The sequence below is a fragment of the Aulonocara stuartgranti genome (assembly GCF_965226115.1).
Source record: "Aulonocara stuartgranti genome assembly, chromosome: 15".
NCBI classification, from domain to species: domain Eukaryota; kingdom Metazoa; phylum Chordata; class Actinopteri; order Cichliformes; family Cichlidae; genus Aulonocara; species Aulonocara stuartgranti.
The window spans coordinates 40,193,231-40,265,319 of record NC_138951.1 but is presented as its reverse complement, the minus strand read 5'-3'; the positions used below and the strand labels follow the sequence as shown (position 1 = coordinate 40,265,319).

Genomic DNA, 72,089 nt, shown 5'->3' with positions numbered 1-72,089 from the left:
CCTTTCTTTCAGTCGTCTCCATAACTTTCATCCTCTCACTGCTCACTCCAAGATTCAGACTGAAGCTGCTGGCTCGTGGTTGGCTCTGACTTTAATCACTTAACCTTTGTTAGCTTATTTCGATTATCTATATTCAGCAGGGTGATGGTCATTTAAGTGTCTGATTATGTATGTTAGGAACGTGTTTGATGTCGTGAACTTTGTGTCTTTGTTCCACACAAACACACTAGCATGTGTTTGTGTGTATTCTTTATTTTCTGTATTTCATGACGACCCCTCTGCATCCTATGGTGGTGTTTTCCTACATCCTGCAATGAAGAAACAAAAGAAAGAAAAGTAACAGAAAATTTAATAAGAAGCAAAAAATAATACGGAAAACAACATTTCGTAACATTTCTTTGCACTCATGGTGAACTTAGATTAATTTTGTATTATTCAAATGTTGCATGAAAACACTGGGTGGTTTTGTCCAGTATAAGCAGGTTAGTTTGCACTAATGTGGAGAATTCCCAGTAAAGCGCTGTGTTGGTCCGGTGCACAGTGACCGTGGTGCTCACGGTCACATTTAGGTTAGATTCAAATTGAGCACATTCATTAGAATTAGAATTTAGATTTGAATAGTATTTCTGTTAATATCATTTTATTATTATATTAATAAAGCAAAAGGTTCAATTATCTTTGTAATTTTTCAGTTTTACTTGAGTAAAAACGTTGCTTCAGCACTTCAACTTTTACTGGAGCATTTTTCTACCCTGGTATTTGTACTTTGACTTGAGTAAAGAAAGTCTGTATTTTTGCCACCTGTGGATTTGGTTTGTGTTCATCAGCAACGTGCACAAAATACGTCCTTTCTTATTTAACATAAGGGTCTCTGCAGAGTCCTACAAATCAAAATAACTGCATTATTTTAATTTTATTGGGCAGGAAATCTTCAGTTCTGACTTTTTCCCCAATAAACAAACTGTAAAAGTCAATGAAAGCTCGGCTGTACACGTTTTAAAAATGTTTCAGGTAGAAAGCATTCAACTTAACATAGAAATAGAACCGTAACCAGGTGTTATTGTGCTAATTCCCTGACAGTTAAAATATTAACGCTTCAAACAGAAAAAATGAAGAATGAACCCAATACATGCTTTTGTTACTTCCACTGAGGACCGACTGTCAAACTACTTTGAAGGAATTTCAGTACCTTGAATTCCACAGATAGCAGACTGTCTACAGGCATAACAAGTGCAATTTTTCACAGCTACCTGTCTGTAACACATTGTCCACTTATCCATCGTCAGGCCTCAAAACTAAAGCATTCAAGTTTCCACCCTGCGCCTGTGACGTCCGGCCAGCCATGACTCATGTAATCCTTTCCTCTATAAGACAAGGAAGGGTGCAAATATTATGAATATTATACATTCGACTGCTTTAATCACAACATCTTCAATCCAAAAAAAGAGAGAAGAAAATCCACATGACTTGACAAAGACATACTCTGTCAGAGAAGCAGAAAGTCAAGATTCCTAACAATTGTTACAAATTAAAGAAAACCTATTTGTCGATTGACATGTGTCTGGCAGACGTAGGTGAGAAAATTGTGTGTGTAATCGGCAATTACTCTAATAACAGTGCTGACATGCACTGGAGGGTAGGGTTTGGGGGCTGTGTGTCAAGTGGTTGGTGAGGGGAGAAGAGCCAGTAAGGTCTGCTGAAAGCCCTGTCAGGGTTTCCAAGTGATGGTTTGTCAACGAAACACTCCTGTTTCAGACAGCGTCAAGGCTCAGGTGGCTCCAGTGGGCCTTTCTACCTCCACATGGTGTGTCTCAGGTCACGCCTGTCCAGAGTGCTGGCCTTTTTCCACCCTTCCTCCATCTGCAGGACATTCCTTCTTTTCCCTGTGTTTACTAAGCTTTTTAGTCTGCTTACTTTACCACCTGAACTCCCGAGCTATATTATTTTCCTTGAAACATTCCTGAATAAATTTCAAAGATGACTACCCAAGGCTTCCATTTAGCTTGTTGGTTACACTTCCTCCATTACACAGCTACGCTGGGTTATATTTAGTTGTGGATAAAGGACTCCAGCCCTTTACTGGAGGAGCAATAACAAAGGAAAAGTAAAAGGAAATCATTAGCAAATGTTTGCAAAGGTTCAAAAGCAACACAGACACTGAAAAATGGCATCTGTGTCTTTTTTTCCCCAAATGGTAAAATTTGGTGATATATGAGATATTTACAGATGCATCAATTTGTATGTACCTCACTGTAGTGAGGCTTCAGCAATCCAACTGTATAGTTGGGATCAGTGGTTTCTCACGTAGGGGTCGTTCCCTCCTCAAGAGGTCATGCGAGATGTCTGTCATCTGAGTCATGAAAGGATTAATGGGGCGGGAGGAAAGAAAAACCAAGTTCTTGTGTACAAATCTGTGTCTGAGTTTTTTAATGTTTGCTTTTTGTGAGAAATGTTTAGCAGTTTGACCTCTTTGATCCTGAGGAATATTAGTTATATTTGAAGTTCAGATTAATGTAGTGGAATAAAACCTCCAATATTTTCTCATGAAACACAGTGGAATAGAAAATGGAAGAATAGTAGTTACTTTCAACCAGCAGATGTATTTACTTTTGGGTTTTTTCACCAGAGGTAGTTTGGGAGAAGTTTGCCTTCAGGGTTTACTGAGACACAATACGAGATCCACAGTGATAAAAAAAAGTTAGCAGAACTGGTCTATCTCGAATTTGCCAGATTTCTCTCAGGGCATCTTTTCATGCACTCAAAGGACAAAGCTACTGGGTCCCCTGTATATTATAGTTGATGGACCTTTGTTCATGTGGATATTTTTTATGTAGGAACAAGGATCTAACAGGAAGTGTACCACACACCACAGCCTTTATAGCCTAAGCTACTGTACACTAGATGGATAAAGGCATTGAGACACACCTCTTACTTGTTGAATTCAAGTCTTTCACTGTTATTGCCTCAGAGGTATAAAGCACCTAGCCGTACAGTCTGCCTTTACAAGCATTTGTAAAAGAATGAGTCGCTCTCAGTGAATCGGATTTCAACAAATCCGTTTGTGAAGTTTTTTTTTCTAGATATTCCATAATCAACTGTAAGTTGTATTATTGGAAAGCGGAAGCATTTAGTGTCTCACCCAGGAAGTGGCAGAGCACGTAATGTTGCAGAGCGGGGTCCCCGAGTGCCGAGGCAAACAGTCGCCAACACTCTGCTGAATCAATAACCGCAGAGCTACAAACTGTCATGGTCCTGGGCCATGCGGGCCCAGTATTCTCAGTTCCTTGTGTTTTTGTATTTCGTTCCTTATTTAGGTCATGTTTCCTGAGTTGTCCTGTTATGTTGTTCCTTATTTGACTTCCCCTTGTGACTCTTATCCCCTGTGTGCCCCTCTATGTATCTGTGAGCCCTCATCTCCCCTCGTGTTTCATTCCATGTTTCCCCAGCCCACTATGCCCGTGCTCTCTCTCTCCTCCTGTTTGCACCTCTGTGTACTTCCTGTTTTACTTTGACAGTCTCCCGTCAGTGTTGTTTACTCCTGCCATGTCTTGTTATGTTTATCTGTGTCAGCTGTGTTCCCATGTGTGGCCACTTCCCCTGATCATCCCTCTTGTGTATTTAGTCTCTGTGTTTCATGTAGTCTGTGTCGCGTCGTCTGTGTTTCCACCCTCTATGTTTCCATGCCCGGTCTATTGTATTCTTAGTCATAGCTTTACCTTAGTTATTCCCAGTTTAGGTTTCCGTTTAGCCACGCTATCCCTGCTGTATTTGTATACCTTGTCATCAGCCACAATAAAGGCTCGCTTTTGTTTAAAGTTCACTCCCGCCTGCTCACCTGTGTTCGCACCTGGGTCCACCATACACACCACCGCACGGTCTGTCACAGCGGACCGTGACAGTACGACGCGACCATGCCGGACCCAGCGACACAAAGACTGGAGATTGTCCGGACAGTGGAGTCGCTATGCGACAAGTGGCTGCACTGTTCCAGTGAGGAGGAACGGGAGGAGTTCGCCCGCCAGGTAGGGGTGTGCGTGTCTGTGTTCCCCTGGTTATGGGAGACGCTGCACCCCCTCGTCAGTGACCTTCTCGTCTCCGCTCTCCGACTCCGTCCGCAGCAGCAGCAGCCCGGTGGGCGTGCACCTTCACCAGAGCCGTGCCATCGCGCCGTTGCCCCGCCGCCTCATGAGCCAGTGGCGGTCAGAGTCGGAACGGTGAGGCTCACCACGGACACACCATTGGCTCGCACTTCATCAGCTTCCGCATCTGCGCCACCGCCTGCCTGCACGGAGATGCCCGAGGCTGTTGACTTCGGTGAGGAGGAGCGGCAGCAGGTGTTGCGAGCGTATCGGGTGGATGAGCTACGCTGGAAGCCCTGGCTTATCTCCGAGGAGGAGCTTCCGCCAGCCGCCCCGCCTCGGACCGGCCGCCCGTCCTCGCTGCCTCGATCGGACTACTCTTCTCCCGCTTCTTTTCTGGCGCGGATGTGGTCGGAAGACGAGGAGCCAGTCGCCACAGAAAACCAAGTTCCATCCGCGTCCACTTCAAGACGGAAGCGGCGTTCACGTCGCCGTCGCTCATCGCTACGGCATGTCTCGCCCTCCACTGAGCGACACGAGGAGGCTGTGGAGGTAATGAATTTCGACCTCGAGGAGCGGCAGCGCGCCGCATGCGCGCAACTGGAGGAGGAGCTACGAGGGAAGCCAGGGCTCGCTCCTCGCTACGGTGAGATTTTCCGCGGGACATGCCTGGCCTTTGGGGGCCCCCGGAGTTGCCAGGAGCTCCCGCCAGATGCTCCGCCAACCCTCGCCTCCTCAGCCCCTGCGACGCTGCAGGAGGCCCCTCCGTCCGCTTCAACGGGGCCCACAGCCAAGAAAAAGCGCCGTTCGCGTCGCCGTCACACCGCCCAACACTCGGAGGTGAGTGAAACCGTTCTGTTACCCCAAGTTTCCTCTGAGTGGAAGGCGTGTGAAGTGAATACAGACTTAGCCGGAGATACGGCTAGTAATGACCTATTAACCAAACCACAGTCTAGAGACAGTTCTTCCCAGTCACTCGCGACTACTTCACTCAATCCTGCAGGGACCACAGAATCTTCACATAGACCGAAAAAGACTTCCACTGCTTTTCATGTTACTAGCGGGAGGGAGGTGTTTTCTTTTGTGTCTCTTTCCGTGTCCGCAGTTCCGACTAAGTCTGAGCTGCCTATGGCGAAGGTCTTCCCTCCTGAGTCGGCCCTGCTCCTCCACCAGTCACTTAATGAAGGTAATGAAAGCATAACCCAGTCACTGGTGAAGGTCATGTCTGGACACAATGGTCTAACTAAAGGTTCAGCTGTACCAGATCGGACCAGCTCCCAAGCCACACCCTTCCTCAATGGGCCAACAGGTGTGCCTGTGTTGGAGCCAGACCTCAAGAAATGTGTTTCCCCACCTCCGGGGCCCTCTGCAGCCACAGTAAGCAAGGATAATGCAGAGGTGGCGAACCGTGAATTAAAGGGTGACATGACTAGTGATCCTGTTTTCCCAGCCACACTTGTGTTTAATGAACTGAAAACTGTGAATGCTGATCATGAACTCACGTTACGTTGTCAAGAGGCAAACATAACTGCAGATCATGGTGACCTGGACTGTGCAATGTCACAACATGCATTCTGTCTACCTGAAGGTAATAAACAGGGTGATTTCGAACTGTCTTGCTCCAGCACCATTACCTCCAATCAGGAGATGGAGGCCGAGATCAGGGTTAATGTGACACCTTTTTCTCCTGTCTCTGTGAACACATCACTAGATACGATTTTGGCCTCGAACAATGGTGTTACCACGCACTTACAGCCTGAAGTGTCACCTGTTTCAGTTAATGGTTCGAGTACTGTGTCTGTCCCTCAACTCAATATAGCTATCACTCCGAAGGCACAGACCTCTACGGGTGTGGGTTCCAGAAAACGCATCTGTCCAACATATCACAGTCATGCTACTACCATGCCATCAGTTAGGTCCATACCCGAGTATTTAATGTTTGTCCAGGAGCCACACTCTGATGGTCTAAGCCTTGTCTTTGTGGGTCGAGTGGCAATTCTTGTTTTTCATATGGTTAAACCAGCTCCTCTGAGCCTTACACTACCATTGATTAAGTCCAACCAGCTTATCCTGAGTCCTCCTGTGACTACAGAGACTGGGCCATTAGCCCTTAAGCCACTTACAACTGATGCAGACTCTGGGAACCTAAAGAGTGCTGGCTCGGAACTGGTGGTCTTTAACACTGCTCACTTCATTGACTCCTGTGCTAAGATAGTAAGCCCTGTAGACTGTTTTCCACCTGCTCTCTCTCTGTGTGGGATTATGCCTCAACAACCTGTGTTTCCTCAGCCTTTAGCTCAGCTCCCTGTCCGGTTAGCAGCTCAGCTCCCTGTCCGGTTAGCAGCTCAGCTCCCTGTCCAGCCGGCAGCTCAGCTCTCTGTCCAGCCGGCAGCTCAGCTCTCTGTCCAGCCGGCAGCTCAGCTCTCTGTCCAGCCGGCAGCTCAGCTCTCTGTCCAGCCGGCAGCTCAGCTCCCTGTCCAGCCAGGGGCCTCCATAACTGTTCATCCTGCGTCTGCTGCTAGATGCCCGGGTGTGCCTATCCGGCACCCTGCAGCAGTCACACCACTTCACGTCACGTCAGCTGGAGGGCCCGAGGAGCCCATCCGGCCTCATGCCTCGTCAGCTGGAGGGCCCGAGGAGCCCGTCCGGCCTCAAGCCACGTCGGCTGGAGGGCCCGAGGAGCCCGTCCAGCACCATGCCATGTCTGCTGGGGGGCCCGAGGAGCCCATCCGGCCTCATGCCACGTCGGCTGGAGGGCCCGAGGAGCCCGTCCAGCACCATGCCTCGTCTGCTGGGGGGCCCGAGGAGCCCGTCCAGCACCATGCCTCGTCTGCTGGGGGGCCCGAGGAGCCCATCCGGCCTCAAGCCACGTCAGCTGGAGGGCCCGAGGAGCCCGTCCAGCACCATGCCACGTCTGCTGGAGGGCCCGAGGAGCCCGTTCAGCTTCCTTCCACGTCAGCTGTACAGGCTGGGAAGCAGCCTGCTAGGAATGGCGTGAGCTTTCTCTCCGCCTCAGACTGCTTTCTGCTTCAGCCGTCTCTTCCGGCTGGAGGGCCCGAGGAGCCCATCCGGCCTCAAGCCACGTCCGCTGGAGGGTCCGAGGGGCCCGTTCAGCCACCCGTCTCCGCTGGGGGGTCCGAGGGGCCCGTTCAGCCACCCGTCTCCGCTGGAGGGTCCGAGGGGCCCGTTCAGCCACCAGCTGCTCCACTGGCAGCCTCGTCCACGTTTGCAGTGGCCGTGTCTTCATCCACGCTAGCTGCGGCCTCCGTTTTTCCGTCCACATCGCCGTCTGGTCCAGCCTCCGCCTCTGCCACGCCTGGTCCAGCTCCAGCCTGTGCTTCGCCTGGTCCGGCCTCAGTCTCGGCTCCTGCTTCACCGTCGCCTGGTCCAGCTTCGGCTCCGGCTTCAGCCTCATCTTCGCCTGGCCCAGCCTCAGAGTCTTCGTCCTCGCCTGGCCCAGCCTCAGAGTCTTCGTCCTCGTTTGGCCCAGCTTCAGCCTGTGCTTCGTCTGGTCCTGCCTCTGCCTGTGCTTCGTCTGGTCCTGTGCCCACCGGGCCATGGCCTGCATGCCTAACACAGGAGAGCCGCCGCTGCCTTCCGCGCGGTCGGCCCCCTGAACTGCTCCGTCGTCTCCCTCGCCGCCGCCACTGCCTTCCGCACGGCCGGCCTCCGGACCAGCTCTGTCACCTGTGCCACCCGCCTGGTCGACCCCCCGACCGTGTGACCCGTGAACTCTTGTGCCTGTGGGCTATGGGTCGGCCCCCTGAACTGTATTTGGACTATGGTCATGTGCTCCTGTGTTTTCTGTTGTTTGTTTTGTTTCCCGTTCTGGTCCCTCCGTCCTGGTCCCCCGCCTCCCGCCCTGGGTGGGTTGTTTTCTGTTTTTGTTTTGTTTCTCGGGTTTGGGCGGGAGCCAGCCCTTTAGGGGGGGGTGGTGTCATGGTCCTGGGCCATGCGGGCCCAGTATTCTCAGTTCCTTGTGTTTTTGTATTTCGTTCCTTATTTAGGTCATGTTTCCTGAGTTGTCCTGTTATGTTGTTCCTTATTTGACTTCCCCTTGTGACTCTTATCCCCTGTGTGCCCCTCTATGTATCTGTGAGCCCTCATCTCCCCTCGTGTTTCATTCCATGTTTCCCCAGCCCACTATGCCCGTGCTCTCTCTCTCCTCCTGTTTGCACCTCTGTGTACTTCCTGTTTTACTTTGACAGTCTCCCGTCAGTGTTGTTTACTCCTGCCATGTCTTGTTATGTTTATCTGTGTCAGCTGTGTTCCCATGTGTGGCCACTTCCCCTGATCATCCCTCTTGTGTATTTAGTCTCTGTGTTTCATGTAGTCTGTGTCGCGTCGTCTGTGTTTCCACCCTCTATGTTTCCATGCCCGGTCTATTGTATTCTTAGTCATAGCTTTACCTTAGTTATTCCCAGTTTAGGTTTCCGTTTAGCCACGCTATCCCTGCTGTATTTGTATACCTTGTCATCAGCCACAATAAAGGCTCGCTTTTGTTTAAAGTTCACTCCCGCCTGCTCACCTGTGTTCGCACCTGGGTCCACCATACACACCACCGCACGGTCTGTCACAGCGGACCGTGACACAAACCTCCTCTGGCGTTAACATCAACACAAAAACCGTGCACTGTAAACTTTATGGCATGGGTCTCCACGGTTGAGCAGCTCCTCTAGGTGCAATGTGTAGATGGCCCAGTACTTTTTTCATGTTGTGGAATTTGCAATGTCAGTTTCAGCTAGTGAAAGAAAGGGACTTCCAATTAACAATTTAAAAATAGCAGCCACGGACAGCGAAAAACAACCTTGAAGGAAAAACTGGTTAACTTCAAAACAGGAAATTGTCTTTTTGAGTTTCTGAATCTTTTTGATCACAGCTCAGATTTGAGTACAAATAATCATCTTACCTCAAACCTAACACGCTATGCCCTAAAATACACCAAGATTTGTAGAAACTCCCACCCTCATCAATAAACTGACCTTCTGAGTCTATACTCACCTGACTTTGTTAAGCTTAATGCCAAAAAGTCATTTGTGGAAGACAAACTATGAAATATGTCACATAGACAAGAAGAAAAGAGGAAGACTTTAGTGCTGATGAGTCACATCCTGTAGGATTTGGTTGCTGTAAGGTGACAAATGCACTTTGATCTACGTCTGGATTATGTTGATGATGTTTTTCTTTTTTTAAAAATGGTAATAAAGTGCACGTTTTGCACTGTACTTGAAGCTGCTATTATTATTTTTCATATTTAATCAGGGTCACAGATTTTTCCAATCCTTAACCAAGTGCTGAGTACTGAAACATAACCATGAAAACATTTAATCAATCTTTGGCTGGAGGAAAAAAGTTTAAGACCGTTCTCATTTGTTGCCTTTTTCTTTCACACAGAATGTAAAAGTTGTGTGAAAACTAAAGCTTGTTAAACTACGATGTTTGTTTTGACTACGATGACCTGGATGACTGAGAACCTTCACAGACATAAAGCTTGTTAAACTACATGTTTTACTGTTTTGCTACATTGTAATTTTTTAAAGCATTTTCTCACTTGAACTTCATCTACTGCTTACGTAACGCACACTGAATTCAATCCATGTGAAATGTTGTGAAAGAAACAAAAACTGGAAAAAAAGCTCATTTATTGCTGATACTTGGCACGTGCTAATGTGAATCAAACGCTCTCCGCTAATCAGATCGTTAAGCACATACATATAAAAACACAACATGCGAGAGCTCTGTTGGCCATTATATGCACTTGACAGCTTAAGCATAACTATTATTATACAGGCATGTACGAAGCAGTCGTTCCAATTAGGACATGTAAATGAAAGGGCCTAATAACCACCTATGAATAATTCAGATGTAACACTGGTGTCACATTGATTTGCTTATACGAAGAGTTGTGTTAAAAACAGCCTCTTCATTATAAATGACCACTGAATTACTCATTTGTGTCATGGCCTGAAGAGTGATGTGGGTTTCAGCATAGTAAGTGCTCATCAAATTATATTCGGCAGGCCATAGCCTTGAAATTATATTCAGTAGGGCAGAGGCTGAAGTTTATTTAGTACCTCACAAAGAAAAATATTTGAATATCAAACAAAAAAATCCCTGACTGTATGCTTTCAGGTAGATGCAATGTGCTTTGTTAAACATACAAGCAATCTTTTGAGCTGTGCATACTCGTAAGCTCATCCTACTGTGCATGCATTCATGTCACCTTTGGAAAAATAAGAATAGGTTTGTGGTTGTTTGCCTAGCTTTATGCTCATTGCATTTCATATTGAATTTAACCTGCTGAGTTGGAGCCCATTCAAAAATGCAGTGTGCTGTGCTGCAACTGGAAAGAGGCGATATTGAACCAAGCTAATGTGCATTTCTATTGGCAAACCAATGCACTGTAGAAGTCTCTGACTTGATAACATCATTCTTCTTTCAGTGTTACACAAAAGAATCTGCATGCTTCAAGGTACCCAATCCAAGAAGATCATTCTTTAGAGATGGTGTTAGCCAGGCAGAACCCGACAGAAAAAACGGATGAGTTGTTTAACACAAAATGATGTCATCACCAAATTCCCCCTGTCACTTTAAAAAAAAAAGAAATATTCAGCCGCTGCTTATTCTGCTGCCTCACAAAGATGTCTCTCTGTGCTGATGTGTGTAAGCAGTGCCTATGGGAGGGAAGCTGTCAAGCTTTGATTGTGACAGAATTTAAATAACAGTTGTTGCTGACCTAATTATGGTACTTCTGCATTTGAGGTAATGTGCCTGAACCAGTTGAATGATAAATTAGGAGTCTGTGCATTGAACATCTATCGCGTCTGAAAGCAAACCGAGAAAGTGACGCTGGTCCAAACAGCGCCGGCTTTGCTAACTAGTCTGTGCATTTCAGTTAAAAGCAAAAAACACTTGTGGATCGCGCTGTTACACGACAGGGCAATGTGCTTGACTGTGCAACTTTCAAACCTGAAAAAAAGAGGATGAAATTGGAATAAAAACCAGCAAACACAGTGACCGACACACGGAAATAAACAAACATCAACATCAACATCAATTCAGCAAAAAAAAGAAGAAAGAGACAGACCAGAGGTGAGAACTGAAGAGAGAGGAATACAATGAGAAGGGGAGCAAGGTTCAGCAAAACCTTCCAGCATGAAAGACCCTAACCACTATATCTCCTCCCTGATAAGACTCAAGAAGCTTATCAGCCAGTAGGTAATTTCAATTAAAAGGGGTTTTGCAAGACAAGTGGTTAAATACCTCAGAGGGAACCTGTCACCACAGGAGAGGTGGCAGGCTGCCTTCACTAGACAGTGAAAGAGTAGGAGAGGAAGAGGAACAGAGTGCTGCATGAATGGCTGGACTTGGCCCCGGTAGCGGCACGTGATGAGCGTTATTGCATTAGCTCCTCGCCAATCACATAATGAACTCTCTGTCAGACGAGACAAAAGTCCGGCCACACCCCTGCAGCACAGCAAAAAGCTAGAAGAATGCGATCGGTAGGATTAACAATGAAGGAACCCTGAAGGGAGGCAGAGAGAGGCCTTTTGCCAGGGAGAGATAGGAAGATTCAGGAGCTTAGTGTTGTCAAATGTTTTATTCAGCCATGACCGTGAGTGCTGCCAAACAGATTAGCCTGTTTACCAAAGGTTCTCATTTAAGAGATAAATCTTTAAATGTTGGATTTGGTAGTGGTGGGAGATGGGGAGGGGCAGCATCTATGTCACACTAAGTGGGGGTAGGTGGGCGGGTGGCTTGGGGTGGGGGAAGGACATCTAACGCCAGCGAGTAACAAAGCAACTGAGAGGTAGAAATAAAACTTCTCATTAAGCTCCGAGTTGTCTGAATTAATGACAGCTGTAAGGAGACTATGATCAATATGCCTCAGAATATCTCTCTCCCCGGGTAAGATGAGGATCGAGCTATCTTCACACCAAGCAGGTTGAATGGCCGATGTAGATGGTGTGCTGGGATGGGTGGGGTGGGGGTGGTGGTGGTAAAGATTTGACTGTTTTCTTTGTTGTAGCTCAGTGGAATTCTTGCCTCTCTCCTCTCCTTCCCTCTTCACTCCTTTTGTTCTTGTCTATTACAGCGGGGGTGATGAGGCTCCCCTGGGCGTGTTCAGCTACAGAAGCCCAATCTCAGAGGATAATCATCTTCAAGATACATCAACAGGGCAGTTGTAATTTTGAACGACTGGGAAAAAGAGAAGCAGAAAAACGGCGAAGACAAAGGAAAAGATCAGAAAGGAAAAAAACAACACGAGTTAGCCACCGTAGGTAGAATTAAAACACCTTTCCTATATAAAATGTTCCCCATTTTTTTTATCTACATGGCACACTCCCATCACATTTGCTTTCCTCCCTACTGGTTGTGTGCTGAACGCACCCACAGTTTGGCTGTGAAAGCTTCAATTCTCAGTCAACTTGTTAGAAAAGGACCATGCCAAGCATTCCACTCCATTTCCAATTAATGATGCTGCTCTTGGCAGGAAAGTAGTAAATGACTACCAAGAGGGTTGTTTTATTTCCCAAGATGAAGCATACACAGCTTCCGTTTCTCAGTCAAGAATTGATAACTACCTAGATCCTATATGACCCACTTTCTTACTAATGAGAGGTCATCACACACTGGGTATAAATGCCAGGGGAAAATGCTGTCATTTCTGTTGGGCAGTTCTTTAGTGCTTTATTGACCTTAAGGGACAGGCCAGGTATTCCTGGCAAGTGGCAGGTGTGTGAGTTAGGGACCGAAAAGGACAAACTACTGTAGGGCAACTTTTAATGGAACCAATGGGACCTATGTGTGTTTTTGTGAATGTGAGAATGCTATGGCCCCTGCATGTGCACACACACACACACACACACGCGCATTACAATAAAAGTGAGCTGGCATTTGGCTAACGATAACACCGTAATAGATTGCAGTGCTGAGGAGCTGCTGACCATTATATTTCAGAATATTCAAGTATCGTCTGTCATTTCTCCACTGACACGAGAAATGGAGCCAACTCTATCTGCGTGCAATGTGACAGCTTTCTCTGGAAATCTCATTGGCCACCTGGCTATCTCGTTCAAATCAATAACAACTCAGCCTACCACAGCTGTAGAGTGAGCCACTTCCAAAATGGCAGCCATATGTCCAGTAAAAGCAAATAAATAACTTGCTCAAATCTACACCAAACCTGGATGTTATTCAATAAGTCTTGCACAGAACAATATTTTCTGCTCTGAAAGGCTACAGTTGTCAAACTGGCTCTAAGAGTGCTCAAAATTCGAGGTAGTGTAGTTACAGAGTTTCAAGTAGGTTCAAATGTGCAAATCTGCGAATTAACATAGGTCTTGACATGGAATAGTGGGGAGTTGTCATAGAGGATCATGAATATTCAAGCTTGTGACCTAGTTTGAAATGCTAGAGCAGGACAGTGGGGTGCAGGGTAAAAATCCATCTGAACTCAAATGTACCACAGCAATGTGGTAATAGGAATCAATGTGGGAGGGATTTAATCGTAATTACTCAATCAACTGTTGAGCTACCTTCTGCTTTGCAAAAAGAGAGGTTTACTCTCCTCTCACGTCTTTGTGATGCGAGCGTGCTGTAAAAAGCAGGAAAGTAACACGCTTAAAATAAATATTTCGATTCGACAATCGAGCCACAAGATGCTGAGCCTCTCACGCTGGTACCCCATCACAGATCCCTCCAAGACAAAGTGTGAACACCCTTCCTCTGAATCATGAAGCAACATACTGAAGTACACAAATGAAAAGTGTTTCATTCTTCCCAGACCATAAGTTAATAAAAAATCCACTCTGTTGGCACCAGACTGTCTGACACAAACTCAAATTGATTCATAATTGAGTTTGTATAGATTTTTATCCAGCTTTTGCTGGTTACATTAGGGCTTGACTAGTCTCATTTTGCAGTGGAGTGTAGAGCAAATGCAACCCATGCTCTGGGCTCACTGTGCACCGTTCATTGCAATAACTTGCTCAAATAATAACGGCCTTTGAAGGACAATTTTGCTCCTCTCTACTCACCAGCGTGCAGCCACTGAAAGATGTATTTAGGGTCATCTTTTCCCCCTGACACAAGGCTGTTTTATTCCTATTAAGGTTTACATTTTGCATTTTGTTAAATGGAGCGTATAATAACATAAGGATTTTTACATCAAATCCAATTCTTGAAAACACAATTTTTATTTCTTTTAAATTAGTGCAGCTGTCAAAAGCACGTTTGCGTCATCAAAGGTAGATGAGCCATCTGAATCGGTGACAGCTGTGAGGTCACAAATCAAACACGAGAGCCTACGGTCCTATCTGAACACCATCACGTGACATCCCACATTCGTCCTAAGATGACGATGACGCTGATGATTATGCTGAGCAAAATGAGTGACAGGCTCCGCCCACTGATTGCTTAGCAACTGGGAGAGGACCTCAAAAATGGGAGCACTTCTGATCAGAGCGAGTTCAAACTTGACACTGACACTCAGGTCCCCAGCAATATACCCACCAAGACTGAAGTAGATCAGATGATGCTGATGAGACAGATGAAGGAAGCGCAGACAGACATAAAGAGGCTGCTGGTTTTATTAGACATGTTTATTATTGTCTAACACAAAATGAGCTTACAGAAAAGGTTTGAAGAGCATCCTTTTAGTTCTTTCAGGTTTAGATTTTTAGGTTTTTGCTTTTACTGGATTTGTGGGGTCGTTCAAACTACAGAGGATACTGGCACAGAAGCTGAGCAATTACTGCTTTGCAGGAAAACATATTTTAACCATTTCCACCTACAAGTTTGCAGTATCACTTGCATACAAGTACTTTACCTCACTTTCCAATAGAGAGCGTACGCATCTATGCGCTCCTGAAAACTGCTGCTCCTTTGATGAAAACAGTCATTTTACTTCACAGAACAAGGGAGCTGCTGGTCTGCCGCTGCCTCAAATGGTTAGTTAGTTTGTGTTATTGTGTAACTTTGGTCTTTAAAGGGTTAGCTTAGAACGTGTTAAAACACCAAAGGCGTCTGGTGGCTTTGAAAAGGGCAATATAATGGCTTCAGTTCCCTTTAGAAAAGAGCCGGTCTGACAGCAAGATAAATATTTTAAGTGTACGCTTGACTGATACAGATAAAATAAATGTTGTTGCTAACAGTGTCCACAGCAATACATTGCTTAGATCTGCGATCTATAGACTGTGACTAAGTGGCTCATTCAAACCCACAGTAGGGACCCTGCTACAATCTGTAGCGATAAAGAGATTAATAATAATAAAAATGTCTTTTTTGGTTCTTTTGTACCTCCATCTGCTAAATTTCCCTTTCTCCCACCTTCTCCTCGAAGACCTCCTCGAGTGTTGTTATAGATTGCAAGAGGCAAGGCTGTTCCTGGTGCCACTAGCTTCTTTGATAATTCAGGATCTCTAGTGCCTGGATTACAAGCCCATTGACTAAGCAACACCACTCATTAAAGAAGTCTTACACAGATAAACCAAACAAAAGTAACCAAAGACACACTGAGATCCCTGAAATTGCCCAGTACAACCACACTTGCCTTTGTTGAAGTCTTACTTGTAGTGAGTGCTTTGTGATTAAGAAAGAGGCAGGCCATTCATCAGACACTGCTGTCCATTCAGTCCTCAGTGGGGCCTGTCATATAGGTCTCTACCCAGCCCTGAGACATGGTCAATCTTCAGCCAGACAGCCACCTCCCACTGCGATAAAAAAAGACTAAGTTTGGGATTTATGGCCGATCTGCCACAGGCCTCAACATCTCCTTAGGGAGGACATAAAACACTGAGGAAAACAGAATGTAAGCAGTAACACACACATTTGTCTTTTATGGCTCGATGTACTGATAATGATGTTTGAGTTTCCATTATGTTCCAATGAAAGGTGAGAGAAATCAAGCCCGGTACCTTGATCTCCTGACCCACGGCGGTAAAAGTTCACGTCTGTAATGTAAACCTTTCCCGCCGGTTCCGATGGGATTAGGCACCAAGGTGCTCATTACGTGCGCCTGCTGAACAATATCATGATAATAAAAAGCATGCCCCGAATCTCGCTTATACAGTGAGGTTGTTTTTCTCATAAGGAGGGACCCAAGGTGGCTCAAAGCAGCTCTTCGGTTGTAAAAGGAAAGTCAGCTACCATCACTTACCCATCCTTTGTATAATATGTCTTTGAAGGATCTTGTGCATATTTAAATAAGGGTATATGTGGTGTGCATTGACAGTGCTTCATTAAAAGACTGAAATATTCCCATTTCATTTGGCAGAATCCCCAGTGCCGTATTTATTGGTTGTCCCTGGCAATACCGTGGAACATTAATAAAGCACACCAATATTATTCAGCTTGGGGGATAATTAGGCACCCCATCCAAGAAGATGGTATATGGCACATAAATTCTATTAATAAGCCATATATTGGTTTAAGATCTAGAGGTCCTGGGTCTAAACTTGTCATGAGAATAGCAGAACATTATAGCACCTTGGTTCTGCCGGGACAAGGACTAATGGATTTTGTCCTCAATTAAAGCTGAGATAGGTAAACATTCCCCTCCTCGCTGCTTCGTTAGACCACATTTGTTTATGAAGGAAAATAGATGACTTCTTTAATATTAATTAAACTTTGCAACGTTTAGCTAGATTTTCTTTAACTGCAACTAAATGCAAATAAGTCACAGATAGAAAATTCTTGGTGTGATTTGGTTAAATTTAAGAAAAGAAGGGTGCTTTTACTGACACTCACAGATATTTGCTGCTCTGCCTGCATGTCCACCACGAATCTCACCATCCACTTCTCACATAAAAATGCATAAACTCTAAATATTAATGTATGGATATAAATCACGACAAAACGTACATTTCCATAATACCCTCGGGCTAAACGCACAAATCATAATTCGTGACATTTTCAAGTCAGTTAAATTAGCGATGATTTATCCAAAGAAATACACGAACAACTTTACATTCATGTTTCCAGTTAATGAAAAGTATCTCTTAGAATAACTGCTCAATGATGCGCTTGTTTCTTTTTACTAATTGTTTTCGGACTAGGCAAGGAAAATCTTTGCCTGCAAAAAGAAATAAAAAATAAACAAATCCGTACACACATGAAAATACAGAAAAAACACACCTCAAGTTTTAAGCATTACAAGTTTCATGAAATTCAAAATGTTTATTCTCAACATGTTTGTTTAAACGTGAAATTTTAGGGTGACAGCAAAGCTCATTTTTGGGCTGGTTCCATTGTTTGATCACGTGAAGATGAATGAATGAACGAATGAATGAATGAATGAATGATGTTTACCCCTGCGGTACAGACTCTCTCCAAACCTCTGCTTATTGAGGATGGCAGTAGAGCTGGAGCAGAGACACGCCCATGCAAAATCACACAATCCGAGTCAATGTCGGCTCTTTATTTGACCATTCGTGTTATGTTGCGTATTTGCTATGCAGACATTTGCATGTATTGTGTGGCTGTGATTGACTTTCTAAACATCGCTCCCTGGACCAATAATCCTCCAATCTGCAGCCTACACAGAACCAAACTAATCATAGTGGCAAACAGTACTGCTTTACTCACACTGTTGCTTATAAACAGGGGCTGCCCACAAATTGTTAAGCAAACACTGTGCTGACTGCATCCTCAGAGGAAACTGCTGCCACTTCCAGGAAAAATTCAAAAAAGTCTATTGATTAGTGGTCACTGGTTGAAAATAAGTGGGAATTAAAATGAGATGTACTTTGCTAGATTGAGGGTGTAAACCAAGCGAGTAGTTCAGGACATTATTGTCTTCAAAATGCATCCATGTGAAATGCAGCCTTCACCAGAACCTTAATGCTCACTTTAATCTATCTAACACATTTTGATCATTTCATTATTTTTATTGTGGGACATACACATGTATGTTTTACAGCTTTTGTATTTTTCTATTATCCGTGTCATTATTTTCTCCAGCTAATTCCTGGTAAATGGAAAAACACATCATTCATGCTGCTCCGTCTGTGGAGTTGATCTGTTTATAGCAGATCTGATTATGTCACAAATAACAGCCTCTCATCACTGAAGGCTAGATGAGTGCACAGTAGCACATGTGCAGACTGGATCACCTCTGGAGAGCGAGCGGAGTTTCAAAAGTAACAGATATCACTGAAGATGCAGCAAACACAGCAGCAGGTCTGCTTTCATGAGCACGATCATGCTCAGTTTTCCAGTTTCCCTGAAAACAAATGCAGGAAAAAATAGATAAATATGAGAGAAAAGAGATCATTTATTTGGTGACAGGATAAAGAAAAGGTATATTAAAAGGAAAGTTGGGCCTGAGCCCGTCTGTTATTCTAAATTTTGACAAGAAGACTTTATTAATTTTGTATAATTAGCAACATTTACTGTGAAAGATCAAAAGGACAAAACTAAAAGCATACAACTAATTTCCACGCTGGCGGATGAATACACTTTCATTCACTGAGATCTATAAAAATAAAATATGAATGATCTGAGTCATTCGTTACCTTTACAGTATTTGCTGGATGGATCTTTGATACAACTGCAGACATCACATCCAATTATTAACATTACATCCAATGATTAACATTACATCTGTTTCTACTACTGTTTCACACTTTATTAAGTAACACTGACTTTATTATAATGGGTTCAAAGAGAAAGCTTATTTTATATACTTGTCAGGTCCACCTAATCCTAAATAGCTAGGAGAAATTATAAATGCATCCCAAACACGAGCTCGGGTCTCAGGAGGTTAAATTGATTAACAACAATCGAGTGATCTGTTACGCATACTGATAATTCTGTCAACGAGTGAATGATATGCTTTATCTATGACCAAGTTGTACTTTAGAAAGCTATTCACATCTTGTCGGCTTGTTAGCCACAAACTGCCACATATCTGGGCAGAAATTACAAGTATGGCAGCAAAACTCATCCTTTTTGTGTCAGATTGAGAGATAATATATGCTGACTTATGTGATATCAAAATGATCTGATTAACTGCTCTTCATTGTATACGTGAAAACACTGCTGGTCTGTATTCAGGTTTGGTGTAATGCTCAGGTATCTGAGAGAGCAGTACTTCCGTTTAAATGTTTACTCTGGTTGCATTTAATATGTTTTTGTCCATTAAAATTCTAAATTCTGTGCCTCATTACAGAGCACAGATTCTTTTAGCTATATTTGGTACAGTATATGCATTGCATTTTGCTCTTGCTAGATAAATAAAATAAAAAGCTGACTTTTCTTTCTATATTCTGCACTTTATGTTGTAGTGCATCCATTTATTTACAACTTTTAGAAATCTACACGCAGGATTTGAGCAAATACACGAGGGGAATCTGGGGGGATTAGGCTGACAGTTTTGTTTTATGAAAGACTGTCTACAGTGACAGCGACAGCTCCTTGCAACAGCAAGAGAGCCCTGTTGCACTGTCCTTCACTGAAGCCTTTTATATTATGAGTATGCAGCGTTCCCAATAATCATAGCTTTTGATCCCTGTTTGAAAAGAATGGATCTAAGTGAGAGATGGGTTTTATCTCTTTGAAACTATACGGTGAATGAGGCGCTCACACAACATTCCTAAAATGACTGCAATGAAGTTCACAATGACTGGATTTGCTTACTCCATCCACCTAAGCCCACCACCAGACAGCTGAGTCATGCCTGGCTGCCAAATGGGTTACTATCAGCAACAGTGAAGTGGCAGGACCCACTCAAACACAGGCTGAGCCAAGAAACCGATCTCCTGTGAGAAGAATGCCTGGCTGTCTTCCCGTGTCATGTAGTGGTGCTGATGGGCTGATAAAGATTTTGCCAACTTGATTCTTCGCTTCCTGTGACACTTATGATCAGTCAAAGGTCTCGGAGATGCCGTTTTTTTCCCAGTGTGGACCCAAAGGATCTAAAGGGTAATTGTGACGAGCTGCTGACCCCTGAGCTCGGGTCAAATTTCTTCAGAAAACAAACTATCCAGTGAGGAATCAAAACTATTTCAGCTCCTTAACACTATCTAAGGACTCGTTCCCATGAGACTTATTTTACTTATCCGTTTCCTCAGTCAGATAAACTGTGATGGGTCTTACTGACAGCCAGTGATATGGCAGGATGTGCTCCTGGGAGATTTGTTTGCTGATCTTCATGTTGTTAAGACGTTTTTCATATTATTGGAAGACAGTTACTGCTCTAAATGAGAATTTTAACTACGGCTTTATGGCAATGTCAAGCTCAAACGGGTCCTATCAAATCAGGAAATGAGGAGGTAAATGAGAGATCATTTACTGCAAAACTATTTCCGCAGTCGTGCAGTAGATGAAGAATACAGGCATATTTGGCAGAGAACAAACTGCTTTCCTTAAACAGTTAAGAATAATGATGGTCACCGATTGATTTAACAGCAGAGTGCCCTCTGACACTAACTGCACAAATACATTCTTACCAAACGCATTAAGTTAACAGATGATTTCCCATGGAACTGTTTGTTTATGGGTCTAATTTATCTGAGATATGTCAACAGCTAGTTTCTCATGTCTGCAGCGTTGTATATTTAAACGTTTTCACACCTTTGATTGATACGAGTGATGAGTGAAATGCGAAGCTTTAATATATGCAGTCTTTATTTCAGATGTCAAAACACACAGATTTCCACAGTGCATGTGGAACATAAGATGGACTGTAGAAAAATATAAATGTATATATATATATAGGAAAAAAAACTTTTTCCAGCATGAGCTGTTTGCACTGTAATTAGTATTCGTTTTAGTCAGTGGTTCTGCTCTTCACACAAACGTAACCTTCCGACTCTCATTTTAAAGTTGATTTCCACAAAATATTCTCACGATGGAACGGCAGCGATGACCTGGCCTGCTGGTTGGCACAGAAGGGGTGAAAGCAATTTTACACTTGTCCCACAGTCTTGTCTTTTATTTAAAAAATATTCTTCTTGTTATTATTATTGCTCCATTCATTTGAAAAAAGCACACATTGTTGATTGTGCCACAGATCGTGCATCTTAAGGTAGTTCCATTTTCAGGGAGTTAGTGTAAAATGACGTGCTAATGGGAGGATAGCACCAGCACTGTCCACAGTTGAATTTCTAGTCTGTATGATGATGGGCATAGCCAGTGTGATGTAATCCAAGTCATGTGAGTTTATTTCTATAGCAGATTTAAACAGACCAAATTAATTTAATAATTAATAAAGTGTTTTTGGGGACTGCACCACACAGCAGGCTGCATTATTTGTCACCAACACGTGTAACCAGATGTCCTTCTTTATGCAGGACTGCACAACATTTTTATCCCTCGTCCCGCCGTCCTGCATGTTGAGACAGTGCTCTACATTTTGATTGGCTCTGCAAGACAAAGACTTTTCTGAAGTTTGCCTTTTATTTAATACATGTGAAGTGAATGCTTTTTTATCCCATAAGTCACAAGATTTTGTTGAACATGATGATAACTACCACAAAGGGTGGGCTTATTTTTCAATTTCACACGGGAGAAAATATGGTGACACAGATAAGTGATTGGATATAGCTCAAGGAAGAGCACACATATATAAAGACTATCACACGAGACCATTAGCACAAACTTCAGCTTCTTTTTAATTCCTACAATATTCACTTAGCAGTGAATAATGCTTGCTAAGTGATTGCTAATTAATCCCACTTAGTCCCATGGAAATATTGCCCCACATTTAGTTTGTCTGGACTTGGTCACCCTACCCACAGCACAAAGAGGTCCAGTTCAGTGACTCCACTTAGCAAAGGTGAGGTCTAGCAGACACTAATCAGCTGCACATCTATTAATCAATGCAGGGTAAACCCTAACGTCACTGTCCAGATGGACGAGTAAGTCCTCCAGAGTTTTTATGAAGCAAAAATGATTCAGATAGATAGAAACCGTTTTTGCACACAAGCTTAATGCAGTGACGTTGGGCACATTATATGCTAAAACAAATTCTGCCCACATGTACATGTGCTTTTTTCGTGCATTTTCTACACATAAATGACATTTTAGGTCACTGAAAAAAGAGCTCCTGAAAGCCTCATTGCAGAATTAAGACCTTCCTTTTCATTTGGAAAAGAAAAACAAAGATTTTGTGTACCTTTAATCTCCTTTATTCTTTTTTGACATGAGGCTGTTGATTATTGTGTGCATTCGGCATTTTTCTGCAATATCAGATATAAACAAAATATTATTGCTGTTAATCTTACTATTTGGAATTTTTACACAATTACATGTACACAAACAGCTACTGGGTCTTTTCTACAGCTACTGGGGGAACATTTCCCCCCTTATCTGATTGGCTAATATTTCAGTAAGGTTAGGCTTATATCACCACCTGTTACTTTACTCTTGACAGTATGGCCAGATATTTTTCAAAAATGATGCTCATGTGGATGTGGCTCTGTAGAAAAAAAAGCCCATCCATCCATCCATCCATCCATCCATCCATCCATCCATCCATCCAACCAATTCAGGGTTGCAGTTAAGCTGGAGCCTATCCCAGCTATCATAGTGCAGGAGGCATGGTACAGCCTGGGCACATCGCCAGTCTCAGGGCTGGCAAAACCCCTCTTTAAAAAAATGCCTGTGTATGTGTGGACACACAGAGGTTGTTGCTAGGTTAAAACCCACAATAACTGATTACACCATAACCATGTGTAACTAGTTACCTAGCCATGCAACCTGCAAGAAGGTGTAGTTTTTTATGTCCACCTTGAATTAAGTCTGTAGCATATTAGGCATAAATGCCAAACACAAAGCTTCTTACCTCCTTCCACTGATGAATAGCACTACAGGGCTGCACGGTCTCTCTCAGTGTTATTATTGTGAGTGTGGTGTAATTAAAAATTTTAAATATTAAATTTGTTTCAGTAATGTTTCCAATTACTTTTGTATACAGCATGTCATAAAATAATTCCTCATGCTGGACGCAGGCTATGAGAGTTATGTGCAGCTAAGGTAACTCTTTTTTTATATTTTGTGTATTTGTGCGGGTGACTAATTGTGGCAGATGGTAAAAAAAACATCTTTCCACTGCTGCAGTGGTGTCATGACGGCTTTGAAGGTCTTGGTTTATTTACAATTTCTCTGTTTGCCTCTACGCATTTTGATTTTTTACAGTACCAATGCTACCTTCTTTTATTTTAATCTTTGGATTTGTAGATGTTTTATTGTCAGCTGTGTATTTTTAACAACACCTAACCAGTTCCATGCCTCTCGTTTAAGTGTCTTGGTTTCCTTTGCTGTTGCACTGATTCAATAAATAGAATCATTGACAAATTAGTTTAATTTGTCTTATTTACATATTGCCAAATCACAACAATCGTTACCTCAAGTCGCTTTATATTTTAAGGTAGAGGCGTTAAGACCCCCTATGAGCAAATTCTTTGGCAACAGTGGGAAGCAAAAACCCCCTTTTAACAGGAAGGAGCAGAACCAGGCTCAGGGAGGGGCGGGGCCATCTGCTGAGAGCGGTGAAGAAAGGACAAAGACACGGTGTGGAGGAGAGCCAGAGCCACTCTGGTCTTGTCATTAACATAAAACATAAAACATCATGCAGGCTCATTTCCTAGTCCAGTTATATAATACAGCACAGTCACCATAGACCTAATTATGATATGTATTGTATGTATAGGAGTGTAGTTGGATGGACGTTCACACGCACAGGCAGAAAACTAACAGGAAGGTCCCGTCTGAATTGAAGCTTGCTCAGGTGCCCAGTTGCTCCAGTGCATCACACTCTTGGGTCTTATCGTCGCTATTTTGTAGATTATTTAGAATGCGGTTAATCTTTAAAGTCTTTGAAGGATTACTAAATAATTCACAGACAGGCCTGCATAAATGTAACACCACAACAAATTTTAAAGTCACAGTAAAATAATAACTAGTGGAACAGAATATGTGGGTGAGAAATACAGTTGTTATAAATACAATGTTATGAATGTACAAAACATTTTTAAAAAACTCACCAAGTGACTTGTAAAGTCAAATCATTTGCAATCTTCCAACTCTGTAGTTCCTCTCGGAGGTTTTTGGAGGAAGCTCGAGCTCTTCTTTGCCTTTTTACGCAACCTAATCACCTTAATACTTTCCTAGCAGCAGCAGAGCTGATGAAAGTAATAAAGTTGACTCCAATTTTCAATCAGAAGTAAGTGGACACAGAATCTGTGATGAACGATTCTTGCCATAAATTTATTTACAACCCTAAAAAATGAGGACATGTTATAGAGAATTATCTTCATTAACAAGAGCAGCAAAGTATCCAACATACAACAGATGATCGGAGCGCACGGTGTAGTTCTCAGACAGACCATGTAAGTACACATCTGAAGCAGATCTTTCAAGATGTTAAAAAGTGTATGAACAAATTGCTTTACATAAATTAATACCAAGATGTATATAAAATGAACAACAAGGACCTTCAAATTCAGAATTATTCTGGAACAAAAATACAGTGAAACACAACTACACTGAAAATGATCAAATATTTAATCCAAGAAGGCAGAGCAAAATGAAATATGATGAAAAATGAACATGTAGTACACCGCAGTGTTCTTGGATTTACTGCTTGTTAAAGCTTCCACTGAGGATTAGATCTTTTCTTTTTTTAAAGATGGTTGTTTGTACATTTTCTAAAACTTGAGTCGGTGCAAACACAAAGCAATTCTCCTAAACATTTGAAGCAGAACAGATGGGCCTCAATCCAAAGGTCATGTTGTCATATCACAAATGGACTTATGATGCAGACATATGTGGCAGCTCTTTAGAGCTTATGAGTCATGTTGTCTGGGGTGGCAGCTAAACGCTAGCCTTGCTTGTAATCCAGAGTGCTCAGCCTCCTTTGGGAGAAACTGCAAACAGCACCTTGTCAGAGCACATAAGCAGTAACCTCAGCCACACACAGAGCTTGTTAACTGTAATCTAAAGGAAACATATTCATGCAATATGTGATTTAGAAAGAGAATTTATGCTGAGTGAAATCTATTCTTATGCTGAGCCACATTTGTAAAGCTAACACACTTACACATTCAATATTCTTAAAGGAAAATTCCTGAGTAGGTACAGAGATTAAAGTTAATATTCTGTGCTTAGTTTTCATGTTTGATTAGTATTTAATAACTTTAACCTCAATAAGGAATGTTTAACGCCCAGTATCAAAATGATCAAACACTGATTCATGTGAACTAATATTTCTGGCGGGGCAGGGCGCTTTCCTGTAATTACCACAAGTAGTTGTCACTTTTCCATATGTTATATATATGTTTTGCATGTAAAATTCACAAAGTGCCACAGACGCTCTCGCTATAAAATGCACTGACTCCCAACACGAGCCTCTTCAGGCCCAACCTCCTCCTGAGCATCTAAAATTCAGGGTTTAATCATAGTCTACAAATATCCTTAATCCCTTCCACAAGATCATTCTATAATCTGCAAAAGAAGGACAAAAAGTCTACTTCAAGATGAATTCAGTTGTAATCCTAGCATATTGTGATGTATTAGAACATAGCATCAGACAAAATATTCCTCCTTTATTATGTAAAGCCCCCCTCTTCCCTTCTTATCAATAACACAATGCACCGTTAGAGTAAATATAACCAAAAGTCACTTTTTGGGTTTTTTGATTTTAATGAATGAGCTCCACTCTGAATGTTTCCTTACACGTGGCCTCCTACTCGTCCTTTTCCATCTAACGGTTGCACCTGTTTTTAGGCAGGCATTAACAAATCCCATAATTTGTGCATAAGCACAGAATCTCAGTGCGCTCTGCGTAGCTGCTGCTGTAAAATATCAGCATTAGCCTGGATTTCACTGGGGAAGCCACAGGGTTTAGTACCACTGTCACTTTATAGCAGAGAGGTTCACATATTTGTCCCCGTGTCTGTGCATATTTCCTCCAGGTGCTCCAGTTTCTCCCCACAGTCCAAAGACATGCAGCTCAGGTTAACTGGAGACAATAAACTGCCTGTAGCACAAATGTGGATCTGTCTACTGCAGGGTAGCACAGTGATGGATTGGCAGGTGCTTTTCTCCTTTCATCCAGGGACAGGCTTCAGCCTTTCCACAAAATAGGAATTAGGTACATGGTGGATGACTTTCAATAGCAAGTATTGTTTGACACATGATGGTATAATGGTGTAAGTCACGTTTAGTAAGAATTGGGCTCAGGACAGAACCTTTGCATGTTGTACTTTGTGTTTTTAATGTGGACACAGAAAAAAATATAAAGATAAATGTTTAATAAGTTGAATAAATTAAAGGTTTGGTTAGAATCCTTGCTCCTATATTCTGAAGTAAAAGATCTGCTCATGTTGTGTAGCTACAAATGTTTTTTTAAAGTATGCTTGTAGGAAACAAAGCACACAACACAAACAACACAAAGAAGAAAATATCTTCCTGCTTGTAATTGGACTGACTGTTCTGGAAACTTTCTGCTCCCAAGAGTAATGTCGATTTTATTTCAAACAATTTTTTGAGCACCCTGGATTCATGTTTTTCATAATAATGGATAGTATGTGTATTCCTCGTGTACATGTTTCAAACTATTTGGTTTGTTAATTTATGCTGATTAACTGATTCCTCGGTAATTATGCTCAAGTAATTACAACATAAATCTTTTGTGTGTGAATTCCCTGCACAAAACTTCAAGCGTAGATTCAGTGACAAAGATGACACATTAAAAAAACAGATGAATAATGTTTAATTTTGAGCAGTACATGTAAATCAGAAATGTTTCTGGGCAACAGAAACATGAGGGGTTGAAAAAAGGCCTCAGCCTCGCTTGAACCGTCTATGATGAGGAGCTCAGATGGTCATTTTTAGAGCAAGGATAAAGGGTCCCGCTGGGGGTCTGAGTGCACAAGAACCCATCTGCAGGTCTATTGAAAAAAAAAATGGCAAAAAAGAGTCTGCTGAGGTGGGCTCATCTACATTCCCCTGACACTGTGCAGGAGCCCTGGAGGACTGGCCAGGACATAGGAAGTCATAAATGATTTTCTTACCACCGCAGGTCCTTACTGTTTCAAGAAAATGACCAGAACGTATGAGATAAAAAGGAAACGTGTTTTGAAGCCCCAAGAGTCAGGAGAACGTGCACGACAATGGAGAGCACAAAGAAGCAAGAAGTTATAAGTGCAATTATTGTAGTTCTTATTATTCTTTCTCAGTGTCTGGAAGCTTATGTTAACCATGAAGCTATGCAGTTCTCTATTGAAAAATTACCAAACTGCTTTTTGTAATTTTGGTGTTAATTATTAACCCAGGTCATCAACCTATTACTTTGCAAGGTATTGACAAAGCCTGCTGTGCGCCCCCTCCTCCTTCTATCCCAACAAACCCAAATTGAAGAATCATTGAACAAACTTTTTCATGTAATCATATGCATATTTTATTCATGTAATGATATGCAATCATAGCTAAATCTTTCCGTGTCAGCAGTTCCTGTATGCATGGCCCAAACAGAGTTTCCTGTAACAGAATAGATAAACAGCGTTTGCCAATAAATATCAGAATAAGTGGCTTAATTTAGGACGCTCAAAAATGCACATTTCCCCTTCGTTAAATCCACGGTGCATTTCCACCAACTTAATTACACAGAATCCTATGCCCTACTTATATCTACACACTATGGTTCCTTCTCACAGAGGGGTCCCAAGCAGGCAGTTGTAATAAATATCAGTCTCCCCGTGAAAAACAGCTTACCCAACTATGAAGGCGGTAGCTCCAAGATGGCTAAGCTGCTCCCAAAACAGTAAAAGCTGTCACGTATGACTTGTGTGTGGTGATGAATCAGCTGGAAACTAAATCAGAACTGCTAAAAAAGAGAAATTCACATCCACTGTATCATATTCTAATAAACCACATACCCTACCAGTTGGGGGGGATTATGACTGTCCATTTGTCTAGGCCAGGCCACCACTGTTAGGGAGGAATTCTCTCTTTGTGTCTGCACCATGCAAAGTTAAAAGCGATGGTGGTGACTGCTGTAAGTCATTTGTCTCTGGTAACACTGGTTTGTAGGAAGCTGGGACCTCAGCTCTGGTGGATGATACATTATTGCTATCACTTGGCCTTGTTTAATTACATCCATGTATGGGGTCTGGTATCATATTCTTCAAAGCATATCAATCATGGGAAACTTTAACCAAGGTCCAAGTTATTGTGTCATATAATCCGGTGTTTGACAGAATATGTGAAAGAATATTTCAGCAATAACTTAAGAAACAGTATGGTATCTCGACAGCTAATCCATTAATACGGTTTATCGCAGCCGCAGAATATAAAATGAATTCTCTGGCTTTTTCTTGAACTGCAAATGAATAATGAACAGCACATGAATGTAGATATTCCTTGAAAAGCTTTTGAAGAACATCTACTTTTTCTTCGAGTGTGCGGTTTAATTTTAGCCTCATGTTGTTTATTAATCACACTTCCTTTCATAGTTATCACCGTTAATTTCGCCGCACAGCATTTATGTAAAAAACAAAAATGCATTGAAGCACCTATAGATAATCCCAAAGACATAATGCCTTTCTTTGGGCTCACAGAAATTGTTACAGCCATATATGTTTATTTAGGACAGTAACTTCAAATAGATGCATGTGGATTCACGAGCTTGATAGATTTAAGTGCATTATTAACTTTGACACAAACAGACATATTTATATACCTAAACCTTGTGATAGATGCAAAGAAAATATTCTCCTTGTACCTACCAATTAATACTTAATTAGTACTTTTACATTTTATTTATAGTGATTTTTATTGTGCAATGGACCTAAATTCCCTGCTATGCTTTACGTGCACAGAGTGTGGCTTATTACATTGCTAGCTATGTAATCATTTTGTATTTACTCAACCTTTGTGCCTTTATATTTATATATATAATATTTACAGGTTAAATGCATTATAATTGCTGTGGTGTCATCCAAATATGACTTTACTGGGATCAGATGACAAGATCAAAGCAATTCTTCAAACTGAATTTGCCAAACTGTGTTGTACAGCCATTTGTGTTTGTGCTTATTTTGCCCCCTGTAGCCAATCCAGAAACACATAAACAAACTGAAATGAGCTCTGCATGGAGGCTGATACGTCTCGCTATAACCCAACACTACACAACAACTTAATGGGTATTTGATAGACTTAATAGACTCATATCTGGTCTGAATTTATGACTAATGTGTTGTAGCTTCATTACTAAGTTTGCTGAAGAAAAGCTGAAACTCGGATCAAACCAAATAGTTTTCTGACATGGCAGCACTCTGGGGAACAGCCGGTGTGTGATTGTTGGCTTCTCTGTAGTTTACATATTGTAAATCTAAGAAATCCAAGCATCTCCCTCTGTTAACACAGTGTGCAGTTATGTTGGGAGAGTTGTCCTGCAAATGTTTCCTTCTATTCGCGCGGGCCATTTTTCACACGCAACGAGATCCTTGTGTATTTGTGCAACAGTTCTCTTGTCTACATTCGGCAGCTGCAATCTTAAGTCAATGATTTTTTCTCTTCCTTTCCCCAGTTGATGAATTGAATAGGAAAATCCCTCTATGTTTATCCAGGGAGAATATCTCTCAGAGTGGCAAAAATGCAACAAATCCACAATGAAAAGTAAACCGAACCAATCTTTCCCTAATCTCTGCTTGAGAGTAAAATAAAAACTAGATTTTGAGTCTACGTCCTGAGTCAATCGCTCCCCGGATGACTAATGTGTTGCTGGGATAGAAGCTTTGCAATGTGCGATGAAATCTCGCAGGGCCTTTGTGGCTCTCACTTGCTGGACATCCCCATTGAGACAGTAAAGAATAGGTGGTCACAAGGTATGGGCACAATGAAACAGAACTCAGGGACTAGAACAATTGCTTAAGCTGTCAGAGGGTGACAGAAACTGTAATTAATGATATTTTCTATTTTCACGGAAGAGAATGAGCAGCTGACAGAAGCATTATTAATGAGAGCTGCCTTGTTGAAGGGAATAATGGCAGTTTATTAGAAGCAAGACAGATTTAACGGATCTCTCTCAAACAAAGGCTTTAGACACATTGAAAAATGGAGACAATCTGCCTTAAAGATCTAATGGGAGAAAATGTTCAATACAACAGAAATGTCTGTATTGTGATCATATTCTTTTCCCCCTCGAAACCATCTGTTAGGCACGTCAAGAATAAAAGAATTCATTTTTGTTTTTTTCCCTTGATTTTAAAAGAAGTCGCTTATAGCAAAGTCTAACAAAAGTATTTTATTTTTTACTATCGCTGCAATTAATCTACAGAAACAATAGCTTGACAGGTACATAGATGGATATTCTTAGTGTTAAATGCAAAACTATAGCTCAATGTCTAGTGAAACTGTCACCTATTAAATCAGAATTATGCTGTTAGAGTGGTTTCCACTCTATATCGAGGATTTCCAACATGATTTAGTATCAACAACTTTGTAAAAGTATACTGCAGAATTTATACATGTGACACAAAGGTATCGCACTTTTGGAAGATTTATTGCGTTCTACTGAATAACATTAGCTTTCTGTTTTTTTCTATTTAGACAGATGTTGTTTAATAGACTGACACAAGTAGGGCAATAGTTTCTATTCACCAATCCAACCAATCACTTTGAGAAAGCATGATGATCCCATTATTCCTCACAGTGTCTCGCGGATTTAGGCAAGATATAAGTATTTTTGAAGTAAAGCAGATAATGGCAATATTACCACGGGGTGAAAAAGATTTGTGTAACATATTCTGGCAGTGTTTCAACAGATACTCCACTGCTTCATTCATTTCACTGGACTGAAATATGGCTTCGATGTGATACTACAGGCATATTCCACTGAATAGACGTATTAGATGATTTCCAGAAATGAAATGATATCTCCCCCCCGAACCTATATTCAGTTCATGTAATTGATTCTCATCCAGCAAGTTTGACTGTATTATGTTTGTTTGAAAAGTTAAAAGAATTCGGCTAATTTCTCCCCAACCAGGCAATACTTAACCAGATTAGAGTGGCCACTTCAAGCTTTGTTGATGCATCCAAGTGAGGCAGGGCAGCCCAGCTGCAAAAGCTGATCAAAAGAGAGAGGGGGAATGTGATATTAGCATCAAGTGCTTCAGCGAGTGACTCAGACAAAAACATTGAAAAAAACATCATTATTAGACACTTCCTTTACCCATGTTTGGAAGTGAATATATCTGTTTGTCAAGCAGCTGTGTGCATCCATACATGGCATTGATTCGTACTTTAACCAGCATTATAAGGCAATTCCTCTTTTCCTTTTTGCAACCCCTTATTGGTAATATGCTAATGACATCCGCTGTGATTAGTGATTTTCTTCTAATCTTTATTCCACGGTGGCCTGAGCAATCACAGAGGTAGAGCTTCGAGATTTCGAGCAGTGAGCTTCTTCTGACTGCTCTTCCCGTCTGCCCCGACTTGATTTAATCTGAATAATAACTAAAAATTTGGATTCAAAGGCCACTGTGGTGCACCGATGCGCTTTTGCGGATTCAGGAAACACACTCAGAGGGAGACACTTTTTGGCTGTCTTAACCCAACCTGTTCTGATTAAAAGGTGTTTAAAAGAGGAAATCCTGATATATTGCTACAATAATGCTTAAAAGGCAATGTGTGGCATTTTAAAAAATCCTTTGGGAAACATTTATTGGACCATCTTTTCATCCTACAGCCCATGTGTCAAAGTATCCTTGGGCAAAATACTGAATGCCGAGCTGCCCAAGGAGTCCGTCAGACAGTGTGAATGTTAGATAAAAGGGCTTAGGTGCAGACAAAAGCGTTGCACTTTTAGTAGGATGCACTAGTTAATTTTACACCGAGCACTAAATAGGAAACAAAATTGAACACTGCCTGGTAAGACATGTAACCACTGTAAACTTTGGTTATTTAAACTCAGAGACATCTGTACAGAGACATCGTGAACGCAAGAAAAAACGTCCTGTGGGGATTGTGGGGGTACTCTAAATATTTCTGTGGTCTCACACTGTTTCAGGCATTTCAAGCCTTGTCCATCAAGAACACAGAAAAAAGGATTATATGAATTTTCCAGTTAACTCACACCGTTAACCAAAGAGAAAGTCAGTTTAAACTCCAGCTTAGAACATTTAGGAAGACATCATTACAAAGTTCACCCCTTCCCCAAAGCCAAGTATTGAAATGAGGTCTGCCATTTATTCTAGTAATTGAAATACTTTCAGAAGTTTCTGTTGAAGTCTACCTGTAATAAAGTGTCTTTGAATGGAAAAGACTACAGGGTGCACTTACCAGTGCGCGTTTGCATTGAAATGCACTTGGAAGCCCTCCCTAATTGGCAGCCATCTCATTTGGCTTTGATATTGCACACCATCATCTGCATGAGCAGAACAGGCCATTGTCTGGGGGATGAAGTACAGGTGAGTAACAGGCTAATCGTCAAAGACAGCGCAGGCAATGCTGGGTTCAACATGAAGCCATAAAGTAACTCCAAAGTAGTGTCAATTACAGCTTATATTCATAATAAACTGTTCATCCCGGCGATGTTTCGACTCAGCTCGGGATGAACTGTGTTATATAAAGTGGTAATGTGGGCAGTAAAATGTGACTTTAGACAGCGAGATCCAAGGACCTTCTAATTAAGAGCGCCATCTTCGAGACATCATGTGGAGTGATCTAATGGTGAGTGGCCATGCATGCTTTTACCTGGAGTGTGCTTTATCTACCAGTGCCTCGCAACGGGACCTTAGACCAACCCGTCTCCTGCTTTAGTGCTGAGGTATGAACTGCACGGGTCCTAGCAGCCATTCAAGGACCATTACAACCTGAGTGAAACGAATGGGCAAAGTGTTTATGCCATGTAGTACAAACAGCATCGCCAGTGTGAGCTATCATAGGTGTATCTCAGCTTTGGATACAGCCATGCTGCTCCAGAAGGTGTGGCGATAGAATTCACACCACCTGCAGGAGTGAAAAAGACCTCCTGCATCGTTTCGTGATAGGGTGAATTCATGCTATTACAGTCATGCAGGTTTCATCCTCTCTTTAGCAGTCAACTATAACCCATCTCAGAGACGCTAGGTGCTAATTACAAAAGGAAGAACTTGGAAAGAGAAAGCAAACAACGGAATCCAAGATAAAGGATTAAGACAGGTGCCTAATCTTCTGTTTTGGATGTTTTGGGCTTGACAGGCTCAGAGCTGCACATCCTCCTACTTGTAGGTTCATACATTTCACTCTGAACCTGTTGCTAAAAGCAGTGATTAATCATTTAACTTTCCCACAGTCATCCTCGGAGCTTCACAGTGTATGAAAAGCATTAAGAAAAGAGTCGCTGCTGGTGGGACGTGACAAAGCAACGGCCCACTGACTTAACTGAAATTAAATGGACAATTTAAAGCGAGCAGAAACAGAGGAGGAGACCGTGGATTGCTATTTTCATATTTTGATATAATTATTTTCAGTCCACTAGAGAATAAAAGCAGAGAAACCTAAATTAACTCCACGGTAAGCCCCCTTTCTATTCACCTTTAACCCCTTTATATTCCATGCTCTAAAATATCTCCGTAAACAGCTTTAAATAAGCACTGCTTTATTATTTTCTTTGCAAAGGTTTGTCAGACATTTGCACAACTATGTATTGGTGTGTCATAACTCTACTGAGGGTTGAAAAATGGATTTAGTTAAGTGCAGGAAGTATTATGTTTAGCTCAGGGCAAAGTGTTCTGTTGAGTTATAGCAGCCGATTACCCACAGCTCTGGTCCGAGGACTACATGGGGTATTTGTTTACACCAAAGGAAATGAAACTATTTCCATTTAACTGCCCTGATTATTGGCCTCCTTTGCTTCATTCCTCAATACATGTGAAATGTTTCCTACTGTTACAATGGGTATCTTTGCTCTGACCACAGCAAATAGAGGAAAAAAAAAAACCCCTCTGAGCGAGGAAATAAAAAAGGTGTGTATTACGTGAAGCATTGCGGACGAATCCTGTTTTCCATTATGTCTTCGTAACCGAATGAGTTTTTATGCAGAGGTGCTGATGCAATTAGCTGTTCCCCTCCTCACCGTGTGCCAGATCGTGCTTCGGTTTCAAAGAGTCAAAGAAACACTATCTTGCTCCAATTTCTGGAGACCTGTGCTTAATTTGGCCTCCTTTATCTAACAGAGTTTTTCTTTTTCAAACACCATGTGGTTTGATTTTGGTTGAATCCAAATAATGGACCACAATGGCGAGCAACCGGGGGCTAAGAGACTGATGTTTTAACTGTGATACATCCACATTTTTATCTCCCACTTTAACAAGTATATCCTTAAGAAACCCCACTGCTGCAGAGACCATTATCTATGTTTCATGAATAGAAAAATATCAGTGCTGGAAGCAGAGAGAAAAATAGAAATGTGGCCCTTGGTTTTTGAAAAGAGCCGAGCATTAGGTTGAGCTTCTGCGACGTGCGTTGGAAACACATATTTTAGCCACGTTTATCTCCATTGCTTGACAAAAGTACTGACAAAAGCTCCATATCTTGATTTCCAAGTGCATATACAGTATTTCGGCATAATCCCTACCAGGAGTGAGTGCCACGCAGAGAGATAGAGGGAAGGTTGTGGGCAGTGGAAAAAACGATGAGGTTGATCCCTCGTAAGCTGGCCCATGGCCTCAACCCTGCAGCATTTATCTGAGCAGCAATGGTAGTGAATCCATCACCAATCGCACAGATAAAAAGACACCCCTGCTGTCCCTGATTCTACTGCCCCCTTGAGGAAACAAAATGACAAAGGTAATAAATGCATCCAAATGCATCATTACACTCTGCGTTCAAGGTGGTTGTAGGTATCAGTCATTTTTATGAGGCTCTTGTAAAGCACACACTTCAGCTATAAGTGAAATGCTCTTCTCTGCTATTTTGCAACACAGATTATGTGACACGAGTAAAAAGGCAGGCACAGTTTATTCAAAGAAAACAGACCCTGTGCCTTTAATTTTACACACACAGTGAAGTAAAGACAGAAAAAGTGTAAGAAATACACCCCCGAAATCGGTGTTTCATTTTTTATTGCTGTGGCCATTGTCTTACAGCTTCGGAACAAATCTGCGGAGCAAATCTACAATCTACTGTCTCCTCAATATTAAATTGTTACCCACCAATTACGCGAAGCACAGATGCTTCATCCAATCGGCAGCTGGTGTGCTGTATATTTCCGTTAATATTTCACATTAGCCTGTAGCGCTACATAATACCAGATGATTGCTTGTCTGTTATGGTATACGATGAGAAGTGTTCGGGGCTGCTAATGTGAGACGTCTCTGTTTACCACTTTGATGGATGGCCTCCCTGATAGGACCTGAGTTACGTTCAGGGGTGTCACAGGAAAAAGATGACAGATGGGCCCAGCTGTTTAAGATATCGACACTTTGACCAGACCATGAAGACATTAATCACAGCATGACTAAGCAGCACGGTGGGAGAACGGGTGACTTCTCTTATTAAGACACAAGTCGTGATGGTGGGAAAACCCTGCGTAACACACCGTTCAGTGATCAGAAGTTATAAATATTATGGCGAAGACAATGCAGAAGCGACCCAAGGAACTTGTAACATGATTAACCGTCACCAGAGATTAGGGGCCAGTAATAAAGATAAACGGGGGGCTGTTGATGCTGTAATATGATATCAAGGGATGGCAGCTATCCAAGAAGTCAGTGTCACAATGAAAAACAGGGCACTAATGGCTCTTTGGGATCTGAAGACTCACTCGCACCACGTTGTCTCGTTGATAAAACACAACTGGTACTAGTCTCGCCGGAAAAGATGCTGCCATGTTATTTCTATATTGTGCCTCTCGATTAAATATTTATCCACCTTGAGAGCATCACCTTGTAGTTTAGTTCAAAGACATTTATCCCTGCTACGGTGATTTCTATGATGATCCTCTTTGATACTGACAATTATTTGAGACGATAGTTTCTGTGTTGATATGTTTCTTATACATGTGATAATTACAAGACAGTGATTGGCTGTGTTTTAGCTAAATATTAAGATGCACAAGTCATATTTAAAGTTTATTTAAACTTAAAAATATTTTGGGATTATTTTACTGCAGATTGATTACAGTGCAAAACTTTTCTTCTCCTGTCATAATTGATGTTAATTTCAATGCCTCACAACCTGCACAAAAAAGTGACAGAAAAGACAACAGAAGTCTGGCTGACAAATTAGACTTGAAATCGTTCATTAACATAATGTCTAGAAGTTCATTAATAACGCCGTTTTAAATTATTCATGGTCTTGTTTCACTAGATACAGCATGTTTCCTCCTGCTGAGCTCCACATCTCAATTGGCTAAAAATGGTATAAAAAAAAAGAGAAGTGAGAGAACGAGGGGATGAAAATAAAGGAAAAAAATGAGAGAGAGAGAGAGATCACAATGCACACAAAGACGACGGGTCATTATTTCAGCACTGCGGGGAAGACAGTTAGACACTACTTTGTTCTGTTCAATTTGACTCTGTGCGACACAACATGCAACCACAAGCGTAAACCAGCGTATACCTTATTTTAAAAAACAAACAAACAACTATGCATGTCATAAGTATGACTGTTTGACTACCCACGGAGCTGTGTATTTGCTGCACAGCTTGGTATACTATGGATATCCCACTGTTGTGATCAAATAGTTACTTGGCTAGCATTCGTGAAACTATGGTTTCACACCAGCTGTACCGCCGTTTCAGACATTACAAACTTTGAAGCAGCTCCTAGCTGTTTGTGCTAGCCTACTTTGCCTTTCACCTTTTTTCTCACAGTGCTTTCTACATGAAATGAACATCCTCACTGGTGCACGTTTCACTTACCCAGTAAAGCACAACCCCCCCCCCCCCCAAGTGATCAGTTTGCTCGGATCTTACAAATGCTTCATTCTATAGAAAAGCACTTTGATGCTACAGAACCCAGTGTCATCAAGGACGGCACTAACATAGTAAACAGCAAGAAACACAATGTTTCTTTCCTCTTCCTGAACTGGAATAAAAGGGGATCTCATTTTTCTTACCATAAATATTATCTCTGGTAAGTAATTTTGTGACTACAATTTGATCAGACATGCTTAATATTCTATTGAAATGCCACAGGCTTTGGCAAGCGCCCACTCAACATACCTGTGCAAAGGAAAGCCATCTTATATTTGAAATGCTGAATAGTGATGAATGAATGGAAAACATATCTGCATGATTTTTCTCTCAAACATAGTTTCATACCGGGTGCTTAGCAACATTGCAGCTGAGCAGATAAAGGAGGAGGCGAGAGAAATCCTCGCTGACAGCTGCTTTCTCCAAGCTTCTCCATGTTGTAAAGATGTACCCTCAGAACTGTATTGAAACAACTGACCCCATTGTTCCCAGTGTAATTAAAGAGACCACAGCTGAAAACGCTGGGCCACATGGCCAAAAGGGGCTTTCCACACTTTTTCAGCATGCTGTCCACTGTAACGTTATGAAGAGCGACGAACAAAAGCTTCTTAAAATCAAAGACTCCGTAACATTTTAATTTATGCATATATGACCTTTTGTGTTGATTTCAAATTCTGCTGCATAAAGAAAAAGAGGTCCATCTTTCACGTTGAAACAATGTCTCAATAAATTTGCACTTGGGACACTAGGCAATTGAAAATGGCCCATTTTTTCTAATCATAAGCACTGCATGAGACTACTTGGTTTTTGTGTTTAGATTTGGTTTTAAAAATGCTAAAGCAGATTACTTGTATTTTTCTCTTTTGTCAAGCTTAGGGAAATTTGGAAATTTGAATAAACAGTGAGCAACTCTTGCAACATACAAATTTGTGCTGCCATAAAGGCTCATTTTCAATTAAACTTCCAATCTCATTTATCATCGTGAAGGCATTTCTCCCTGATTTAACTGATAAATCTCAACAACTGTAACACAGCTGTGTTATGGTGCTGCACAAAATTTCAGTGCCTGCAATCACGTTCCACTCACTCGTCCATGAGCCTCTGTCTGCAGCAGCTGTAAATCGAGTAATTTCACAGTAGCATGAAAAGTTGAAGACAAGCTTAGCAACAATGTCAAGCGAGACACTTATCTGCTTATGCTTTGAAAACAGACACTATATTCCTTCTACAACCTGAAATACAGAATGTCCTCATTCTGTTAGCCAGATAATGACCCGTCCGACTTCAAAACAGTCTGTTCTAATTAAAGTCCTGGTCCAAAGCGACGCTACATTCCAGGGGCAGCAATCTGATGGAGCGCATGGATTCACATGAACCAGGCACCATCACAGCAGTCTTTGATCTCCAAGGGATTCATTGGATGTCAATCATTCAGCTAAGCTGGTTTTGATTTTTGGTGCACATTTGTTTTTGCAAATTGCGAATGTTTTGTTATTTCCACTAAAGACAAACAGTATGGCATAAATTAGAACGATACAAATTGTGCATGTGTTTATTTGGAAAATTAAAATGAAACACTGAATATTTTGGCTTCACCAGTGGGAAGAATGGTTTATTGCAAAAAGTCACTGATGAGATGATTCACATTGTTTCTGTTCCCATAAGCTTATAATAGTCTTTATTGGAGCTTTTATTGTTCTAGGGCCATGCATGAGGCACCTAATACAAATAACAAGTCTATAATCCAATAGACATGTAATACATATTGTGAACAATACAAAGACAAATACGAGTTGGAGTGACAGCACTGTACGTCCTTCCAGCTGTGGCCTAGCTGCAGCTACTGTTAGCATCTATTAGTCGTGTTTCTGGAGCAGGAATGTAGCATCAAAAAGAGGCACTGCACACTTGTCTCTCACATACTGCAGTGGATTTGTCCTCCTGCTACTTTCAGTTTGAACTGACTTTTTACACTATTTGCAGGTCACAGTGGTTTGTTCACACTGGGACAATGGGGAAAACTGGAATAACACCAGTGCCTTCAGTTATCATTGGCTGTTTCTCTCAAAGTGTGATTGACAGACAAAATAACACATGGGGCATCTTCAAGAAAACAGCAATAGCTTGCGTTACTGTTTTGACTCCAAAGAAGTATGCTAGCATCGGACTGTTTGAAAGACGTATCACAATTTAGCGACTGTTTTTTTTAACACTGTCGAAAAGAAGTTGACAGGTTTTTAGGATTCAGTTAAGGTTCTGCAAAGAAAGACATTAAAGCACAGAAAGTACAAACAACAGATCTACATACCAAAAGCCCAAAACACATTTGCCAAAATGTTTGGGCTTGGTTTTTGTTTGGGAATGTTTCACATGCCATTTTGCACATTATAAGAAGATTTGATGGAGGATTTGGTCATGAGTGAAAAGGTAATTGCACCATTTTTGGTATGGATCTGACTTCAAGACCACCGCAGACATGGCAGTTTAATTTCAGAATGTTCCAAATTACATTTTGCACATTAAAAGAAAATATGATGGAGAGTTTGGTCATGAGTGAAAACAGGTGCATAGTTTCTTGGATTTGGCTTCACCTCCGATGTGGGAGTTTAAGAAAACTTTACGCTTGGGATTTTAACCGCCATGGTAGTTTCAAGAGTATAATTGCAAAATCTGATAGCATTTTGCCAACATGATGCTTCTGCAATATAATAAAACGGTGATCAGTCTGACTTGAAATTTGGCACAACTCATCCATGTGCTTTCCCAGGAAGGATAAAAGCAGCAATCAGCTGAGCAGGTGTGCGCTGATAAATATCTGGACCAGATGCAGTTTTCTAAATTTGTCCTGTTTAAATAAAATAATGAATTTAGAGGGCTGTGCTGTTTTGGTAGATGTATGTACTTTGGTTATTAAACTTGAGTTCATCTGCTGCTTTCGAACAAGTAAGGTGGTGCTGCTTAAAACCCATTATTGTCGCCCTGTATCTGCAGACACAGTGGTAAAATGTTCTTTTTAAAGGCGGTTGCATACTCGAGCCCGTCATCTTTCACTTCAAGGCAAGGCTATGAAAACAGCTTCATAAATGAGCAGTTAAGGTTCTTAACAGCTTTACAGCACACGTTAAGATGTTTGCCACATAATTACATACTGCGGTGATTTGAAAATAGTACACAGCGAAATTATAATTTTTATCGCCTGTCCCCTCCATTCCTCAGAGGGTTTGTCATTCCGTTAAAAGAAATGATACCAAATCCCTCCAGAAGAAAAACAACCGACTGTGAACCATTATCAGACAAAAGAATTGCTTTGACCAGTGCATGAAACGCCACAAGTTTAGTTCTCCTGTCTCCTGCACACACAGACGTGCTCCTATGCAAACACCAGTTTGAAAACTAAAATCTATATATTCCATAAATTAATGGAATATATAGAGATGAATGCTTCTGAAATTCTAATGACCATTAAGAGTCCAAGAGGTGCTACTATTTTCTTTTGGGAGGTTTGAATCCCTGAAGCATAAAAAATGAACATAACTGCTTAAATGTGTTTTGTTGATTTTCAATGAATCAACCAGCTGTGCCTCTGTGCCCAACTCACCACCCAGATGCCAGAAACTGTTACGAGGTGGACAATACTTCACTGTTCTGTGATTAGCCGATACATCAAAGTTTATAACCTACCACATCAATTTTACTTGGGTAGATAAAAAAAAAGGAAACTGACAAAAGCACATAGTTGCCACGCATTTATCACATCTATTATTAATCAGCTACATTTTCATGTTCACTTATCTTTAGTGGAACATTTTAGTTTTCCAAACCATATATTTCCCATTCTGTTATAATCAAACCATCCTGTTTAATCATAACTTACTTTAAGTTGGTGTTTTTTCGTTGTTGTGTTTCTTGGATGTGGACAGAATGCATGGTGGGCCTATGATGTTTGTATTCACCTCCAGCACCGGTTAGGACGCAAATCATACCCATCACATTATGGAAAAGTGCTCTGAGCTAGTTTTGATCTTTCGATATTTAGCCAAGGTTATCTTTGGCCAAATGAGACTAAAGTGGAGACGCTACATTCGGAGAAAACCAAATGCAGCATATCAGCACATCTCACAGTGGAGGGCCAATGATTTGGGCTTGTTTTGCACCCACAGGAGCTGTGTACTTTGCAGTCATTGATTTAACAGTCAACCATGAACTCCTCTACACCAAAAGATTCTAGAGTCACTGCGAGGCCATCTGTCCGGCAGCTAAAGCTCGGCCCGATTCGGGTCATGCAGCTGGACAGTGACCCCAAGCACAGCAGCAAATCTGCAACAGAATAGCTGAAAATAAAGGAATCAAGCAGTTGTAATTCCCCAAAGTCAAACTTTAAATTGGACAGGATGTTGTTTTATTAACTGCATAATCACCAACGTACCTATAGTTACGCTTTAAGCCAAGCAGTTTTGGATCCCGAACTAACCATCCAGTGATCTTCCAAAACCACGATGTGAACAGAATTTAACAATTGTGATTATTTCACAAGTTAAACCCTTCACTATCATCACACCTGTCCATGCGTTTTCATTTATTGTACTCCTCATAAAAAGTTGTATTAAATGTTTGTGTCAAATTTTGCAGGTATTTGAATCAGCCGGAGATCAAATTTGAAGATGTGCCAGCAAGTGTGAAAAAAAATGTTTCTTCCAGCGTTGCTTCACTTTGGAAAAGTCAGTTTCAGCCACCTGACAACCTAAAGTACATTTCTGTACAACAGCACACAGACAGGCTCTTATATGTGTGTGAAACAGACAGATATGTCTTAATATTAACACTAAGGAAGCCACCTTTACAATATGGACTCCCACGTGCTAATGAGATCACTTCCTCCTGCCCAAACTCCAAATTATCACCGTGTCACTGCAATTGATTTGAAATAATGTTATCCATAATGTTACAGCAAGGATTGATAATTTCAGCAGGTAATAGACCACTGCTACAACAACCCACACATTTCATTATTTTTAATTAGACCCACCTTTTTAGTCCATTAGCACCAGCTGCTACACCAGTGCGTTCAACTTGTGAACCTCTTTGCTGCTGATTAACATTACCATCCTCAGACTAAAGGCCATCTTGTTTTTCAGCATTTTCCAATTCAGGAATAATAGAGAGATTTCAGCCTTTCTCCCCTTCACAGCATACTAGATGGGCTGCCAGTACACCAAGGGACTAATAGAGACACAATTCTGGGCAATTTGCGGTACCCCCTTACCTGAATCTTCGCAACAGGAAACAAAACTATAACTCCCAAGCAACTCCTAAACAGAGAACATTCATTGTCAACACAGTTGGGCTATGAGTCAACCAGGGACTATTTGCTGTAGGCCAGCTCTTGCCATCCAATAAGTAAGCATCGATAGCAAAATCACCTCTGCATTAAACAGTGCAAGGGGATCTGGTGATGTTTTTTTATTTATTTATTTTTTCCCACACGGTGAGAAAGTTGCTGAAAGGCTGTAAGAACAGAGTGTACTTTCAGCTAAAGAAAAAAGATGGGACGTACAGACAATTGTTGTGAAAATTATGATAGTTTGTGATATAATCACAAAAAAGGAATGGTTCCTTTCAAGCTTTGGACACAAAATCCCACATTTAGGAAATATTTTTGAGTCCAAAGCATGTACTTTTGAAGTGAAAGCAGGTAGCTGTCACCATAGCAACCAGAAAAGCATAATTTTTAACAGACTGGCAAGCTCTGTATTTTATTCCAAACCATATTTTTTCTAAACTAAACCAAGTAGCTGTTGATGGCGAAACCAAGCCAAGCAACATCATAGAAATACAAAAATCATGTAAACGATGAGTATAAAATATTTGATGTGCATGAATAGGGCTCGGGTCTGATGCCTAGCTCCCCCGCCATCGCTCCAGCCTCAAAAAACTTTTTCCTCTCTCTCTTGTCAATACATATTAAAGCAAACTGATGGAAAGTTGTGTTCAGGGACATGAAATTCTGTTGGGAATTTTATGCCCAGCAACACAAATCAATAGATTAAAGGTTGAGACTATTTCACAAACTACCCCACGGCGGGGTTACATACACAGTGGTAGCCTGGCCATCAACAGTTACTGATTCCCAAAACATTACAATGATTAGGCAGAAAAGCAAAATGCAACTACACAAAAAACTGTAACATGCCAAGAGACCTGTGCTATGAAGCAGGGTTTAGGCTTAGTGGGGTAACTTTAGGGTTAACATCCTATCCTGCTGTGGCGCAGGTTATGTTCGTGAATAGTGATCGACTGAAACAGGTATGACTCAACAGTTCTTTGGAAAACTGGAAGACTTCTTGGGCCGCAGTGTGCAGATAGGTGACGATTTTAAATAGTGATTAAATTCTTTATCTTTCCCTGATAACATTCATTGATTTTTTTAATCATTTTTGTCCTTGGCTGACAGCATGTTTATTGTTCTATAACCATTAATATGTGACTGTAAAAACAGGGCACCATCAGGCCTTAATATCAATAGACTCTCTTACCCACGTCTAAACATCAATTTAACCTCCCAAGACCCGAACTCTTCCACGGCATTTTTAATTTCTCTTTCATATTTGGGCTGATTGGGACCTGATGAATGTAAAAACAAAGAATTACCGGATTTTTTTTTTTAACCTAATTTTTGTTTCTAAGAAAAATAATAGCCACATATGACAATATTAGTTTAAAATTTTGATACAACAGTAGCAGCATAATGTCCTCGTAAGTGCATATCAGGCCCTTGTAGAGCAAAATTGAGTATTTTGGTCTAAATAACCCAAAATGTGATGTCCACATATGTGGACGCAGGTCCTAGGAGGTTAATGGAATAACAGTATAATCCATCATATTCTTTTGTGTCTTAATGATAAACCTCTAATACTAATACTATCCTAGTTTTAAAAGGTTAACACTTTATTAATATACTAGGCCTTTTCTGGTCTCATTGACCAAAACACTTAAATTGCACACACATGCAGTACACAAACTTACACCGCTCCTTTGGCTTCAGCAGCAAATTAGCTTTAGGCCTTTACTATGTGTTTAACGTCTTCATATTTCTATAATTTTATAGTTTTGTCTTAGTAAAATCAGTTGGTCAGCTGCCACTGTACTAATCAGCATTTCCAGTTAGGCACATGAATGCACATTTAGGTAGTTTTTTTATTTATCAAAAAAATAAAACAGCCCTCCAAAAAAATAAATAAGTTAAAAACCCTGAATTTTACGGATTATATGTCATCTACTGGACAGCATCTTTAGTTCGTTTTTTGTTTTGTTTTTTTTGTTTTTGTTTTTTACAACATTTCATAAGCTGACAAATTATCCTGGTTATGGCACCGCATTTTCCCCTCACATCCGTACTTCTTGTGTTTCAAAGAAAACAGACATACATTTCTGGTTTTAGTCTAAACAAACCGATTCAAGAAGAATGTAAGCATTCATTGTCAAAAGTGGCATCTGTTTGCTGTACGTAGGCTGCAAAACCCAATAGTGTGACTGCTGCTCTATGTCCGGGTGAGGTCAGCGGAACAATCAGCTTCACCTCGGGGAACGGCCTGTCATCACCTGTGTAGTTTCTGCAGCACTAAGAAGCAATGATGTTTTAACAGCAACTGCAGTGGGACGTATGGATCTGGCAGACAGCAGGTCACTGTGACTCTAAGGGAGGTGACGGACCGATTTCTGCGGTGCTGGATGGAGTATTTCGCCAAAACAAAAGCCACCACTGCTTATGTTGGAATGAGTCTTGTGGTAGCAGCGTGTAATATCCTCAAGTTGTCTCTTTTTTAAGGCTTCCTCTGTTATATTGTTTATTGCATTATTTCCAAGACAGTGATGGCATTAATTTGCTTTTCTACTTGGCCCTGTGAAGTTAAGCAGTTTAATTTCTTTCCATTTTTAGGTCCGACCCTTCTTTCATCTTTGGAAAGCCCCCCAGGGAGATGTGTCTCTGCTACTGACCTCTCTCCTGTCTTGAACATGAAAAATCTTTCTGCATACAGGCCTGATTATGCAAATACTGAGTCCGTTCCTCAAATGGGAGATGACTTGAACCTGCATAATTTCCTGAATATGTATTTTTTTTTTTTGGTTGGATGATGAATAGGGAAACATGTTGTTGCTCATACCTGCCCAACTGTAGCTCATCCTTCTTCCTGTTACCTTGGGCCTAATTTAATAACCAAAAACTCACTCAGCCAACTGTGATCCTACTGTGCACCCTGATGGCAGAAATATGTGTAAACACCTGCACTAATTACCTTCTCAGGCAGATTATTTATGAAATGCATTAAAGCATGTGTAAAACGATTCATTGGTCAGAATTCGGAGCAATTTTTCACTCGACCATCCAAATATCTTCCAGCCCAAGGGAGGCAGAGCACGTTTCCAATGAAACTAAACGGCATTATCGCTTCGTGACTGTTTATTTTCAGGATTGTTTGCGCTGTGGAGACTAAACACGATTATCAAATAGACAAAGATGAGGATTGCTGTGTGCTTTAAATCAGACCACACTGATTGTTTATGTTAGATGCAATCTCCTTAATCCTGTGGACATTGGAGGCTTTTTCTTTTATGAATTTGACTAAATTCAGTTCAGACAATACCTATTTCTTAGGATCTGTATCTCTCGTTAATAACCTTCGCCTAGATATGCTTCTTAAATATTTTCTTTCATGAAGTTTGTCAGACTGTATTGACTGCACTGCAGGTGCTGGGTAGAGGACAAAATTAGCACGGCACTCAGCCTTGAGTGTTCAGGAGGACTAATTGAGCCAAAACTTCTCCGAGATAGACATCTCTGATTACATTACATCAGTGAAATATTCTTGTCTCACAAGTGTGCTGATACTGCAACGACAATGAACGAGACAAACTTCCATAATGATTAACAGTGGGTAATGATTTTACATATCTACTAATTTTCCATGTTTGGTTATCTTGTACCAGAAGTTACTGGGAGGCAGCCAAATTGATCGCGAAAATTTGTATTAATTTTCAAGCGTAATGATGAATTAATCAAATTTGAAGAGTCTAGTCAAATCCATTACTATCTCATCAGTGAAAATGACAACAGATAATAGATTTCCAGACCCCGCCGTTCAATTGGTGAATCATTTAATATAGTTTATACAGTTTAATTAGATCCACTGATAGCCTTTCAACAGACACAGAACAGTAGCAAAATCTCGCATCACGCCCAGCTAAAAATGTAAAATCTCAAACGAGCGCTTCACTTAAGCTACTGAAGGTTTTGCTTTACTAGAAAACGTTTAAAGACATTTAATGACAAACAGACAAACCTCAGCACAGCTTCCTAAAAGGAAGGAGATTTAGCCACAATCTAAGCCTCTGACTGCGAAGATGGTGGCGAGACTCAAGTTTGATGCCACTGTGCGAGAAACACTTTTTATTTCTTCAATGAGATGAAAAGAGCTGGTTATCTCAAGCCGATCTACGGGAATGAGATCAGATCGATTCACATACTTTTTCTGGTGCATGATATCAGCACACTTCCAATCAGTTTATGATAGGCTACTACTGTTTGCCATGTGCACCAACCCACTGCCGTGCATCCCTAAATGCTGGAGCCACACTGCTAAGAACTGCTGAGCATTCAAAACAAATAAACAGCAGCCGGCAGTTTCGGTTAATAACAGCACGCTTTAGCAAACCTTGTGAGCAGAGTCGCGTTGAGTTGTTTTTTTTTCTAAATTGTGCTTTATTTTTTTTACATTTGAATATCAGGGCTGATTGAACAATAAACTGACGTTTCGCTCAACTGATAAAATCAGAAAACTGCAAAATCAAAAAGTCCTGTGACAACTGAGCCGCTCTGATGTGTGCCAAATATATTTAAATTGCTCTACTTCTTTTAATGTTGGTCTACTTTATGCTAAGACCTCGGTGCTGTGTGTAGGGGGGGGGGAAGGGGGGATTTTAAAGTATTGGGTCAGCCTTGGTTGTGGTAGATACTCTGGTAGAGTGCTAATGGACTGTGATCGGGATTGGGGGCAAAAGTTGGGCTGGGAAATCCCTAAAATCAATTTTATACTCAAGGGCAATCCAAAAATGTATGCAGCACCCAATTATTTAATATCTGAATGTTGTAGAATCTTAAAGTCCCATTTCCTGCTAAGGGCAGCAGTTACTGTACTGCAAATCATGAAAATGTGTTTGCCTTGACTTTGCATTTATTAGCTGGGTTTATTCGTGCTCTAGCAGGTGACAGCTAGTCGGATGTGACAGAGTGCAATATTATCCCTCAGACACAATCTCCGCAATTTCAGACAGCTACATCATGAGAGGATGATGTCTTTGAATTATTGATGCATTGTCAAGGTTGAGTGCATCATGCTTTTTAAGGGACTGCGAATACAAGGAAAGGGCTTTTTTTAAGAAAAGGAATACTTCAAAGTCTAACATCCCACAATTAGAGAGATATTAGTACACTAGAACTATATAATGATTACCCCATCTGAGCACAGCGAGGCTAAGAGATGTAGCTTTTGATGACCGCAGAGAGCCGAAGAAGGCGACTTCTGACGGATCCTTCTATCTTCGCCTTGCAGTTGTAGCATTTGATTCATGAACGCTGTGGCTCATGCACAGGAGAAGTGTTATAATTAACTATGAGGGATAAATGCATCACACGGCGATTATCCTAATTACTTGAGATATTCTGGAAGTTCACTATAGCATCAGAGCTCTTCTCTGTGTATTTGTTTCATATGGGTCCCTTGGAGACACTAAAACACAACCGCTGTTTTATTTAAATGCAGAGCACCTGAAGTTGAAGTAATTTATTGCATCCACAACTTCATTTACAAGAGGAAAACATCAGTTTCTGCTTGCACAGTTTAAAGAGTTGTGTCACTTAGTGGAGACTCTATTTATTTAAAAATCTATCTAATTGCTCTCACACAATTCGCCCTGTATTTTTAGCGCTTGTAACCCAATCGTCACTCCCTGTTCACCTGGCCCGTAGACGAGCCTGCAGGCAAGAAGTCATTTGAAATGTGATTTAAAAATCTGTGAACTTATCCTTCAAAGTGACTCTTTATATTGAACTCACAACAACTCAAAGTTGCGAGCATAATGTGTCTGTGTTGTCAGCCATATTAACAAAGTGAACACACCATTAAACAATGTCATTAACCACCGACTCATGCTAATGTCTTCGTTTAACTATCAATGACGCTTAGCTTACTGGTCGGAAAGGGAAATCTGTTTTCTGGATTATTAGTCCAAAATAGAAATTCAGTGAGCACTTCGAATGTTGTTGTGGTGCTTGAGAGGGTGGGGCACTGCAGTTAAATTGAATTGAAATAATTCAAATGGCAAGGATGGGCAGTGTAGGACTACTTGTGATTGTGTTTATTGATGTATTTGTGAGTGGTTAGCACGGAGTCAATGAATTGGGTGTTGCTTTTATACTATGTTCTTTGCAATATCCCATTTAGCATGCCCATCTAAATGCTAATAAGAAAAAGGCTGTTTTGGAATTGCTCAGTATAACTGATGTGGTAATCACTGATTGCTAACTAACTGTAACTTTGTGGCAAGTTAAACTTAACATGACACCTGTAACGCTTTGTTTTTATGAAGATACTTTTGCAGCAACTATCATCGCTGTATTTTGAGGCATATATCAGACCAAAACCTTGTCATTCATCTCTTTTGAAGCTTCTCCACACTTCTTTCTCACCACATCGCTCAGATACCTCCCCACAGAGGCGACAGGATGCTCAACAAATATGACCCTGAAAACAACCAAAGAATATTTTTAACACGTTTTTGTTGGCACTGTAGTGACACATGTCATTATGACCTCAGGTCACGCTGTTCTTGCGCGTTCTTGACTCTACCCAGGTGAAGGATCAAAATCATAATGCTTAGTCGGAGGCCTTAAATCCTTCAGCTAGTTTAAAAAACATTGTTGTCGGCTCCTGTGACTTTAGTTTCTTTGTGACATTCTCATTCAGTGGCTATATTAATCAGCCTCAGCCCGTAGGCCCAAACAGATGGCTTTGATAACTCGCTTAAAGCGGTCCAAAACTCTGCAGATAGCGCTACAGTAAGCTAAACATCCATCTTTGCAAACAGAGTCATTATACTCACGGCTTGGGGGAAAGATTCCCTGTCACACAGCCTAACCCTCTTCTCTCAAGGATTTGGATCCTTGTCAGCTGTATTTCTTAAACTAGTCAAGTGACACTAATGTTAAGTGAGCGTTACTGGCTCCAGCCACCTTGAATATACAGACATTTAACCCGACTTTTTTTGTCATCTGTTCAAAGTGACATTAAAGCAAACTTTCAAAATCTGTTTCATTTATTCATTTATATTTTAAATTGTTTATTTCCTTTAAAGCGTCGCCTATCGGACTTGAATAACGACGCAGTGCTTTTTACGCCTCTGTCAGCCTGCATTTATTTTAGCACGTTTGCTCAAGGTAAGAGGAAATACAATCACTGCATGGCACAAACTTTTTTTTCTTTTCCTTTAGTCACAGCCTGTTTTATCTTGAAGAATTAGAGTAAAAATAGATACACAAAGTGAGCTCCTAATTAATTTAGGGCCTTTTTGGCTGTGTACGCCTCGTTCGTTGGGTTTCCACTGATGACTTTAAAGTACAGTCAGTTTAATTTAATGCTTTGCTCATCCATTTCATAAGAACAATTACACATCTATAGCACTTTTGATAGATAGCCATCTCATTTCAAGGTGACTCGAGTATTTGAGAAGTAATACTGTATTTAATGTAGCTTCACAAATGACACTTCCAAATTGCTAAAATGTATGCAGTGGCTTAAGACAGCCGGCAGTCCTTAGTCACCGTGAAGTATGTCTTAAATTTAGCTGGTCCTGTATTCAAGGATAAAATTATTTTGGCATTTAGAAGCGAGTGGTTCTGCTCAGAGTTTTGAAGCATGTTTATTGTTATTTTTGTGTATTTTGAGAATGTGGGTAATGACTCAGCAGCCTGGAGCCCAGCTACAGTCAGTGCTGATTAAGCTTAGATTACTTCGTCGTACGGACACACTTGAATGTTTCCATCTGTATGTCTAAGATTCACCAGAACATCTGCCTAAACTCTTTATATGTCATTGCCTTCTCTTGGCTAACATTCATTTTCTTTATTTAATAAACTGCTGTTGTTTATCACACACTGATTCATTGTCATTCAAGTGCTATCCTGTGCAGCAGTCTTCACTCAAAACCCCCCAAATAAAGTCTGTGATTCATTTATTCATCTCATCTTTAATAACTCTTTTTTTTAGCTTGTTTCCTCTGTTTCCTGTAAAACACTCTTTATAAATAATTCTGGATGAACTTGAGTTGACCCTCTCGAAACACAGGTTTACAGTGTACTGTACAAAGAACACATTTCATCGTTACTCATTTCTCTTTGAAGAATCTGAATGTGAAACAAACAAAAATCACAATCAAAATGTAAAATCAGTATAACGCCGCCACCACTGAGCACCGGGGTCTTCAACAGACCCTAACTGTCACAGTGTGTTAAGCATATGCACACCAGACGCTTATGTGTCCCGTTACAGCAAATAGTCTAAAACACAGGAGAGCAAAATATAATTAGTGATTTTTCTTGTTTCTGAGGTTTTGCCAATATTTTGCAAAGTACTGCATTTTGTGAGTCTTGTCTGTGTTTGTTCATGACAAAAGATGCCATGTAATATTAAGTATAAAGAAATATAGTTGAGAAAGTGAGCATAACAAGAGAGGATGAGATGAAAGCATTGCTCTGATGCTTCAGCCACCCCCAAGTCCTCATTTAACTTCATCAGTCTGTCTGCTTTTCTTACTTTTTGGTAAAAGGCAGCTTACACAACACAGTCTTTATGCACCATCTTTGTTTGGTCAGACTCACATACACTCTTTTGAAAAGGAAAATGCACCTTTTTCAGTTTCAGGGTTTTTCAGGGTTTATAATCTTCAAACAACCTCAGTAGAACAACATATAACATGTTACACGGTGTCATTATTCTTTTAACAAAAGCCAAACCAAACTGAAGAAGCAGTGTGTGAAAAACTAAGCATAGCCCATGCTTCACCGGCACCTTTAGGACCAATAATAAATTTGCTGTATTACTTTATCAGTCTCTCACATCACTGTGGAGGAATTTTGGTCCGCTCTTCTTTACAGCCTTGCTCGAGCTCTCAGAAAGGACTGCTGCAGCATTTCAATCGGGTTGAGGTCTGCACTTTGAGCCACTGGAACACCTTGATTCTTTTCTTTTTCAGCCATTCTGTTGTAGATTTGCTGCTGTGCATGGGATTTATTGTCCCGTTGCATGACCCAATTTAGGCCAAGCTTTAGCTGTTGGACACATTTCACTCTAGAACACTTTGTTATACAGAGGAGTTCATGGTCGACTCTGACTGAAAGGGGCCCACGTTTTGCGGCTGCAAAACAAGCCTGAATCCTCATCCCCCCACCACCATGACTGACAGTTGGTTTGAAGTGTTTACACTGATATGCTGGGTTTGGTTTTTGCCTAATACAGAGCTGTGCATTATATGGTCTCCACATTGGTCTGTTATGTCCAAAGGACATTGTTCCAGAGGTCTTGTAGTTTGTTCAGATGCAACTTTTCAAGCCATAGCTATGCTGCCAGGTTCTTTTTGGAGAGAAGAGGCTTTCTCCTGGCACCTCTTCCAAACAAGCCATACTTTTTCAGTCTTTTTTTATCTGTACTGCCATGAACTTAAACATTTAGGATGCTAACTGAGGCCTGCAGAGCCACAGTTGTAGCTCTTGGGGTTTTTTTGCAATTTGTCTGAGTATTGCATGAGCTGACCTTGGGATGAATTTGCTGTAATGCCTAATCCTGGGAAGATTGGCAACTGTCTTTAACATTTCTCACTTGTAAATAACCTTTTTTCACTTTCAGAACAGTGTAGTGAATTCCACATTTTACTAACAAACAAAAAATCCCAAGTCCGATCCCAGGAGGAGATGCAAATCCCTTTGTGGCTGCGTCAGGAAGGGAATCTGGAATAAAAAAACCTGCCAAACCAAACATGCATAGCAACCCACTGTGACGACCCGTAGTGAATAAGGGACCAGCCAAAGGTAGCAGTGGGACTGTAGAATAAGGAACTTAAGTTTGTTTAAAAATGGCCTCATAACCCTTCATGGGTTGATGGGCAGCAACAATGGCTCCTCTAAGATCAATGCTGATGTCTTTCCTCCTTGGCTTTACATTAACACACAACTGAATGCTCTGGACCCGAAAACTCAAACCTTCTCCTCTTACAGAGGTGCTCACACTTGCTGATAATCAGTTCATCAAGTGCATTTAGCAGCACCTGGCTGCCTGTTTATCCTCTGAATTCCTTACGGGTGTAATGCTTTGTACATTGTGGCTTCGTTTTTGTTGAATAAATAACATCACGGTGTAAAATATAAATATCTCATGTTCTAGACCAGGTTATATCTTATTATATCCTGATATGTTAAAATGATCGAAATGAAAGAGTGTGTACTTTCTCGTTCACGTGACTCTATTGGTACACTATCAAATTCTCACAAAGACAGTAAAACATTTGCACCTCAAAAAAGTTCACAACCACAACCAACTTCAGAAAAAAAACAGCGTTACAGAATTACGAAAAGCACCGAAAAGATGTCTGACGTAAAAGATTTGGCTGTGCACCTTTAAAAGCAATTCCTTTTTCTCTGTTGATTGTGAGGAGCTATACACCCACATAATAAAACTGCACTTACACCCATATTTTAAAAGATTTTTACATGCGCAATTTGTTTTTCATGGCAAAAGCTGCAGCTATTAGGCCAGTATTCAAATGAGGCATTTGGCAACAAACCATATTTCTCTCACAAGACACTTGCGTTGTTTTTCCCCGACCTAGCTGTATACAACTATTACAAGTACAAATTGGACACAGCTTCATGGAATCCTGAAAACTGGGCAGAGAGTGACTGGTGGGCAGATGGGCAGTGGATAAAGTCTTTTATTTCCACCATTGAGCAGCTCCACACCTTGGATAATAGGAGCCAATTCAGTTCAGCCCATAAAAAGGTTTATCAGTTCCTGTCAGCATGCCCTGCAGGGGTGAGGCGACAAATAACAAGGTAGTGAAAAAGAAAAGTGGTAGGAGTCCAGCTCCCTAACCTGTTCCCCTGTGCCAATGGCCATCTGCATTTTCAAAAAACTCTCATTTCCGTTCATGACTCGAGATAGGAGATTGGAGAGTTAAAAGTCATGTTTGAGCAGCATTAGAAGGAGATACTGAGGTCACGTGATGTGAAGATGCTGCACTCCGTGCATCTTAGCAACGTCACAAAATGTCAAGCACTTTGTAGGCTGCCTGGCAAAAGAGGACTCGCTGTGAGCGTTACGTTTCACCGGATGGTCGATTTTAGAAAATGATTCAATTAAAATTAACATCGTATTTACTGATGTATACAAAAAATAAAGATACAGAGTTACAAGTTGTGTGTTTTGATCATTTGACTGAAAAACAAGGTTAATGTTCTTTTGATATTTATATTGCTAAAATAAAATGAGCGTATTTAAAATGTTTAATGATTCGGTCAAAGAGGTACACACAGTCTTCTGCACTTCGGAATATTTATTTCTGGGAAATGATTCTATTCAAGTGCAGGACGATGAACAAACCGTGTCAAATTACAGCCCTCATCCTGATTTGACAAGCTTGTCAGATCTAAACTAAATTTCTGTCTCTACCTGTATATATATTTTTAAAGTGACCTCAAACCCAAATAAACCTGGAGGTTCTCTCCAAAAGCCAAAAATAAGGTTTCACTATAACAGACTAGATTTAAGGAATTACTCAGTTTGAAAAGAAATGTTTTTTTCTGTCAAAATGTAGGCGACTTTCACATGATGCAAAACTTTGATGATGGAGAAGAAGAAATGAGACAAAGTTTGTTTTGTTTTTTTAAATTCTACATTGCATTTTATGTACAGCAAATAGTAATTATATATATATATATATATATATATATATATATATATATATATATATATATATATATATATATATATATATATATAAATTGTATCTATCTGTATATATATATATATACACACATATATATGTGTGTGTGTGAGAGAGTATTATTTTTTCCCCCCTTTTGAGAAGTGTTGGGAGCACAGTCGTGAGAGCTCCTCCACTGCGTTTGCCTTATGCTTGCTGGAATAAATTGGTACCATATGGCACGATGACAGGATCACTCAATCTTCTGTGTACCTGAACACCACATTAATCATTTTTTGGGGGATATTCTTTCCCTTTCATCACACAGGAATTTCCAAATAGCCCCTGCCTTTATTTCTCTCACACATGTAGTGAATTTACATAAACAGAGTACACTCTGCCCTTGTTATAAGCCAGACTATTTGCCCAAGTTGGAGCAGGAGCAAAACAAAATGTTAAGGTTGGGTGTCAGGTGAGACTTTCTTCCTCCTAAACATCTTGACTTACTTTGATTGTGAAATGTTTAGAACGAGGCGCATTTTTTAAATAAATCTTTTCAGATAAACCATAAAATTATCCACATGTGTGTATGCAAATAAATCTCACACATCGCTTTTTTATACAAGTAAATAAATAATAAGTGAATTTTTAAAAGATTTCCACAGATGATCAAATGTTTGCACAGATTTTTTTTTTATCAAAGTAATAATCATAACTGTTACTTTAAATGTAATTATTTGCACCTACCTTTATTGAATTGCTATGATGAAATTCCACATGTATGAACATAAAGCTCCTTCCACTAATTCAGCCTAAGAGTTTATAGACAGAGAAAGGTGAAGTGAGTAAAAAAAGGGTGGAGTGGCCCAGAGGTGAGAGAGACGAGAGAGAGAGAAATGGAGAGAATGAAAGAGGGAGAAGTGGGACAAAAGAGAAAGAGTGGTCTTTATAGCAATGTCCGCTTGATGAATCAGACATGTCTTATTTGTTGGCTGCACTGCCAGGGAATTTGCATTGATTATTTTCCCCTCAACAGATACATTTAAATCAATGTGGCACAGCACAGCCAGAATAGTGTGAGAAAATGTGCTAGGCACACAGTGAAGCCCGGAGCTTTAACCTTGGTCAGACAGGAGGAGCCACAGCTCCCCCTTCATGCCAAACAGATGAGATCAGGACTGAAAGCAGGACAGCACCATCTCTGATCTCCCAGTGAAAAAACAATCCCCCTCCTTCCACCCGTAATAATATTTCTACGGGCCAATATGTCTTCATTACACTGCAATTTTTCATATGCAGATGTGCCAACTAGTGTTTTCCCCTAGTTTTACAAAAGGATATATTTTGCTTTACACGTCACAGTTTTGCTTTTGTTCTGCTCTTTTTCCTCTCAACACTTCTTAGAGGTTGCTTATGAAATCATGTTTTTATTGCTTTGTCTGTATTTACACATGCTTTGTATTTATAGTTTTTTTTCCCCAAGAATACAAAGAGGTCAGCAAAATTAGTTTGTTGTCATTTAACATTTACAGGAGGAACTGCTTTATTCGGCTCCGCATATCCATGTAACTGTATCTGCTTTGCAGTGGTAGGCATCAATGTGGTTTGACAAATGCAAAAAAACATTTTCCATGCTTTCCTTATTTACAAGGTCCAGAATAGACTGTTGCATATTTTCTAAATGTTATATTAAATGTGAAATCCCATCTTTAAAACACAGCTCAGGTATGATTTGCACTGCAAGTATTTTTCTTTCCTGACAAAAAAGCAGGGTGTCAAGACTTCTTGAAATACGCTGTCAAAGATGTACTTTTATTTGTAAAAACGAGCTTCTCAAAGACAACAAATGCTGTATTTTTGTGAATAAATAAGCACGATTTGCATCATCCTTTCACCACTCTATGGTGACACATACACTGTTGCTCAGTAAATGTATTTGATCATCTGGTATTTGCAAGCGAAAAAGTAGGTTAGGTTATTATTTACTATCACAGATGCGCTGGCTTTAATGCAGACCCAGTGTGGATCACTGCTAATGCTCCATCACAGGGTCAGGCTTAAATAACACTTTGATTGAAGGTTTTTTGTCTCCTGTAATAAAGTCCTGTGCTGCCCTCTTGCAGTATGTTAAACTATGTGATTGCAGGGTGCCAGCAGCGTGACATTGTGAAATTAACATGTTGCAAAAGGCAACGTCTATTGTATGTTTCCAGTTTAAGAGAAAATCAGTTTTTCATTAATGTTGTGCTTTTTTCTTTTTCTTTCCCCCCCCCCCCATTTTCCAGATTTGTAAGCTGTGGGCTCTAAATTATGAATTTCACATTCTAATTGGATTGGCTATTTTTAACACGCATGCCCAAGATGCACACATACACCACAGACCACTCCTGCTGCCTCTCTTTTCCTGTCTCTCTCATTCCCCATCTCATTGATAATTTCTCCTGGAGCTTCAGCCTCTCACAGTGAGATCAAAGTGCCTGTCACACACTGCCAGTGGAGGATGGTTCAGGAGCATCACCCTACAATATATTATTCCTCTGTGGATGATGAAAGAGTGTGTACTGGGGTGGAGATGACGCTGTTACGAGGCAAATGCAGCAGGGGGCATGATATTAGGCAAACCAATCCACTCCTGGGCTGACCGTTACATTAGGGCTCTAAAGTTAAATTAAGCCCTGAACGTGTTACTGGCAAATACGCCAGCATCTCAGAGAGATTTACTGCAAGTGTAAATTTGCTGCTGCGTGCGCTGCTACAACAAGGACCTTCATTTTAGAAAAAGAACAGGAAGTGCAATGATTCATATTTTGAGCCCGTTTTGATAACAACTGGTGGCAACAAATTATGCAAAGTTTGCTAACTATTTTTTTTCTTGCGTCAAGTTGTTTGTTTGATTTTTTTCCTCTTCGAAGAAAAAAAAGAAAAGAGAGGCTTTCCAATATCTCCTGACTGTCTCTCTTTTCTCTGAAAGGCACATCTTAAGTCTGACTAAAGCATACACTCGTCTCTCCCCTAGGGTGCAGTGGCAGCGGTGCAGAAAAAGTGAACTGCCGAGGACCCCACTGTTTAGCAAACACTCCTACTGAGGGGAGGAATTAATTATTCAGAGCCAAGGACCAAGGCAGCCCCATTTGATTGCACCACAAAAGAAAGGTCAGAGCTTTTCATATGAGGAACCTCCTGGTTGTGCATCCTGTCAGCTGAGGGGACGTGTGTAGGATATAGGGCTGAATGGCAGCTTGGCTAACGGCTCAATTAAAGGGACACAAATTTCTAGGTGAGTGTGTTCACCAGATATGCGGCAAACAACAGGTACAATGCAATTTCACAAAAAAAATATGATTAGCAGCAGAAGAGAAATGGGTGATTGTGCCAACTCTGCAGGAGCTGGAGCAAGAGAGAAAGAAATACGCCTATTTTATTTAGGAAAAAAAGAAGAATGCTGCTGGTGAGAATAATTAAAAAGTTATGACCACTGAAATCAGCTTTTGTATAAATTTGAAAAAAAAAATCATTTCATTTTCCTTCTTCGCAAGTTAGCAAATGATCCATTACCGTTTGAATTGTTAATAGGCAATAATGGACTTCACATTTAATTAATAACATATTATTTAATTTTGTGCAAAATGACCTTCTAAAGACTGAATTATTAGCTTTCAAATACTGCAAATACAGTGTGGACACTTGTGGCAATTAATTGAGTCGGTGAAAGTTTAGTGCCAGGCTCCCCATAGTGTGATCGTCTGCATAATCCGATCGAATTTCACCAAGAAAGGCACGCGTTTTTTTCCCCCAGTCATGGTAAAATGCCTGATTTTCATCGAGTCCCTTCTCTCCACTCTAAATTCACAATGCTTAGCTCACAGAACAGACCATGAACATAGCAGTGCCGCAAAATCCAGCTACAGCATCCTTGGGGTTTATGGAGTAAATCTGCTGTCAAAGTAGAATACTGTTGAGGCCTCTTGGTCCGTTACTATAGGTTATAATCTCTAAAAACTATGGACTAGTGAGCCCCAGCAGGGTGGAAGATGGAGCCGGGAGAGCAAATTCTACAACCATGCAACAGGGGGTGCCTCTTCACTCACTATTGGTGAGTGTGCGCTCCACACCAGAAACCGAACACTTCTATTGGCTCTCTTCAACACCCTGTGAGCCAATCGTGTATGGCCCAGCTCAACCATTCCATAGAAACCAGGCCTGCACCAGTAATGACATCAACTACTCCATTGAGCTCCAGTCTTCACCCAGTAACTCACACTATAGTGCTCAGTGTGTCTGCAAAAGGTCAAAAAGTAAAATGACAAAAATGTGAGGAATGCAACCTCACAAAATCAGCAACCTTTGAATGTTTTTAGTATTTAGTATTTATTTATTTATTGTCATTGTCAAGAACAATGAAATTGTGTTTGGGGCTTCCATACAACCCAAAAAAAAAAAGAACATAAATATAAAAATGTTGTGTAAAAAGAAAAAAAATATCGGTGGTCTAATTGCAGGTAATCAGTCAGTAGGTTGTGTGTGCTAACTGTGGTGTCTTCACCTTAACAGTATGAATTAGCTCATTGATTTATGCTGCTGGAGCATTATGGCTGAATAGACAGATACAGATAGTAAAGGGGATAGGTCCTTTCTGGGATGATTTCTTGCAGATGGTTCAGCCATTACATCTTAGTCTCTCAGACCATTAATTTCCCAGGTAATAAACCCCTGTGTTGTTAGCAGGTCCCCTTCCCCCCTGCACCCTGTGCCGCGGGATGCAGCCGGGTGTAGCTTGTGAGTAGTTGCCAAATGGAGATGACAGTTTGCTCCATTGTTCATCAGTGAAACCATGGAGCCATGCTGAGTCTATAGCACATGGATGAAAAATTAAACTCAACACCAAAAAATTAACGTGTTGTAATACAGTGTGTTATTTCCCCCCACAGAGATTTCTATCACTGCTTCAGGTCTGCCTCGAACGCGTCCAATAGGGCTTGACAGATATAAGATTTTGCAGACATATTTAATATTGAAATTACAGACAGATGAAATTTTGCATCAATATTCTAAATGTATCAGGACAGAGAGGCACAGGAAAAAGTAATTAGACATAGACACCAAAGTCCTGGGCGAAGCCTCATGTTCTAATTTAAAGTTTTTATTTCCACTTTCTAGATTTAGAGTTTCTCACTTACAGTAATCATGCAGTGTCAACGGAGATCTCTGTATCTGCTTAATTATTAACATACAGATTTTTCTTTTTCTTTTGCTTGTTTTTCTGCTCTGCTTCAATTTCTTCACAGAGGTGAGAGGAAATATTAAATTACTTTTTCCCCTTTAATATGGGCTCACTAACTTCTGGATGCATCGCATGTTTTTATGAGGGATCGCAAACAGCACAGGGTCTAAACTTACCGTAAGCACCTACAAATTCAGCTGCATTGAAAAGTATTATATCCTTTCACTAAAGCTGAGCGGGTTCGGTTCATGTTCTTTTCAGACAGATGTAGTGCAGCAAAGAAAGGCCAAAGTGAGAATTTATTCAGGAAGGCCCAGGCATTATCTGCAATAGTGAGTGAGTGTAACCCTTATCAACTTTGAAGTCAGGGAAAATGCATGAGTCGGTGGGAATGTGAACGCTTTTCTTCCTGATAGCACAAGTATTTCATCACATTTTACACCAGAATATACTGTACTGTTGGCTACTTTCAGTGCTCCAGCAATCCAAAGGCTAGCAATCGACTGTGCCAAAAAAAGAAAGAGAGGGGGGAAAACAATCTAACCTTGATTGTCAAACACTCCTTTGCTGTGCCAGCCTCATGAACTGAGGCAAAACAGCAACACAATCTACCCACTCATAACACAAGCGAGGATCTCTGGAGCAATAAACTGATTCTGAGAGCTCTCATCAATCTTTAATCCTTCCTCAGGCTCCGTGGGGCCACTGCGGCCTCACGGAGCCTGATTTTGCCTCGTTCTGGTTTTGCAGGGAGGTTTTTACTCACTGCGAGTAAAAACCTCCCTGCAAAACCAGAACGAGGCCGGAATCTGGCACATTCAAGGTTCAAGCAAAGGCCTGGAAGACTTGTTCATGGGGCCAAATCAACTGAGGAGACCTTTTAACGCTTCATATCCAAGGGCTGAGACATGTGCCAATATTCATCACTTGTCTACAGCAAAGGTTTTAAGGGAAGGGTCATCAGAGCTTTGTGGTAGGTCGGGAAAAAAAATATGTTACGGGATTTTTAGAGGACGTATTTAACCTTGGTTATCTTCTCTGATACAAAGAAGATTACGTATACGTAAAAATCCGAAAATACAACCACAGGCTGTATTGAAATTAGTAAATACATTCACTTTGCAGTGCACTAAAACGAAATGGACCCGGGTATTGACAGCAAATAGTTAATCATTAGTTGGAAGGAGCATTAAAGTAAAGTTGCCTGGTGTTGTGTGGGCTTTGGCACTACATCCCAGCATCCAAAAGTCAAGGACACATTCTAAGCTGATACGAGAGAGGACAATCTAAACAACTATCTGTGTCATTGTACCAAAGCCACAAACATAGCAGCTGCGTGTAGCCTGTGAGTTGTTGCCAAAAGGATATGACAGTTCGCTCCACTGTAGATCAGTGAAACCAAGGAGCCTTGCTGAGTCTAGAGCACAACGATGAAAAATTAATTCAGACACCGAAAAAAATTAAGTGCCTCAGGAAGAGTGTGTAGTCTGTCCCCAGAGGTTGTTCTCGTCCCTATTCTGAGTGGTACGGGGCAGCTTGTAATGCGACCTAAGTAAGTGTCTGCTGACTGAAAGTCTGAGCTTTAGTCCCACCATATGTTTTCCCACCAGTATTTTACAACTCGGTATATCCGAGCAAGTGACTACAATGCAAACGCAGCGTATCGAGGTGGCCTTAAAGGTCTGCTGAAATTAGCGCGTGTATGTCTGTTTAAGAGGAAGGCTCAAAGAAAAATGTCCTGCTTCCAGGATACACAAAAACATTGGTTGGACACCATTTGAAAAGTAAGGCCACGCAGTGAGTGGGCTTTGGCACTAGCATCCAGAATCTCAACGTCAAGGACACAAACGAACAGGATATGGCAGGGGCCAGTCTAACCATCTGTATCGTCACACTAAAGCCGCAAACAAACCTGTTTACTTTTCATATTAGACAAAATACCGAACTCTCTAGAGTAAAGCCAGACAACCTCCACTGGCCTTTCTAGCTAATTTGTATCTAAACTTGCCCCGACATAGCTTGGTTTTCTGTTGAGGCTCGTCTCATAAAGATATAACAAGTTAGACTGGGGAGGCAGCGGGAGGGAGTCCACGCTAGTTCACCCACTGCAGAAGCAAAGCAGGTGGCCAAGTTGGTGACAATGAACAGACAGCATTGGTGGCCTAATTTCTTCATGTCAAACAACACCATATGGCTCCTCTGCTCCCCTGTACCTATTTAGAAACTGCGTCCGCATAAGTATGCAAGTATCATAGTCTTCACAATTAATTAAAAAAGGGAGGTAAGAGGATGCACTTCATTGTATATACTGTAAAAGATGTACAATTAAGGAGGGGGAAAAAAAGAAAACATATCCCCCCAGGTATTTAGGCTTTATGCATGCCACGTCCTTGAAAGCAGCAAAGTTTCAACAGACAGTGTTCTTTTTTTTTTACCCCCTCGACACATCCTCAAATTTTGCATAAAATTGAGACAAGGCCTCTTACAGTTGTAGAGCACTCGTTTGGAAAAAAAGTGGAATATATTCAATTAATCCCTCTGACCTCTGGTAAATGTTTCAGAAGATGACAAGAAATCCTTGCTTTCCAGTCGTCCGCACTTGATCGCAACTTGAAATCGGTTTACAAAAAAAAAGTTGTACATTTGTTTTTTATCACTACATTATGTAAAAACACACCGCTTTAGACGCTGGAATAACAGTTATTAATGTTCAAGGATGAGTCAACCTTCTCAGCATTTTCATAGATAATAGTTTGAAATACAATGTCTTTGCTGCTGATGTCAACAGTCAGCCAGCTAAACTAAAATGATATTTAAAACATATCACCAGAAAAGCTTTAATGATGTTGGCCAGTGATTCTGTGACAGCTCTGCTAACAGAAGTGAAAGGCTCTGTTTACACCCAACCATGTGACTAATGGCAGTGATTGCTGACACAAACTTTCTCAAAGCAGAGGTGGTGACAGGTAACAAGGTAAACTATGTGCACGGAGACAGGCCGACTCCTTAAGTGGCAGCAAAAGAATATTGCACCATATGGTTCCATATGCTGCACGCAGCACTGGAAGCAGATCCATTACAGTTATATTCAATGCAAATTATTTAAATCCCATAACAGAGTCTGCTGTTTTTGTTTTGGATCATATCTATTTCATTAGGTGTCTAAAATTCATTAAAAAAATGGGTTTATACGCGAGTGGTCCCACTCTCATTTAACGTGTGTGCTGCACCATTTGTGGCACCACATAAGAACTGTTTCCATTTAATGTTTTATTCCACAAAAAATGCTCACTTATTCAGATGTGAGCATAAAAACAGGAAAATATGAAATGAGAGACCTAATCAAAACATATCCAAAGTTGTAACAGTTATTATGCCTGTTATGATTATAGCATTTAATCCAGTTAATTTGAATTCCATTTATGTCGACCCCCTCGGGATTATTCCCAGGTGTCATCTTAACACAGAAATAAGACCGCAGACAATAGCAGAAAGTTTCCAGTGAGAAAGAGTTGAAGGGCTCTTGTCACCCCCCATGGGTTCCCAGCAAAATCTTTCAGCAGGGGACGAATAAAGTAGAAAATGGGTTTGTGCAGCATACAATAGCACACAGATAACTAGAAGGACAAGTATTGAAAATGTCCAATGGGGACGAGTTTGCAGAAATGCCTTGGTTCTGCACGACTGTGGAATGCCTGGTTCTTAATGGCGCACTAGTGGGGGTCACCATTAAGTGACAAAACAATATCAGTGGGGAAACATTTGCATCACGGTGTACAAATATGCAAGTTGTCAGGCATAGAAAGCCTGGCCTTTTCACTGTGACAGCAATCCCTTTAGGTGTGAGGCGAGTGCAGTTCAGTGGCGCAGGGGACAGCAAGAGATTTGGTGGTGGGGAACCGGTGGGACTGCGGAAGTTGCATGCAGTGAGGTGTGTGTCAGGGCGCCAGAGACAAAGAAATGATTACACACAATGAGTGGAGCAGAGTACATGCTGACACTAATGCAGTCCGAGGGGAGACACGAGACAGAGCACTTGTGACAACTGTGAGAGGGTGACGCTCCTCTGACAGACAGCATCGGGGGTAACAAATAAAACAAATTTGGGTTTTTTTGGTTTTTTCATTTGCTTTTTGTTTGTTTGTTTTTATAAAAACTACAAATAAACCTGAAACAGGCCGCATAATCGAAATGTTGCCTCAACAATGTGACATAAATGAATAAATCTTTTTCAGGGTTTCAGCTTAAAAGGTTACACATCTGTACAGTTGCAGTACAAACAATGTGATTTCATACAAAGAGCTGCACAATCACGTGTGTGGTGAACATAACAGCACGTCTGAGGCCGCCATGTTGCTGCAAAATGTTAAACATTTGAATCCTTCTAATATTTAAATGATTGACTGTTTAAGGTGTCCTTGGCTTCTAATGTTACAGCACTAGTTAACGTTACTTAAATAAAGAAATGTACCAAATGTTAATGTCAATAAATGTTACCATTAAGGAAAAAGGAGCTCAGACAGTCTGACGTAGTCAGAAATATACTTGCTATCTACACAGACGGGCTCCTCTTATATACAATAACATAAATGGTTCTTATATTGCATTTTTCTGCTCCACTTGAGCACTCAAGATGCTTTATACAACATGCATCATTCATACATTCAAATAAACACTTTTTTATGTGTCTAAGTGCTTTCTGCCTAACATTCACACTCGGGCTAACGCACTGCCAGCAACCCTGGGTTCAGTATCTTGTCCAAGGATACTTGTATACCAGAGCAGCGCTGGGGATTGAACCACCAACCTTTCAATTAGTAGATGACCTGTGCTACCTCCTGAGACACAGCCAACCAAACATATCACGTATATATTGTAGGGGACCGTGCCAATAGGTTATGGAGTACACAGGACAATAGTTTAATTCACAAGTCATTAATATGCTTAATACTAAGCATACTTGCATTCAAGCTGTAGCAGAGAAAATCTCCATTATTTCAAAAAGATTTTTTAAAATCGTTGTCAGGTCTGCAATTATGGAAAGTACAGAAATGCACAGTCGCTACTGTACAGATCAGATGGCAGCTTTCAAGTTGTCTGCTTCACTGAACACAGCGAACGAACCTTCACCACCTCTTCCAAAAAGATATAATTGTAATAAAAAACATGCAGCACAGCTGTAAAGTACTTTGTTTGAGATCGGTAAAGGCAGTTCTAACTTTACTGCAGCTCTGAACACTTTGCTCAAAGGATGTGTGTCATAAAGACTTTACAACTTCTAATTAAATTTGATTCGGAACAAATGAGAATGTTGCACCATCATGAAGTCTGACAGCACATTACATATGCAGCCCTATTATTGATTTTACTGAGTCTACTTGTGTGAGTTCCTCTGGGCCAGCCTCCATCTCTTTATGACAGATGGGGATCCTGATGTGCTCCTGACTGCATCTCACTTAAGGGGTGTGCTTAGGTGCATGCTGTTTGTTAAAACAACACCTGTCTGCGACTATGCGTGCGAGCAGTATTCAAGAACTTCTGTACAAGTACCTATCACCAAGTGTGACACCACCGCGGCTGAAATTGTGGCATTTCTGTTCCAAGTCACCTCATCAAGCATAATTTAACTGAAAATCAAACAGCAAACAGCTCAGCTTTGAATACTTCATGCTTTAATAAATATGCGAGGAAGGATTTCGAAAACAGTTGAAGAATAGCAGATTGCAGTGACCTAAATAAATAGTTCACATCAAATTCACTGCATTCCCAGGAACTAGAAAAGTGTAATTTTCACATCAAACCTGCGTCCTCTTTCTTCAGAAACACGAGGACAGAATGAATAGAAAAGATTATCGCATTGCACAAAGATGCTTTAAAGTACCCACATAACATGCACAGCAGAGTGGCGTAACCTCTGCAGATTCTTTGATACCACACGCATATTTCTGAAAAAAAAAGCCTATTCCTCTTTCCACTTTTCTTCCTTGCTGAACACGTAAAAATGCAACCATGCATCAACTCAGTAAACACCTTACTCATTGCAATAAAACAAAAATGCAGCAGCCAAAATACATTTGGACTTTAGACAAAGCCTCAAACTGTGAGTCACATCGTGATGCAACCAGAGAAAATATTATTCCAGAAACTGAAATGAAAAAGTTGAGCGGTCAAAAGAGAATTTTAAAACGCATGCTGAAATGATTTCTCTTGCTCTGTGCACATATCTCAGAAAGCATCTTTGGACAGTGAGAAGAGAAGTGATGCTTGCAACTTTCTACAACACAACTTTAGTCTACAGATTTTATGATAATGACTCTTTATATAATGATCATTAGAATATTTGAAACCTCTGGGTTAAAGTTCCAGACATTAATCACTCTACATGGTTTAAACAACAAGCTGCATGAACACCTTTATCCTCTACACCAAATTAGGGAACTATTGTCTACGTTACTGAATGCCTAGTGCATTCCTTAAGGAAAGTTTAATCTATTTACAAATACTGTCATACAGTAAGCCCAAAGGCAACAATGTCACGCTGAGAAGAAGAATTACCTCTGCAAGTGACAGAGAATTTCTATCAAAACATAATGATATTCTTTATTTTAAATGCACACACAAGGCTTCAAGAAAGGACTAGCCCTCCCTAAATGCCAGTCAAAGTGTCACTGTAAGCTCTGCTCTCTTATGACTCCTGACTGGGAGACACTTTTGGGAAAATCAACAAAGGAGAACTCTTCATCATCTTGGCAGGTAGGTCTCTTCACAAATTACCTTTTCCCCTCCATCCGTCACACAAGGGAGTTCACCTGCATCTGTAGCACAATGCTCTGCTGCTCGCTTCTTTAACACCCCACCTCTCTACAGCTCATCTCATAAAATATTGCTTCATTATGTCTTGAAATAATGTCACAAATGCTCCACATGTGAAAGACACCGGGGAGAACACACACACACACACACACACACACACACACACACACACACACACGTGTATATATATATATACAAATATATATAAATATATATGTATATATGGTTTATGGGTTTTTTTTGTTTGTTTTTTTGTGTATATTAAAATTTAATAAAGTTTGAGTCATAAATATATATATATATATATATATATATATATATATATATATATATATATATATATATATATATATATATATATATATATATATGCAAAAGTCCTATTGCACTTATTTAGGTTTCTCCAAACCAGTGACCTACTAAGCACTTGTTTTTTGTATTGATGGACACTAAACACAGCTGGTGAACCAAAGGTTGCAATCATGTGGTTTAATTTGCCCTTGAAAACAGGCCTGTGTCAGCCTTTATCCAGGTTGCTCTACACCTCTTTCACATACCACATCCAATGAATGAGAAAGACTAATAAGCAGCAAGCATCACCCAGTGGACTTGTCTAATTGGGTCAATCAACATCATCACCTCCTATAGCAGGGAAAGAGCGAGAGCTTTCAGTATGTCAGAGGTGCTGCTCAGACCACTGCAAATGAACAGGCAGACGCGTGTGGATATTATGATATGGGTCTGTGATTAAAAGAAAAAGTTTCTGATAGTCTGGCGGTGACATTGCATATCTTCTTGGCCTTCTTTCGATCTGACATCTCTTTACGCAACTCCCCCCCCCTGTGCTTTGAGAAAAGGAATGTTTTAGTTAAAATGTGAGAAAGATACTTGCATGTCCACAACCCCCCTGTGGTGGACTCCCATAAGACTTGTGATTCTAGAGCTTCTTGTCCAGTGCTTTTCATGCCGATGGACCAAATGTGGAGGAGTGCAGCTGCCATTCAGGCAGCGTAATATGCAGTGATGCATGTGTTTTTCATAAGGCTTTTACTGCTCGCTTCAAATTGAAATATTGCATCAGAATTGCACTCGTACTTAAAATACAATCAAAGCATCCGAGGCTAGGTGTCAGCACAAGATAAAGATGACAGAAATTACTGCTTGGTAATTCAAACATCTTATCTGTTATAACTCTGCTTGGCAAGAGTTAATCTGACATTGCAGAAAGCTGTCATGAGTGCGACTTATGCTGTACTGTATGAAGGATGCATGTACATGATGATAAACAAGTTTTTACACACATGTTCTCACTATATTTTTTTAATGATCTGACCTAAATCACATAAGATATATGTTTGTTAGACTAAAGAACAGAAACAAATCTTTAAACCCATTCCAAATATTTAAAAAATGCTTGTTTACAGATTTACAGAACTGTTACAGATTAAACCAGCAATGTTTGAACAGCCAACCACAAAAACAGTGTGAACGAGCAGAAAACGTTGAAATGGAAACTAGACAATAGGCAAGCTAGGCAACCGCATCCAGTTTGGGCCAGGTTTAGAAACATTGTGCAACTGAAGCACTGGTGTCATCAGTAAAAAAATGACAACACAGATGGCCCTGCTGTCCGCAGGGGAAACACCATACAGGCTGTACTGGGTTTAAATATAGCATAAGCAATCATATCGGAAAAGTCGGAAACAATTAATTACTCCAGTAAGGTATTTTTAAAAAAGTTTTCACTTCATACATTGCAGCAAATTAAAATGTGTTTATGGAGCATTTTATGGAAGGTGAACTCCAAAAGAGGCAATTTCAGTAAGACATTGGTCATAAAACCTGAAGTCACCAGTGTGTGTGTCTCTCTTTGTGTGTGTGTTTCTCTATGTGTGTGTGTTTTGAGCTTTTATCTATCTATCTATCTATCTATCTATCTATCTATCTATCTATCTATCTATCTATCTATCTATCTATCTATCTATCTATCTATCTATCTATCTATCTATCTATCTATCGACATTGGGTGTTTATGAGATGATTGTCTAGGGGCTTGTATATCTTCTGTCCTTTACAGTAGCAGACTGTAGGTTTGACCAGTTTTCCAGGGTGCTTGGTGGGTAATTTATATTCTTGTATGTCCTTTGTGGGGCCATACCTTCATTTGCCAGATTCCCTGTTGTTCTTGTGGCTAAAGATATTCCTTTCCCTTATAAGTAAGTAAGTCATAGACACAATTTTATTAATATAGAAAAGTATGTTGAAATATGCAAACCAGAGCAAAATAGTATAAAAGGCACTGATCAAAAATGACTGCTCTGGACTAAGTTAATATAATTTAGTTTTGTTATAAAGATCGCAGCTGACAGAATCCAAACTGTAGCCAAACAGACAAAAAAAAGCAACATATTTTTTGTTTTGTTTCGTATTGAATGACTTAAAATGTCCTCTTTCAGTGCTTTGCACTGTGTCCATGTGGAGAGCAGAAAAGCTAGACAAACAGTCAGTGTAAAAGTGACTGAACCTTCCTGACATCTGATTGCCACTGTCAGCCACAAGGCCCTTAAATTTTTAACCAAACCTTTTGTACTCTAGAGCAGTAAAAAATTAATCACTACTCAACATGAGAAAATTACTCTGCCTTCTTTTTATTTTTTCCCTTTCACTTTGGCTGTGGCCATTAATAGCGCAGTCACTGTTGCCCGGACAGCGTGTAATTCCTTTTGACTTTCCTTTCCATTTGCCTGGAGGATAAAGTAGTTTAAAACATTTCTGCACACAGAAGCATGGCTAACAGGTAATCTATCTAATTATGGCAAGGGAGGGGTTCCCCTGTAAAATATTGAAGAGCTTCCATAACCTTTGTTTCACCCTTTCTGTACACAACCCCCTAAAACAGACATAGTCTTAATGGTAGGTTGGGCCTAAAGGTTGGAAGTGCAGACAATTCAAGCTAGCCAAGTGGAAGAATAGGAGCTGATCAGCTGTTTGTTACCATGGTGTCATTTCAGAGACCGTCCAATATCGCGATAATTGCATGAGATAATTGAACTGCATGATAAGAAAAGTAAAACCAATACAATAGCCCTGCAGTATAAAGTATTGCTGTTGGCATGTTGGGGAGATTTTGATTTGATGTTGGACTGCATCACACTCTGATGAGCTTCTGTCTGAGTTTCCTTCAGCAGGAGGAAAGAAACAGTCAGACACTTGTATTTTAACTGTAACATACAGAGATAGTACTTTTGTTTTTATAATATGTAAGAGAGAGTGCTATGTACAGTTTTATTAATTTATTTAAAAATCTTATTAATATTAATTATATAATATTAATTAATATTAAAAAAATACACAATCTTCCTTTTTATTATCTGCACCTCAGATAATTTACTGTCTTACATGTACGTGTTGTAGGCAAATATTTAGCCTATTGGGGTGGTTAGCACTCTTGTCTCACAGCAAAAAGATCCAGGGTTTGAATCTGGATGGGGCCTTTCTCCCGTCTTATTAAATGCATGTTCTTCCTGTGCATGCGTGGTGTTCCTCCCGGTACTCTGGCTTCCTGCCACAGTCCAAAGACATACATGTGTTGGGTTAATTGGTGGTTCTAAATTGGCTGTAGGTGTGAATGTGAGTATGAGTGGCGGTCTGTCTCTTAGTGTTCGCCCTGCAAAAGATTGCCTGTCAAGGGTGTTCCCAGCCACTTGCTCTGCAGCAGCTTGGATAGGCTCCAAGCCCCCAAGCAACCAATTGACAAGCGGTTAAGAATCAGAATCAGAATCAGAAACTTTATTGTCATTGTCATGAGAACAACGAAATTAAGAATGGTCCCCGATCATTGCATCATCCCTAGCAATATCAAAATATAATGGATAGATGGATGGATGTCCATTATACATCCATCAGTGTTTCACTGGAACACTGGAGAGTGCTGAGATAATGTTAATAAACACGTCATTGACGCGAGGTTGATCTGCAGCCTTACTGTAGTGGAGGCAGGAACAGAACACACCTTTTCTCTAAGCAGTCCATCATAGCATCATTGCCATAAGCTGAGAGACCCAGAAAAATGACAACTTGTATCTACAGATTGTCCGGTTTATTGGAATAAAGAAGTTTTCTTATTCATTAGAACATTATTGTGATAACAGTTGCTCCATGTGTTAGTGAAACATGTTATGGTTTATTAAATAGTCCACAAAAATACAAATTCACGGTCTCACTTCCTTTCTTATTCTTAGCAAGTTACTATACTATGCCCTTTGACATGTCCACAGTCAGGCATTAATAAACTCTGCACAGTTACGGCCTCCAAGAGGTCCATTCATTTCTGATAATGGAAACCTCATCAGGGACTATCTTTCACATAATACATATAAACCATCTTCACATCAGGTAGCTACTGATAATTTCATACTTTGCCCTTGTTCAAGATACAATAGTCTGAAGCAAATTGGCAAAAGTAATGTTGTGATTTATTTATAAATGAAAAACAAATGTTTGCTAAATAATAAACGATGCCCAATTCTCCTGGATACACTATGAAAAACACTTATTGTCTATAGCATAAATAACAATTTCAAGTGTTCTTCCAGAGGCATTGAACTGAAATAAGCTGCATTCAAAGTCAAAACTGAAATTGTGCAAACCAGATTATGTTTCATGGGTAAAAAAACTGAAAAAAAGCAAAAAACTTGCATCAACTTGAGTTCTTTGGAAACTTGAGTAAAAACAGTTTACTATCCTTTGTAGTCTGCAGACTCATACATTTGTTATTATATAAATGTATTATATAATACATTTTTTGAAAGTATGTTTATTATTTAAGCATCTTTTTAATTTTAAATCATTTAATTAGTTTATGAATCAAATTGGGTTATTTATAAATCCTTTTTTATAAACAGTGCTAAAAAAATATCCAGAGAAAGCAGCACAATCGTGCTTCTGTCCTTTTAAAAGCTGCGTTTCAGGTTCAGAGTCACATTCTCTTCTTCCAGATCAACATTAAAACAATGCAACCGTGGCGCAGACAGCTCGTGCACTTCAAACACCTTCTGAGCCTTTTTGATGTGAAGCACAGGAGTCATCCTAAGGAACACTTCACCTCAGCTGCTGTGACCCTATTATCCATAAAATAAAACATAAACGAGGAGCATCTGAGCTCATTAGTAAACTATGATTAATTTGAATTTTTTGGGTAAAAATAGCATATAGATGTGAGTTATTTGAATTTCTCTGATTTATATTGTATGTAATGTTAATTTGCAACCTATTTTAAACTCAAAGCAAAACATATTGCCAAATTAAAGAAGTGATGTTTTTAAAAGCCTGTCACCTTGAAATGTCAGATTTTTCCTTCTTTGCACTACGTATTCAAGAACAGTTTTTTACTACATCAAAGCACTTTGCAAAACTTGCCACCGTTATGTGGATTTGAGCTGTGAATGATCCTAGAACTGATTACCTGCCTAATGGGACTGACTTTGATTAAGAACATGAATTATTTACATTATTATCCTTCACAGAATCCATGGGACTATTTAGGTGGAACTGATGCGACTCGCATAACAATCTAAATGGTTTCTGAACTGATTCTAAACCTGATTTTACATGAAATACAACCACACCCAGAGAAACACTCGATATTTACTAGCATTAATAGTGACAATAATTCCCCGGTAGAATAATATTTCCTTTCAGATGGTGGTGACAGTAATTTACCTAAACAAAATCACTAAAAATAAACTAACATTTGTGTTATTTTGACTTTTTGATATTATCCTGTAATAGAAATGCTTGTTCAGGGATCTTGTCAGATGTAATAACTTTCAAAATAAAAACATAAAAATCAGTTTTATTGTTCTATTTTATTTAACCCTTTCATGCATAGCGGTCACTACAGTTACAGCTATTCAAAGGCTGTTTTCTTGTATTTGTGCCAGTGTTGATTGTATACTTGCACATAAACCACTACATTGGACACTGATGTGTCACTCCATACCAAATTCATAAGTCAAAACGTATGTTGTCCACCTGAAGTGG

The 72,089-nt window shown here is 40.5% G+C and overlaps 1 long non-coding RNA gene across 1 annotated transcript; it reads right to left on the bottom strand.

The window, feature by feature from the left end:
• Window positions 1-30,079: 30,079 nt before the first annotated feature.
• On the bottom strand, window positions 30,080-54,826 carry LOC309690060. The gene is made up of 4 exons (XR_014271597.1): window positions 54,761-54,826; window positions 32,784-32,902; window positions 32,370-32,479; window positions 30,080-31,155 (listed from the first exon to the last, which is right to left on the bottom strand). It is a non-coding gene; the product is annotated as an uncharacterized lncRNA (long non-coding RNA).
• Window positions 54,827-72,089: the final 17,263 nt, after the last annotated feature.